Source organism: Moschus berezovskii, chromosome 7, assembly GCF_049115385.1.
Source record: "Moschus berezovskii isolate FMDL1 chromosome 7, NW_MosBer_1.0, whole genome shotgun sequence".
Classification (NCBI taxonomy): Eukaryota; Metazoa; Chordata; class Mammalia; order Artiodactyla; family Moschidae; genus Moschus; species Moschus berezovskii.
The window spans coordinates 3,702,688-3,774,776 of NC_142466.1; the positions used below are offsets into that span (position 1 = coordinate 3,702,688).

At 39.8% G+C, this 72,089-nt stretch overlaps 2 pseudogenes; one reads left to right on the plus strand and one right to left on the minus strand.

The window, feature by feature from the left end:
- Window positions 1–47,438: 47,438 nt before the first annotated feature.
- Window positions 47,439–48,651, minus strand: LOC129557399 (nuclear envelope pore membrane protein POM 121-like; annotated as a pseudogene).
- An 852-nt stretch (window positions 48,652–49,503) lies between these two features.
- Window positions 49,504–58,415, plus strand: LOC129557829 (glutathione S-transferase A4 pseudogene; annotated as a pseudogene).
- Window positions 58,416–72,089: the final 13,674 nt, after the last annotated feature.

The following is a 72,089-nucleotide window of genomic DNA, read 5'->3' on the forward strand; positions in this document are numbered from 1 at the left end:
AACTTTTTAAATTAAAAAATTGTATGAGAATTATGCTTTCTAATGTAGAATTAAAGGCTTCAAAAGATCAAAAGACAATTTATGACAAAACAGAAGGAGATAAAAATTGGCCAGATCTATACTTTGGAAAGTATGCAGTGTCAGAAAACACTGACATAATAACCATATCTGGGGGCTTCCCAGGTAGTAAAGAATCTGCCTGCAATGTAGGAGCCACAAGAGATGCAGTTTTGATTCCTGGGTCAGGAAGGTCTCCTGGAGTAGGAAATGGCAACCCACTCCAGTATTCTTGCCTGGAGAATCCCATGGACAGAGTTGCCTGGTGGGATACAATTCATGGGGTCACAAAGATTTGGACACGACTGAGCAATTGAACACTAATGCAACCATATCTGACTGTTTCATCAGTTGTTCTGTATATAATGTGGTCAAACAGACATAAAATGGTTTTGCTTAAAACATAAATGACTTCTATATTATACCCTAAAATGATGCTGGGTAAAATGAACTAAACTAAAATAGTTTAGTTATAATTCTTCTTACAAAACCTGAAACTGTGTTCTCATTTTTAAATATGAGAGTAATGATGATTTTAAACTCAGGATACCTTACTAAGTTATAAATAGATTTGTTGGCATCTTCACTCTGTGTGTCTAATCCACAACTCATTTGTAAAATATATTTATTAACAACAGTCCTCATGAACAAGGGGAAAATATACTAATCAAATGTGTGGATTAAATTACACAAATATCTAATCAAGTAAATTTAATATCTATAAAAAGGAAAATATGTACAAGTATAAATTCATGTCTGAAAATTTCATTTGCCATTTAATTCCTGTTTTTACTTACAAGAACAATATTGGATATGCAACTTTGAGCTTATTTAATTCTGACTCAAAAAATTAGTGTCTTGGCCAAAATGACTTCCCAAGATGTGATTCTGGATCATTTAGAATTATTCTACTGCAAATAATTCCAGACTTAAACAATGGATGCCTGAACAATGAGGGATTTATTATTTCCCATGAAAATATTCTATGAGTCCCAAAGGTACAAAGATAAATTAACTAATTTAAAAATTCATTAAAATAAAAAAATATATTATGCCATAGATTTTCCCATGCATTGTAACAAGATAATCACATTTTCATCCAAAACAAGCTCAAATGCAAAAGCATCCATGTTGTGCCTTTTTTAAATATAAGTATTAGCTTACAAGAAGCTCTGAGCAGGGTTATTAGCCAAAGTGTCTAAACCATGTTTTGAGCACCATCCTTGTTCTGAGCACCAGCTTTGAATTTTCTGATTGTATTCAAACATTCAACCATCTTTCTCAAGAGTGTAAAACTTCATTTCCCTTGAGCCTATGAGATGGTGAACACATAAACAAGACTGACCCTTTACCAAAAAGAAACCTGAGGGTGGGAGGTGGGGGAAAGACTGCTTGCTGGGGGTGTGCCTTCCACCTCTAATCTGAATGCAAGACCCATATACAAATTATGCTTCTCTACCAGTTCCAGCCAGTCCTGAGGAAAATCCAACTTATCAACAGTGCAAAGGAACACATATTCAGAGATGAAAAACAGAACCATGTGGCATGGTGTAATGTCCACAACACGGTGAATTTTCCTGCTGGTCTTGGGATGTTGGTTAAAGTAGGAGAGATTGTCTCCCATGTTCCATATGGTCAAGGCTTGGTCATCAGTGAAAAGATGATAGAATGGCCTATTGGCTTCAAAGAGGTATGGCTTTATTTCAGTCTTGGAGATAGACATTTCAGAGGTATCTTGATCCTTGGGTGCTAGAGAGAGATACAGGGAAAGGGACCCATATCTGAAATTGTTCCAGACCTCCACAGTGCTGACTCGATTCTCTCTCCGCACTCTAAGGAACTCCACACATCCAGAGTTAAGAGCAATATTGAGAAACTATAGTTTTCACAAAGTTTCATGATCCCAGGGCAGTATTTCTTAACCGTTTGGAGACTATAGACCCCTTTGAAAATAAAATTAAAGCCAAGGGCTCTCTCCCCTGCAGGACACATTGTCTGAGGATGTTCACATTTGGTAAACAGTTTTGAAGGCATCGCAGTCCTCTCTGAAGACTGTCCCTGGATCCTTGACTCATAACACATCCTTGGGTTTGATGGGTGTAAGGAATAAGTCTTTCCTAAATAAAGATCATGGCATCTGGTCCCATCACTTCATGGGAAATAGATGGGGAAACAGTGGAAACAGTGTCAGATTTTATTTATTTATTTATGTTTTTTGATCTCCAAAATCACTGCGGATGCTGATTGCAGCCATGAAATTAAAAGACGCTTACTCCTTCCCAGCCTGGAGAACCCACAAAGGAACTAGCAATTCCCAGGGAATCTGACTTTGAAGAGCAACAGGATTTGATTACAGGACTTCCACAGGACTGAGGGAAATAGAGACCCCACTCTTGGCACAGACAAAAACGTGTGCACACCAAGACCCAGGAGAAAGGAGCAGTGACTCCACAGGAGACTGAACTGGACCTACTAGCTAGTGTTCCAGGTCACATGTGGAGGTATTGGTGAGCAGTGGCTCACCACAGGGAGGGGGGCACTGGCAGCAACACTCATGGAAGAGGCTTTTTGCAAAAGCCTTTTTGGATGTTGTCATTAATCCCACCATAGAACCTATGGGGATGGGTCCCCCTAAGAAAAGAAACTAATAGGGAGGGAGGACAACCTCACCCATCAGAAGATAATTGGAACAAAGTTTTATTGAGCATGGCCCTACCCACTAGAGAAAGACCCAGTTTTCCCCACTGCCAGTCCCTCCTATCAGGAAGCTTCCAACATGCCTCTTAGCTTCACCCACCAGAGGGCAGACAGAAGAAGCAAGAAGAACCACAATCTCACAGTGACTAGAACAAAAATCACATCATAGCAAGTTAATCAGAATGACAAAGCAGGGGATTATGTCTCAGATGAAGGCACAAGATAAAACCCCAGAAAAATAACTAAATGAAGTGGTAGATTTTCTAGAAAAAGAATTCAGAATACCAATGATGAAGATGATCCAGGATCTCAAAAAAACAATGGAGAAGATTCAGGAGATATTTACCTAAGACTTAGAAGAAATAAAGAAGAAACACAAAGAGATTAACAATACACTAGAAGTAATCAATAACAGAATGACTGAGACAGAAGGGATAAGTGACTTGGAAGATAGAATGGAGGAAATAATTGTCACAAAAAAAGAATGAAAAAAAAAAAAAAAAACCTACGAGATCTCTGTGAAAGTGTTAGTTTTTCAGTCATATTTGATTTTTTGCAATCCTATCGACTTTATTTTGGGGGGCTCCAAAATCACTGCAGATACTGACTGCAGGCATGAAATTAAAGGACACTGCTCCTTGGAAGGAGAGTTATGCCCAACCTAGACAGCAGAGACATTATTTGCAAAAAAGGTCCATCTAGTCAAGGCTATGGTTTTTCCAGTAGTCATGTATGGATGTGAGAGTTGGACTGTGAAGAAAGCTGAACGCCGAAGAATTGATGCTTTTGAACTGTGGTCTTGGAGAAGACTCTTGAGAGTCCCTTGTACTGCAAGGAGATCCAACCAGTCCATTCTAAAGGAGATCAATCCTGGGTGTTCATTGAAAGGACTGATGCTAAAGCTGAAACTGCAATACTTTGGCCACCTCATGCGAAGAGTTGACTCACTGGAAAAGACTCTGATGCTGGGAAAGGTTGGGGGCGTGAGGAGAAGGGTACGACAGAGAATGAGATGGCTGGATGGCATCACTGACTCAATGCATATGAGTTTGAGTGTACTCCGGGAGTTGGTGATGGACAGGGAGGCCAGGCGTGTTGTGATTCTTGGGGTCCCAAAGAGTCAGACTCGACTGAGCGACTGAACTGAACTGAATCCTGTTGGCTGTAGCCTTCCAGGCTCCTTTGTCCATGGGATTCTCCAGGCAAGAATACTGGACTGGGTAGCCATTCCCTTCTCTAGGGTATCTTCCAGACCCAGGGATTAAACCCAGTCTCCTGCATTGTAGGCAGATTCTTTACCATCTGAGCCACAAGGGAAGCCCAAAGAGACCTCTGGGACATTAAACACAGCAACTTTCTCATTATAGGAGTCCCAGAAGAAGAGAGAGAGAAAGGACCCCCCCAAAAAAAAATTGAGGAGATAATAGATGAAAATTTTACTAACATGGGAAAGGAAATAGTCAACATAAGAAGATAAAATAATCAATCTGATGAAAAATAAAGACAAAGGAAAAATATGAAAAGCAACAAGGGAAAATGAGAAATAACATACAAAGAAACTCAGCTAATTTCTCAATAGAAACTCTACAAGCCAGAAGCAAATGGCACAATATATTTAAAGGAATGAAAGTGAAGAATTTATAAGCAAGAATACCCTACCCTACAAGAATCTCATTCAGATTTGGTGGAGAAATCAAAAGCTTTCCAGAAAAAAAAAGTTAAGAGAATTCAGCACCACCAAACCAGCTTTACAACAAATGCTAAAGGAATTTCTCTAGGCAGGAAACACTGGAGAAGCAAAAGACCTACACAAAGTGAATCAAAAATAATTAAGAAAATAGTAATAGGATCATACACAGGGATAATAACTTTAAATATATATGGATTAAATGCACCTAACAAAAGACATAGACTAGCTAGATGGATGAAAATGTGTGCGTGTATGGACTTCCACTTGCCACATCACTCTACTTACTCCCTGAAATAGTATGCAATTATTTTATATTGTTAGGTTAATCATGTTTCGTTATGGCTTATTATTGTAATTATCTTTTATTTTTTGTCTGGCTAATGATAGTGAAAACATAAACATCTTTTACTATTGTGATTATATAACTGCTGCTGCTGCTGCTGCTAAGTCATTTCAGTTGTGTCCGACTCTGTGTGACCCCATAGATGGAAGCCCACCAGGCTCCCCCGTCCCTGGGATTCTCCAGGCAAGAACACTGGAGTGGGTTGCCATTTCCTTCTCCAATGTGTGAAAGTGAAAAGTGAAAGTAAAGTTGCTCAGTCGTGTCAGACTCTTAGCGACCCCATGGACTGCAGCCTACCAGGCTCCTCCATCCATGGGATTTTCTAGGCAAGAGTACTGGAGTGGCTTGCCATTGCCTTCTCCAGATTATATAACTACTATTAACTAAATACCATTGAATTCAATACTATTGTATCATGATTTTTCAACAGAAAATAGTAGGATTCTATATCACAAAGTGAAAGTCACTCAGTAGTGTATAACTCTTTGTGACCCCATGAACTATACAGTCCAAGAAATTCTCCAGGCCAGAATACTGGAGTGGGTAGACTTTCACATCTCCAAGGGATCTTCCCAACCCGGGAATCAAACATAGGTCTCCCGCATCGAAAGCAGATTCTTTACCATCTGAGCCATAGGGGAAGCTCAAGAAAACTGGAGTGGGTAGCCATCCTTTCTCCAGTAGATCTTCCCGACACAGGAATTGAACCAGTGTCTCCTGCATTGCATGCAGATTTTTTACCAACTGAGCTGTCAGGGAAGCCCCTATATTACAAAATTTACCACTTAAGAGAAAGACTTGTAATCACTTTTTAAAATCCAGATGCACATCTGAATTATTTTGGAATTTTTTGAAAAATGCAAATATCCAGGTATGGCCTTTTCTTCTCCAAAGCTCCAGGCGTTTTTCTAATGAGCACCTATGTTTTAAAAAAGACTGAACTGAAGGAGACAGGAAGATGGCAGAAGAATAGGATGCGACGACAACTTTTTCCCCCACAAATCCCACAAAAGAACATTTGAACGGTGAGTAAATCCTGTAAAACAACTTCTGAATGCCAGCAGAGGACATCAGGCACCCAGAAAAACAGCACATTGTCTTCAAAAGGAGATAGGAAAGAGTATATAAGATAAAAAGAGAGACAAAATAGGGAGGGATGGAGCTCCATCCCGGGAAGGGAGGCTTAAAAAAAAGAGAGAGAGGTTTCCAAACACCTGGAAACACTCACTGGCGAGTCTGTGGTGAGCCTTGGAACCTGAGAGGGCAACATAACTGGGAATAAAAAGAAATAAATAATTAAAACCCACAGACTAAGTGCCCAGAGGTAACTCTCAGCTAAAAAGTGGCGCAACCACCCTCACCTCCCACTAGCAGGCAGAGGCTGGACAGGGAGGCGCAGGCAGCATCGCTTAGAGTAAAAGGATCTGGCCTGAATGCCCTGAGGGCAATCTGAGGGTGCTAACTTAAGACAGCTAAGCAGACTGTGGGATAAAGACCCTTGGAAAAGGTGAAAAGCCCCAACCTAAGACACCGCCAGACCTGCTCACAGAACAAAGGATTGAGCAGAGATAACCGGCTGCGGACGCCTCATACCCCATCCCCCGCCGAGACAGGCAGGGGAGGGTGGCCAGCACCAGAAGGGGCAACCGCAGCCCCGGAAAGGCTTCCCATACCAAGCTGCAAGCAGGCTTCCTTGCTAACCAAGACTTCTTGGGTTCGGGCTGGTCGATATCCGCCTGAGAAGGTGCGCCAGTTGTACACCGAGTAAACCAAGCGGCAGGGCCCAGGGAGGCGATAAATTGCAGAGACCATGCTCACCAAACATCTGGTCACCTGAGCTGCTCAGACCGGGGAAGGGCACAAAACGCAGGCCCAACCAGGTCTGCGCCTTTGTGGAGTACCTGAGAACCTGAAACTGAGCGGCTTAAATCTGGGAAGTGCATACAACACAGCGCCAGCCTCGGACAGTGCCCAGCTGAGCAACCTAGAGCCTGAGCAGCATAAACAGGGAAAAGACACATGCTGTGAGCGGGGGCAATCCCAGTGTAGCCAAGACACTGCGAGCATTCCCCACAGATGCCAGTGATATTTGTTAGCAGCGTTCCTACTTCCCAACACCACAGCTGAACAGGTGAGCTTATAATAGTGTCCACCACTGCCCAATTGTGCCAGGTCTGGAATTAGACACTGAAGACACCAGCAAACAGAAGAGATTAAACAGAAGGAACTGCCTTGGAAGTGACAGATGTAGAAGTCTTGAGCCTACTGAACAAATAACCTGAAAACCAGAGGCAGAGGCTTAAGTCCAAATCCTGAGAACACCAGAGAACTCCTGTTCCAGGGAACTTTAATTGATAGGAGCTCATCAAACACCTCCATACCTACACTGAAACCAAGCACCACCCAAGGGTCAACAAGTTTCAGAGAAAGACATACCACCCAAATTCGCCAGCAACACAAGGGAATAACCCTGAACTTCAATATACAGGCTGTCCAAAGCCACCCCAAACTCACTGACATCTCAAACTCATTACTGGACACTTTATTGCACTCCAGAGAGAAGAAATCCAGCTCCACCCTTCCAGATCACCGACACAAGCTTCCCTACCAGGGAACCTTGAGAAGCCACCGGTCCAACCCCACACACAGCGAAGAAACTACATAATAAAGAGAACTCCACAAACTGCCAGAAGATGGAAAGGCCACCCCAAGCAAAGCAGTATAAGCAAGATGAAGAGGCAGAGAAATACCCAGCAAGTAAAGGAACAGGATGAATGCCGAACAACACAAACAAAAGAGGAAGATATAGGGAATCTACCTGATAAAGAATTTCCAATTTTAATAGTGAAAAAGATCTAAAATCTAGAAAGCAAAATGGAGTTACAGATAAATAACCTGGAGAAAAGGACTGAGAAGAGGCAAGTAAGGTTTAATAAGGATTTAGAGGAAAATAAAAGAGTCAATATACAATGAATAATGCAATAGATGGGATCAGAAACACCCTTGAGGGAACAAACAGTAGAATAATGGAGGCAGAAGACAGGAAAAGCGAGCTAGAAGATAGAATTGTAGATATAAATGAAACAGAGAGGAAAAAAGAAAAACGAATTAAAAGAAATGAAGACAATATTAGAGATCTCTGGGACAATGTTAAATGCCCCAACATTCTAATTATAGGAGTCCCAGATGAAGAAGACAAAAGGAAGAACCATGAGAGAATACTTGAGGAGATAATATTTGAAAACTTCCCTAAAATGGGGAAGGAAATAATCTCCCAAGTACAAGAAACCCAGAGAGTCCCTAACAGGATAAACCCAAGGCAAAATACTCCGAGACACATATTAATCAACTTAACAAAGATCAAACACAAAGAACAAATATTAAAAGCAGCAAGGGAAAAGCAACAAATAAGTCACAAGGGGATTCCCATAAGGATAACAGCTGATCTTTCACCAGAAACTCTTTAGGCCAGGAAGGAATGGCAAGACATACTTAACGTGATGAAAAAAAAATAAATAAATAACCAACAACCCAGATTACTGTACCCAGAAAGGATCTCATTCAAATATGATAGGAGAAATAAAAAGCTTTACAGACAAGCAAAAGCTGAGAGAATTCAGCATCACCAAACCAGCTCTCCAACAAATGCTGAAGGATCTTCTCTAGACAGGAAACACAGAAAGGGTGTATAAACTCAAACCAAAAACAATAAAGAAAGTGGCAATGGGATCATACTTATCAATAATTACCCTAAACGTAAATGTGTTGAATGCCCCAACCAAAAGACAAAGGTTGGCTGAATGGATACAAAAACAAGACCCCCATATATGTTTGTCTACAAGAGACCAACCTCAAAACGAGGGACACATACAGATTGAAAGTGAAGGGCTGGAAAAAGATATTCCACGCAAACAGAGACCACAAGAAAGAAGGGGTACCATATCAGATAAAATAGAGTTTAAAACAAAGGTTGTGAAAAGAGACAATGAAGGACACTACATAATGATCAAAGGATCAATCCAAGAAGAAGATATAACAGTTATAAATATATATGCACCCAACATAAGAGCACCGCAATATGTAAGACCATTACGCACAAGTATGAAAGGGGAAATTAACAACAACACAATAATAGTGGGAGACTTTAATAATCCACTCACACCTTCGGATAGATCAACTAAAGAGAAAATTAACAAGGAAACACAAATTTTAAATGATACAATAGACCAGTTAAAACTGATAGATCTCTATAGGACATTTCACCCCAAAACAACGAATTTCACCTTTTTCTCAGGAGCACACAGAACATTTTCCAGGATAGATCACATCCTGGGTCATAAATCTAGCCTTGGTAAATTCAAAAATATTGAAATCATTCTAAGCATCTTTTCTGACCACAATGCAGTAAGATTAGATCTCAATCACAGAAGAAAAACTTTTAAAAATGCCAACATATGGAGGTGGAACAACATGCTGCTGAATAATGAACAAATCATAGAAGAAACCAAAAGAGAAATCAAAATATGCATAGAAATGAATGAAAATGAAAACACAACAACCCAAAACCTCTGGGACACTGTAAAAGCAGTGCTAAGGGGAAGACTGATAGAAATACAGACACCCCTCAAGAAACAAAAAAAAAAAAAGTCAATTGAATAACCTAAATCTACATCTAAAGAAACTAGAAAAGGAAGTAATGAAGAACCCCAGGGTTAGTAGAAGGAAAAAAATCTTAAAAATTAGGGCAGAAATAAATGCAAAAGAAACAAAAGAGACCATAGCAAAAATCAACAAAGACAAAAGCTGGTTCTTTGAGAAGGTAAATAAAATTGACAAACTTCTAGCCAGACTCATCAAGAAACAAAGGGAAAAGAACCAAATCAATAAAATTAGAAATGAAAATGGAGAGATCACAACCGATAACTCAGAAATACAAAGGATTATTAGCGATTAATATCAGCAATTATATGTCAATAAAACGGAAAACTTGGAAGAAATGGACAAATTCTTAGAAAAGTACAACTTTCCAAAACAGAACCAGGAAGAAATAGAAAATCTTAAGAGACCTATCACAAGCATGGAAATAGAAGCTGTAATCAGAAATCTTCCAGCAAACAAAAGCCCAGGTCCAGACGGCTTCACAGCTGAATTCTTCCAAAAATTTAGAGAAGAGCTAACACCTATTCTACTCAAACTCTTCCAGAAAATTGCTGAGGAAGGGAAACTTCCAAACTCTTTCTATGAGGCCACCATCACCCTAATCCCAAAACCTGGTAAAGATCCTACAAAAAAAGAAAACTACAGGCCAATATCACTGATGAACATAGATGCACAAATCCTTAACAAAATTCTAGCAATCAGAATCAAACAACACATTAAGAAGATCATACATCATGACCAAGTGGGCTTTATCCCAGGAATGCAAGGATTCTTCAATATCCGCAAATCAATCAACGTAATACACTATATTAACAAACTGAAAAATAAAAATCATATGATTATCTCAATAGATGCAGAGAAAGCCTTTGACAAAATTCAACATCCATTTATGATAAAAGCCCTCCAGAAGGTGGGAATAGAAGGAACATACCTCAACATAATAAAAGCTATATATGACAAACCCACAGCAAACATTATCCTCAATGGAGAAAAACTGAAAGCATTTCCCCTAAAGTCAGGGAAAAGGGAGCCCACTCTTACCACTACTGTTCAACATAGTTCTGGAAGTTTTGACCACAGCAATCCGAGCAGAAAAAGACAGAAAAGGAATCCAAATTGGAAAAGAAAAAGTAAAACTTTCACTGTTCACTGATGACATGATTCTCTACACAGAAATCCCTAAAGACTCTACCAGAAAAAGACTAGAGCTAATCAATGAATACAGTAAAGTTGCAGGATATAAAATCAACACACAGAAATCCCTTGCATTCCTATACACTAATAATGACAAAATAGAAAGAGAAATTAAGGAAACTATTCCATTCACTGTTGCACCGAAAAGAATAAAATACTTAGGAATATATATACCGAAAGAAACAAAAGACCTGTAGATCAGTTCATTTCAGTTCAGTTCATTCGCTCAGTCATGTACGACTCTTTGCGACCCCATGAATCACAGCACGCCAGGCCTCCCTGTCCATCACAAACTCCCGGAGTTCACTCAAACTCATGTCCACAAAGTCGGTGATGCCATCCAGCCATCTCTTTCTCTGTCGTCCCTGTCTCCTCACACCCCCAATCCCTCTCAGCATCAGAGTCTTTTCCGGTGAGTCAACGCATCGCATGAAGTGGCCAAAGTATTGGAGCTTCAGCTTTAGCATCAGTCCTTCCAATGAACACCCAGGATTGATCTCTTTTAAGAATGGACTGGTTGGATCTCCTTGCAGTCCAAGGGACTCTCAAGAGTCTTCTCCAGCACCACAGTTCAAAAGCAACAATTCTTCGCTGATCAGCTTTCTTCACAGTCCAACTCTCACATCCATTCATGACCACGGGTAAAACCATAGCCTTGACTAGACTAACATTGGTTGGCAAAGTAATGTCTTTGCTTTTTAATATGCTATCTAGGTTGGTCATAACTTTCCTTCCAAGAGTAAGCATCTTTTAATTTCCTGGCTGCAATCAGCATCTGCAGTGATTTTGGAGTCCAAAAAAATAAAGTCTGACACTGTTTCCACTGTTTCCCATCTATTTTCCATATAGTGATGGGACCAGATACCATGATCTTTGTTTTCTGATGTTGAGCTTCACGACAACCTTTTCACTCTCCTCTTTCACTTTCATCAAGAGGATTCTTAGTTCCTCTTCACTTTCTGCCATAAGGGTGGTGTCATCTGCATATCTGAGGTCATTGATATTGCTCCTTGCAATCTTGATTCCAGCTTGTGGTTCTTCCAGCCCAGCTTTCCTCATGATGTACTCTGCATAGAAATTAATAAGCAGGATTACAATATACAACCTTGATATACTCCTTTTCGTATTTGGAACCAATCTGTTGTTCTATGTCCAGTTCTAACTGTTGTTTCCTGACCTGCATACAGGTTTCTCAAGAGGCAGGTCAGGTGGTCTGGTTTTCCCATGTCTTTTAGAATGTTCCACAGTTTATTTTGATCAACACAGTCAAAGGCGTTGACATAGGCAATGAAGCAGAAATAGATGTTTTTCTGAAACTCTCTTGCTTTCTCAACAATCCGGCGGATGTTGGTATTTTGATCCCTAGTGCCTCTGCCTTTTCTAAAACCTGCTTGAACATCTGGAAGTTCATGGTTCACATATTGCTGAAGCCTGTCTTGGAGAATTTTGAACATGACTTTACTCTCTTGTGAGATGAGTGCAATTGTGCGGTAGTTTGAGCATTCTTTGGCATTCCCTTTCTTTGGGATTGGAATGAAGACTGACCTTTTCCAGTCCTGTGGCCACTGCTGAGTTTTCCAAATTTGCAGGCATATTGAGTGCAGCACTTTCACAGCATCATCTTTCAAGATTTGAAATAGCTCAATTGGAATTCCATCACCTCCACTAGCTTTGTGTGTAGTGATGCTCTCTAAGGCCCATTTGACTTCACATTCCACGATGGCTGGCTCCACGTGAGTGATCACGCCATTGTGATTATCTTCGTCGTGAAGATCTTTTTTGTAGAATTCGTCTGTGTATTCTTCCCACCTCTTCTTAATATCTTTTGCTTCTGTTACGTCCATACAATTTCTGTCCTTTAACGAGCCCATCTTTGCATGACATATTCCCTTGATATCTCTAATTTTCTTGAAGAAATCTCTTGTTTTTCCTATTTTGTTGTTTTCCTCTATTTCTTTGCATTGATCACTGAGGAAGGCTTTCTTATCTCTCCTTGCTATTCTTTGGAACTCTGCATTCAGATGCTTATATCTTTCCTTTTCTCCTTTGCTTTTCACTTCTCTTCTTTTCACAGCTATTTGTAAGGCCTCCTCAGTCAGCCATTTTTCTTTTTTGCATTTCTTTTCCATGGGGATGATCTTGGTCACTGTCTCCTGTACAATGTCATGAACTTCTGTCAGAGTTCATCAGGCACTCTATCAATCAGATCTAGTCCCTTAAATCTATTTCTCACTTCCACAGTATAATGATAAGGGATTTGATTTAGGTCATATCTGAATGGCCTAGTGGTTTTCCCTACTTTCTTCAATTTCAGTCTGAATTTGACAATAAGGATTTCATGATCTGAGCCACAGTCAGCTCCAGGTCTTGTTTTTGCTATCTGTATAGAGCTTCTCCACCTTTGGCTGCAAAGAATATAATCAATCTGATTTCGGTGTTGACCATGTGGTTATGTCCATGTGTAAAGTCTTCTCTTGTGTTGTTGAAAGTGGGTATGTGCTGTGACCAGTGTGTTTTCTTGGCAAAACTCTATTAACCTTTGCCCTACTTCATTCCATGCTCCAAGGCCAAATTTGCCTGTTACTCCCGGTTTTTCTTGACTTCCTACTTTTGCACTCCAGTCCCCTATAATGAAAAGGACATCTTTTTGGGGTGTTAGTTCTAAAAGGTCTTGTAGGTCTTCATGGAACCATTCAACTTCGGCTTCTTCAGCATTACTGGTTGGAGCATAGACTTGGATTACTTTAATATTGAAAGGTTTGCCTTGGAAACGAAGAGACATCATTCTGTCGTTTTTGAGATTGCATCCAAGTACTGCGTTTCGGACTCTTTTGTTCATCATGATGGCTACTCCATTTCTTCTAAGGGATTCCTGTCCACAGTAGTAGATATAATAGTCATCTGAGTTAAATTCACCCATTCCAGTCCTTTTTAGTTCGCTGTTTCCTAGAATGTCTACGTTCACTCTTTTCATCTCCTGTTTGACCACTTCCAATTTGGCTTGATTCATGGACCTAACATTCCAGGTTCTTAGGCAATATTGCTCTTTACAGCACCGGACCTTGCTTCTATCAGCAGTCACATCCACCACTGGGTATTTGTTTCTATAAAACACTGCTGAAAATAATCAAAGAGGACACTGATAGATGGAGAAATATACCGTGTTAGTGGATTGGAAGAATAATTATTGTGAAAATGAGTATACTACCCAAAGTAATTTATACATTCATTCCAATCCTTATCAAGCTACCAAAGATTTTCACAGAGCTAGAACAAATAATCTCACAATTTGTATGGAAATGCAAAAAGCCTCGAAAACCCTAAGCAATCTTGAGGAAGAATAACGGAACTGGGGAAACAACGTGCTGGACTTCAGGTTCTTCTACAAAGCCACAATCATCAAGACAGTATGGTACTGTCTAAAGACAGAAATATAGATCAATGGAACAAAATGGAAAGCCCAGAGATAAATCCACGCACCTATGGACACCTTATCTTTGACAAAGGAGGCAAGAATATAAAATGGAGAAAAGACTGTCTCTTTAACAAGTGGTGCTGGGAAAACTGGTCAGCCACTTGTAAAAGAATGAAACTAGAACACTTCTTATCACCATACACAAAAATAAACTCAAATGGATTAAAGATCTAAATGTAAGACCAGAAACTATAAAACTCCGAGAGGAGAACACAGACAAAACACTCTCCGACATAAATCACAGCAGGACCCTCCATGACCCACCTCTCAGAATATTGGAAATAAAAGCAAAAATATACAAATGGGACCTAATTAAAATTAAAAGCTTCTGCACAACAAAGGAAACTATAAGGAATGTGAAAAGACAGCCTGCAGAATGGGAGAAAGTAAAAGCAAACGAAATAACTGACAAAGAATTAATCTCCAACTTATACAAGCAGCTTCTTCAGCTCAATCCCAGCAAAATAAATGACCCAATCAAAAAAATGGACCAAAGAACTCAACAGACATTTCTCCAAAGAAAACATACAGATGGCTAACAAACACATGAAAAAATGCTCAACATCCCTCATAATCAGAGAAATGCCAATCAAAACCACAATGAGATACCATTTCACACCAGTCAGAATGGCTGCTATCCAAACGTCTACATGCAATAAATGCTGGAAAGGGTGTGGAGAAAAGGGAACCCTCTTACACTGTTGGTGGGAATGCAAACTAGTACAGACACTATGGAGAACATTGTGGAGATTCCTTAAAAAACTGGAAATAGAACTGCCATATGATCCAGCAAGCATGCTCTTGGGCAAGCGCACTCGAGGAAACCAGAATTGAAAGAGACACACGTACTCCAGTGTTCATTGCAGCACTGTTTATAATAGTGAGGACATCGAAGCAACCTAGATGTCTATCTGCAGACGAATCAATTAGAAAGCTTTGGTAAATATACACAAGGGAGTATTACTCATCCATTAAAAATAATGCATTTGAGTCAGTTCTAATGAGGTGGATGAAACTGGAGCCTATTATACAGAGTGAAGTAAGCCAGAAAGAAAACCACCAATACAGTATACTAACGCATATATATGGAATTAAGAAAGATGATAATGATAACCCTGTACACGAGACAGTAAAATAGACACAGGTGTATAAAACAGTCTTTGGGACTCTGTGGGAGAGGGTGAGGGTGGGATGATTTGGGAGAATGGCATTGAAACATATATATTATCATATGTAAAATGAATTACCAGTCCAGGTTCTAGGCATGATAAAGGATACTCGGGGCTGGTGCACGAGGATGACCCAGAGGGAGAATAAAGGGAAGAGGGAGGTGGGAGGGCGGTTCAAGAAGGGGAACACAAGTACACCCTGGGGAGATTCACGTCACTGTATGGCAAAACCAACCAATATCATATTGTAAAGTAATTAGCCTCCAATAAAAAATAAAAAAAAATTAAAATGACTGGACTATATGATGATTCTTTACCTTTATCTAGATTGTTTCACTTTTTCTCTTTCACATACAGGGCTCGCTCCCATTTCATTTAGTTTATGCTTATGCATTTCCCCATATCTTTTTTGTTGTTATTCTTTCTCAAGCCTTTATCAAGCATAGTTAAAAAAAAAAAACTTTTGTACATACACACACATATAGTAAGTATAATATAATACATAAATTTTTGGAAACCTATGAATTTTTGCCTAGCTAAAAAAATTATGACATGCTGATTCCACTTGTTCGACTTAGTATGGATAGAATGCTAGCTTTCTAACTTATATTCACTGAAATCTTTGACATAGTTCCATGTATTTTGACATCTAAATACTGCTAAAAGACGAGAAAATTTATTATCTTAGTGATATTAAAAAATGAGTGAGGCTTGAAACTTCTAATCAAAGTCTGAGAATATAAATAAATACTATTGTAAAAAATAGGAAAATTAACGTGCAGTACAATATTATTAACTAAAGTAGATTTTGTTCAAGTTTCACAAAATTTTATGCTCGAGTCCATGTTCATTTTCATACCACAGTCAAGATTCTTTGTTGTATTTAGTTGCTTTGAGCAGCTTCAGCTGCATGCAACAAATTCTGGTAAATTCTCTTTTCATTTTTATTCTGTTACAAACATTTTCGAATTTCCCTTGGTATGGCTTTCCCTTGGTATGGTATATATTTCTTAGATATATCCATCTTTTTAAATAGACATTAATATTCCACATACATGGGCCTTTTAAAGAATCTTTGATACTAAGTTCTCATTTTGACATTAATTTCTCATTTAAATGCTTTCTTCTCTGCAATCACTCTCTGTGTTTTTTCAGTCTTCCAACTTTATTCAGGCTTTCAATGACTAAGTCAAAGATTTTTCTTTGTAAATGTCACACTGGACTTGAAAATATGTGGATTATTTTCAAATATCATTGTTTTACTTTTAAAAAAATTAATTTATATTTTATTGAAGGATAATTGCTTGACATAATTGTGTGTTTTCTGTCAAACCTCAACATCAATCAGCCACTGGTATACATATATCCCCTCCCTTTTGAACTCCCCTCCCATTTCCCTCCCCATTTCACCCGTCTGCTGCACTTCTGCTGCTAAGTCGCTTCAATCATGTCTGACTCTGTGCAACCACATAGACTTTAGCCCAACAGGCTCCCCCGTCCCTGGGATTTTCCAGGCAAGAACACAGGAGTGGTTTGCCGTTTCCTTCTCCAATGCATGAAAGTGAAAAATGAAAGTGAAGTTGCTTTGATACAAAACCCTGTTTGAGTTTTCCTAGCCATATAGCAAACTCCTGTTGGCTGTCTATTTTACATATGGTAAAGTAAGTTTTCATGTTACTCTTTCCATGCATCTCACCCTCTCCTCCCCTCTCTCTATGTCCATAAGTCTATTGTCTATGTCTGTTTCTCCATTATTACACTGTAAATAAATTCTTCAGTAACATTTTTCTAAATTCTGTATATATGCATTAGAATCTGATATTTATCTTTCTCTGACTTCATTCACTGCATAATAGGTTCTAGGTTCATCCATCTCATTAGAACTGACTCAAATGCTCTCCCTTTTATGGCTGAGTAATATTCCATTGTGTTTATATACGGCTACTTATTTATGCATTCATCTGTCGATGGACATCTAGGGTGCTTCCACATTCGAGCTATTGTAAATACTGTTGCAATGAACAATGGGATACATGTGTCTCTTTCAATTTTGGATTCCTCAGGGTGTATGTCTAAGAGTGGAATTGCTGGGTCATATGCTGGTTTTATTCCTAGTTTTTTGAGGGATCTCCATAATGTCTTCCATGGTAGCTATATCAATTTACATTCCCACAAAGAGTGAAAGTTCAGTTCAGTTCAGTTCAGTTGCTCAGTCACGTCTGACTCTTTGCAACCCCATGGACTGCAGCACTCCAGACCACCCTGTCCATCACCAACTCCTGGAGTTTATTCAAGTTCATGTCCATTGAGTCAGTGATGACATCCAACCATCTCATTCTCTGTCATCCCCTTCTCCTCTTGCCTTCAATCTTTCCCAGCATCAGGGTCTTTTCCAATGAGTCAGTTCTTCACATCAGGTAACCAAAGTCTTGGAGTTTCAGCCTCAACATCAGTCCTTCCAATGAATATCTGGGACTGATTTCCTTTAGAATGGACTGGTTGGATCTCCTTACAGTCCAAGGGATTCTCAAGAGTCTTCTCCAACACTGCAGTTCAAAAGCATCAATCCTTCGGTGCTCAGCTTTCTTCACAGTCCAACTCTAATATCCATACATGACCACGGGAAAAACCATAGCCTTGACTAGACGGACCTTTGTTGGCAAAGTAGTGTCTCTGCTTTTTAATATGTTAAATTGGTCATAACTTTCCTTCCAAGGAGCAAGTGTCTTTTAATTTCATGGCTGCAATCACCATCTGCAGTGATTTTGGAGCCCCAAAATATAAAGTCTGACACTGTTTCCACTGTTTCCCCATCTATTTGCTATGAAGTGGTGGGACCAGATGCCATGATCTTAGCTTCAAGCCAACTTTTTCACTCTCCTGTTTCACTTTCATCAAGAGGCTCTTTAGTTCTTTGTCACTTTCTACCATAAAGAGTGAAAGAGTGCTCCCTTTTCTCCACACCCTCTCCAGCATTTATTGTTTATAGACTTTTTGATAATGACCATTCTGACTGGTGTGAGGTGATATCTCATTGTAGTTTTGATTTGCATTTCTCTAATAGCGACTGATGTTGAGCATCTTTTTCATGTGTTTGTTACTTATTTGTATGTCTTCTTTGGAGAAATATCTGTTTAGATCTTTTTCCCACTTTTTGTTTGGTTTGCTTGTTTTTCTGGTTTTGAGTTCTATGAGCTGCTTGTATATTTTGGAAATGAATCCTTTGTCAGTTTTTCATTTGTTATTATTTTCTCCCATTCTGACGGTTGTCTTTTCACCTTGCCTATAGTTTCTTCTGCTGTGCAAAAGTTTTTAAGTTTAGCTAGGTCCCACTTGTTTACTTTTGTTTTATTTCTGTTACTATAGGAGGTGGGTCATAAAGGATCTTGCTTTGATTTATGTCTTTGAGTTTTCTGCCTATGTTTTCCTCTAAGAGTTTTATAGTTTCTCGTCTTACATTTAGGTCTTTAATCCATTTTGAGTTTATCTTTGTGTATGGTGTTAGGAAGCATTCTTTCATTCTTTTACATGGAGCTGTCCAGTTTTGCTAACACCATTTACTGAAGAAGCTGTCTTTGCCCCCATTGTATATTCTTGCCTCCTTTGTAAAAAATAAGGTACCCCTAGATGCATGGGTTTATTTCTGGGCTTTCTATCTTGTTCCATTGGTCTATATTTCTGCTTTTGTGCCAGTTCCATATGTCTTGATAGTATAACGTGAAGTTAGGAAGCTTGATTCCTCCAGCTCCATTCTTCTTTCTTAAGACTGCTTTGGCTATTCAGGGTCTTTTGTGTTTCCATATGAATTATGAAGTTTTTAATCCTAATTCTGTGGAAAATGCCATTGGTAATTTAATAGGGATCTCCTTGAATCTGTAGATTGTATTTGATAGTATAATCACTTTCACAATATTGATTCTTCCTACCCAGGATCATGGAATATCTCTCCATCTGTTAATGTCGTCTTTGATTTCTTTCGTTAGTGTCTTATAATTTTCTGTGTACGGTTCCTTTGTCTCCTTAGGTAAGTTTATTCCTAGATATTTAGTTCTTTTTGTTGCTATGGTGAATAGAATTGATTCCTTAATTTCTCTTTCTGATTTTTCATTGTTAGTATATAGAAATGTAGGTGATTTCTGTGTATTGATTTTGTATCCTGCAACTTTGCTAAATTAATTGAGTAGTTCTAGTAATTTTCTGATACTGTCTTTAGGGTTTTATACGTACAGTATCATGTTATCTGCAAACAGTGAGAGCTTTACTTCTTCTTTTCCAATCTGGATTCCTTTTATTTCCTTTTCTTCTCCGATTACTGTAGCTAGGACTTCCAGAGGAAAGGGAATGACAACCCACTCCAGTACGTTTGTCTGGGAAATCCCACGGATGGAGGAGCCCGGTGGGCTGCCATCTATAGGGTTGCACGGAGTCGGACACGACTGACATGACTTAGCAGCAGCAGTACCAGGAGGACTTCCAGAACTATGTTGAAAAATAGTGGTGAAAGAGGACACCCTTGTCTTGTTCCTGATCTTATGGGGAATGCTTTCAGTTTTTCACAATGGGGAATAACGTTTGCTGTAGGCTTATCATATATGGCCTTTACTACGTTGAGGTAGGTTCCTTTTATGCCCATTTTTTAAAGATTTTGAATTTTGTCAAAGGCTTTTTCTGCATCTATTGAGATGATCATGTGGATTTTATCTTTCAATTTGTTAATATAGTGTATCACAGTGATTGATTTCCATATATTGAAGAATCCTTGCATCCCTGGAATAAACCCAAATTGATCATGGTGTATGAGCTTTTTGATGTGTTACTGAATTCTGTTAGCTAAAATTTTGTTGGGGATTTTTCATCTGTATTCATCAGTCATATTGGCCTGTAGTTTTCTTTTGTGTGTGTGTGTGTGTGTTGTCTTTGAATTATTTTGATGTCAGGGTGATGGTGGCCTTATTGAGTGAGCGTGAAAGTCTTCCTCTGCAATTTTTGAAAGAGGATTAGAAGGATAGACATTAGTTGTTCTCTAAATGTTTGACAGAATGATCTTGTGAAGCCATCTAATCCTGGGCTTTTTTTTAAAATATAAATTTATTTATTTTAATTAGAGGCTAATTACTTTACAATATTGTATTGGTTTTGCCATACACTGACATGAATCCTCCATGGGTGTACAGGTGTTCCCCATCCTGAACACCCCTTCACCTCCCTCCCCATTCCATCTCTCTGGGTCATCCCAGTGCACCAGCCCCGAGCACTCTGTATAATGTATCGAATCTGGACTGGCCATCTGTTTCCCATATGATAATATACATGCTTCAATGCCATTCTCCCAAATCATCTCACCCTCGCCCTCTCCCACAGAGTCCAAAAATGCATAAAAAAGTGTTCTATACATCTGTGTCTCTTTTGCTGTCTTGCATACAGGGTTATCATTACCATCTTTCTAATTCCATATATATGCGTTATTATAATGTATTGATGTTTTTCTTTCTGGCTTACTTCAATCTGTATAATAGCCTCCAGTTTTGATTTTTGGAAGATTTTCTGATCACAGTTTCAATTTCAGTACTTGTGATTGGGTTGTTCATAATTTCTATTTCTTCCTGGTTCAGTCTTGGAAGATTGAACTTTTCTAAGAATCTGTCCATTTATTCCAGTTTATCTATTTTATTGCCATACAGTTGTTCATAATAGTGTGTTATAATCCCTTGTATTTCTGCATTGTCTGCTGTAACCTCTCCTTTTCCATTTCTAATTTTGTTGATTTGATTCTTGTCTCTTTTCTTTCTTGATGAGTCTGGCTTAGGGTTTGTCAATTTTGTTTATCTTCCTAAAGAACCAGCTTTTAGTTTTATTAATCTTTACTATTGTTTCTTTCATTTCTTTTTCATTTATTTCTGATCATATCTTTATAATTTCTTTCCTTCTATTAATTTTGAGGGTTTTTTATTCTTTTTTTAGTTGCTTTAGGTGCAAAGTTAGGTTGACTATTCCATGTTTTTCATGTTTCTTGAGGTAGGATTATATTGCTATGAACTTCCCTCTTAGAACTGCTTTTGCTGCATCCCATACGTTTTGAGTTGTCATGGTTTAATTGTCATCTGTTTCTAGAATTTTTTTCATTTCCCTTATGATTTCTTCAGTAACCTGTTGGTTATTTACAGATGTATTGTTTAATCTCCATGCGTTTTTGTTTCTTACAGTTTTTTTTTCTTATAATTGATATCTAGTCTCATAGCATTGTGGTTGGAGAAAATGCTTAATATGATTTCAATTTTCTTAAATTTACTGAGGTTTGATTTGTGACCCAAGATGGGGTCTATTATAGAGAATGTTCCATGTGCACTTGAGAAGGCATATTCTGCACCTTAAAGACATTTTTACATACAATTTTTACATACAAAGAAGACATACAATTAATTGACTGATAAACATATGAAAAGATGCTCAACATAAGTCATGATTAGAGAAATGTAAATCGAAACTAAAATGAAATACCACCTGACACCAGTCAGAAATGTTATCATCTAAAAGTCTGCAAATGATAAATGCTGGAGAGGGTGTGGAGAAAAGGGACTCTCTTGCATTTCTGGAGGGAATATAAATTGATACAGTCAGTATGGAAGACGGTATGGAGATACCTTAAAAATCTTGGAATAAAAACATCATATGGCCCAACAATCACACTCCTAGGCATATACCCTGAGGAAACCAAAATTGAAAAAACACATATACCTCAATGTTCATTACAGCACTATTTACAATAGATAGAATATGGAAGCAATCTAGATGTCCATCAAAAGATGAATGGATTCAGAAGCTGTGGTACATATATACAATGGAATACTATCCCGTCATAAAAAGTAATGCATTTGAGTCAGTTCTAATGAGATGGACAAACCTAGAGCCTATTATTCAAAGTAAAATAAGTAAAAGAGAAATAAAAATATCATATACTGATGCATATATATGGAATCTAGATATATGAAACTGATGAATTTGTTTTCAGGACAGCAATGGAGAAACATAGAGAGCAGACCTAAGGACATGGGAGGAGGGGAGGAGGGAGAGGGTGAGATGTATGGAGAGAGTAATATGGAAATTTATAAAACCATATGTGAAATAGATAGCCAATGGGAATTTGCTGTATGACTCAGAGAACTCAAACAGGGGCTCTGTGACAGTCTAGAAGAGTGGGATGTGGAGGAAGATGGAAGGGGAGGTTTGGGCAGGAGGGGTCATGGCTGAACCTATGGTTGATTCTTGTTGATGTATGACAGGAAAACCACAAAATTCTGTAAAGCAAGTATCCTTCAATTAAAAAAATAAAATAAAATGAAAAAAAAAGCCATTTTAGTTACTTTTGTTCTATTCAGTTTAGCAACTTCCTTAGTGTTCACGTAGAAGAATCCAATGCATTCTGCTTGAGTCTCTACACTGTTCAGAAACAAGCTGTGTGTGAATCTTGAAATCCAAGCCTCTAGTTTAAGCTGTATTTTGTGGCTCAGATAGGTAGTTAATTGTAGCTGAGTAGTAGCTGAGAAACACTTTGGTTGCTTTTGTTACATTCAGTTCAAAAACTTCCTGAGTCTAACCCTTAAGTTTTCTGAAAGAAACAGGCTTCTTGGAACTCCTTGTTAGCAGGCCATCTTACAGTACATTCTCACCTAACCAGGTTAGTTATAGGTATAATACTAGCTAGTCACAGAATTCTCTGTTCAAACAGTGTTCACAAAGAAGGATTCAATGGGTCTTATTGGAGTCTCTAGACTGTTCAGAAACATGCTGTGTGTGAATCTTGAAGTCTGAGTCTCTTGGCTAATGCAATACTATCTGCCTTGAAAAAATATTTTGTTGTATACTGTTCAACAACTTTCTTAGTCTAAGCATTGAGTTTTCTGAAAGAAATTAGCTTCTTGGAACTCCATGTTAGGAGGTCGTCTCAGAGAACTTTTCAATTAATCAGATTAGTGATAGGTATATTACTAACTAGTCACAGAACTGTCTGCCTAAACCAGGATTCACAAAGAAGGATCTAGTGTGTCCTATCTGAACCTCTGAACATTTCTGAAACATGCAATGAGTGAATCTTGAAATCCAAGCACCTTGACTAAAGTTTTTCTGCTTCAAAAAGCTAGTTAGTAGACTGAAAGAAAACTTGTTGAAAAAGAGTTTAGATGCTTTTGTCATATTCAGTTCAACAAATTCCTGAATCAAAGTTTTGAATTTTTTCTCAGCTCACACCAGTGTTCATGAAGGACACAAGCATCCTTTTTGAGACTCTACATTGTTCAGACACATGCTGTGTGAATCCTAAAATCCGAGTCTCTTAGCTAAAGCTGTCTTATCTGATTTGGAAAGAAAGTGGTAAACTGAAAGCTAGTTAAAAAACATTTTGGTTATACGTATATTGTATTCAGTACAACAAATTATTTAGTCTAACCATTGAGTTTTCTGAAAAAAAACAGGCTGCTTGGAATTTCGTGTAAGGAAGTTCAGTTCAGTTCAGTTCAGTTGCTCAGTCGAGTCCTATTCTTTGCAACCCCATGAATCACAGCACGCCAGGCCTCCCTGTCCATTACCAAATCCTGGAGTTCATTCAAACTCATGTCCATGGAGTCGGTGATGCCATCCAGCCATCTCATCCTGTTGTCCCCTTCTCCTCCAGCTCCCAATCCCTCCCAGCATCGAGTCTTTTCCAGTGAGTCAACTCGTCGCATGAGGTGGCCAAAGTATTGGAGTTTCAGCTTTAGCATCAGTCCTTCCAGTGAAAACCCAGGATTGATCTCCTTTAGAATGGACTGGTTGGATCTCCTTGCAGTCCAAGGGACTCTCAAGAGTCTTCTCCAGCACCACAGTCAAAAGCATCAATTCTTCGGTGATCAGCTTTCTTCACAACCCAATACTCACATCCATACATGACCACTGGAAAAACCATAGCCTTGACTAGACGGACCTTGGTTGGCAAAGTAATATCTCTGCTTTTTAATATACTATCTAGGTTTGTCATACCTTACCTTCCAAGGAGTAAGAGTCTTTTAATTTCATGGCTGCAATCAGCAACCACAGTGATTTTGGAGCCATAAAAAAATAAAGTCTGACACTGTTTCCACTGTTTCCCCATCTATTTCCCATGAAGTGATGGGACCAGATGACATGATCTTTGTTTTCTGAATGTTGAGCTTCAAGCCAACCTTTTCACTCTCCTCTTTCACTTCATCAAAAGGCATTTGAGTTCCTCTTCACTTTCTGCCATAAGGGTGGTGTCATCGGCATATCTGAGGTTATTGATATTTCTCCCAGCAATCTTGATTCCAGCTTGTGCTTCTTGCAGCCCAGCGTTCCTCGTGATGTACTCTGCATAGAAGTTAAATAAGCAGGGTGACAATATACAGCCTTGACGTACTCCTTGTCCTATTTGGAACCAGTCTGTTGTTCCATGTCCAGTTCTAACTGTTGCTTCCTGACCTGCATAATTTCTCAAGAGGCAGGTCAGGTGGTCTGGTATTACTATGTCTTTCAGAATGTTCCACAGTTTATTGTGATCCACACAGTCAAAGGCTTTGGCATAGGCAATGAAGCAGAAATAGGATGTTTTTCTGGAACTCTGTTGCTTTCTCCATGATCCAGTGGATGTTGGCAATTTGATCTCTGATGCCTCTGCCTTTTCTAAAATCTGCTTGAACATCTGGAAGTTCACAGTTCACATATTGCTGAAGCCTGGCTTGGAGAATTTTGAGCATGAATTTACTAGAAACTCCAAGACTTTGGCCACCTCATGCGTCTAGTTGACTCACTGGAAAAGAGTCTGATGCTAGGAAGGATTGGGGGTGGGAGGAGAAGGGGACGACAGAGAATAAGATGGCTGGATGGCATCACTGACTCGATGGACATGACTTTGAGTGTACTCCGGGAGTTGGTGATGGACAGGAGGCCTGGCGTGCTGTGATTCATGGGGTCGCAAAGAGTCGGACACGACTGAGCAACTGAACTGAACTGAACTGAACTTACTAGCATATGAGATGAGTGCAGTTGTGCGGTAATTTGAGCATTCTTTTGCATTCCCTTTCTTTGGGATTGGAATGAAGACTGATATTTTCCAGTCCTGTGGCCACTGCTGAGTTTTCCAAATTTGCTGGCATATTGAGTGCAGCATTTTCACAGCATCATCTTTCAGGATTTGAAATAGTTCAACTGGAATTCCATCACCTCCACTAACTTTGTTCGTAGTGTTGCTTTATAAGGCCCACTTAACTTCATATTCCAAGATGTCTGGCTCTAGGTGAGTGATCACACTATCGTGATTATCTTCTTCGTGAAGATCTTTTTTGTACAGTTCTTCTGTGTATTCTTGCCACCTCTTCTTCATATCTTCTGCTTCTGTTACATCCATACCATTTCTGTCCTTTAACAAGCCAATTTTTGCATGAAATGTTCCTTTGATATCTCTAATTTTCTTGAAGAGATCTCTTGTCTTTCCTATTCTGTTGTTTTCCTCTATTTCTTTGCACTGAGGAAGGATTTCTTATCTCTCCTTGCTATTCTTTGGAACTCTGCATTCAGCTGCTTATATCTTTCCTTTTCTCCTTTGCTTTTCACTTCTCTTCTTTTCACAGCTATTTGTAAGGCCTCCTCAGACAGCCATTTTGATTTTTTGCATTTCTTTTTCATCTGGGTGGTCTTGGTCCCTGTCTCCTGTACAATGTCACGAACCTCCATCCATAGTTCATCAGGCACTCTATCTGTCAGATCTAGTCCCTTAAATCTATTTCTCACTTCCACTTTATAATCATAAGGGATTTGATTTAGGTCGTATCTGAATGGTCTAGTGGTTTTCCTTACTTTCTTCAATTTCAGTCTGAATTTGGCAATAAGGAATTCATGCTCTGAGCCACAGTCAGCTCCTGGTCTTGTTTTTGCCAGCTGTATAGAGCTTCTCCATCTTTGGCTGCAAAGAATATAATCAATCTGATTTTGGTGTTGACCATCTGGTGATGTCCATGTGTAGAGTCTTCTCTTGTGTTGTTGGAAGAGGGTGTTTGCTATGACCAGTGTGTTCTCTTGGCAAAACTCTATTAGCCTTTGCCCTGCTTCATTCCGTGCTCTAAGGCTAAATTTGCCCGTTACTCCCGGTTTTTCTTGACTTCCTACTTTTGCATTCCAGTCCCCTATAATGAAAAGGACATCTTTTTGGGGTGTTAGTTCTAAAAAGTCTTGTAGGTTTTCATAGAACGTTCAACTTCAGCTTCTTCACCGTTACTGGTTGGGGCATAGGCTTGGATTACTGTAATATTGAATGATTTGCCTTGGAAACGAACAGAAATAATTCTGTCGTTTTTAAGATTGTATCCAAGTACTGTATTTCGAACTCTTTTGTTGACCATAATGGCTACTCCATTTCTTCTAAGGGATTCCTGCCCACAGTAGTAGATATAATGGTCATTTGAGTGAAATTCACCCATTCCAGTCCATTTTAGTTCGCTGATTCCTAGAATGTCGACGTTCACTCTTGCCATCTCCTGTTTGACCACTTTCAATTTGCCTGGATTCATGGACCTAACATTCCAGATTCCTATGCAATATTGCTCTTTACAGCATCGGACCTTGCTTCTACAACCAGTCACATCCACAACTGGGTATTGTTTTTGCTGTGGCTCCATGCCTTCATTCTTTCTGGAGTTATTTCTCCACTGACCTCCGGTAGCATACTGGGCACCCACTGACCTGAGGAATTCCTCATTCCCCAGTATCCCATCATTTTGCCTTTTGATACTGTTCATGGGGTTCTCAAGGCAAGTATACTGAAGTGGTTTGCCATTCCCTTCTCTAGTGGATCACATTCTGTCACACCTCTACACCATGACCCTCCCATCTTGGGTGGCCCCACACGTCATGGCTCAGTTTCATTGAGTTAGACAGGGCTGTGGTCCATGCGATCAGATTAACTAGTTTTCTGTGATTATGATTTCAGTGTGTCTGCCATCTTATGCCCCTTCGCAATACCTACCGTCGTATTTGGCTTTGTCTTACTTTGGTCGTGGGATATCTCTTCACATCTGCTCCAGCAAAGCACAGTCACTGCACCTTTCCTTGGGTGAGGGGTATCTCCTTAAAGCCACCCCTCCTGACCTTGAACATGGAGTAGCTCCTCTCAGCCCTCCTGAGCCCGTGCAGCCACCGTCTCTTGGACATGGGGTAGTTCCTTTCGGCCTCCAGCCCTGACGTCAGTGTTGGGTAGCTCCACTTGGCCACTGCCCCTGGCCTCGGGCGTGGGGTAGCTCTTTTCGGCCACACTTCTATGCATGGTCGGTTGTGCAGCCATCTCACGTCTGCGCGCTCGGAGCCAAATATCTAGTTTAAAAACACTTTGGGGACTTATATTATATTCAGTTCAAAAATGTCCTTAGTCTAGCAGTTGAATTTTCTGAAAGAAACAGGCTTTTTGGAATTCCTTGTTAGCAGGTCATCTCAGAGTACATTTTCACATAATCAGGTTAGCTTTAGGCATAGTACTAACTAGTCAGAGAACTCTGCTCAAATCAATTCTCATAAAGAAAGATCCAGTGTGTCCTGTTTGAGTCTCTACATTATTCAGCAACACGGTGCATGTGAATCTTGAAATCTGAGCCTCTTGGCTAATGCTATATTGTCTGCCTCAGAAACCGAGTCAGTTGTCGACTGAAGAGTAGTTGAGAAACACTTCGGTTGCTTTTGCTACGATCTCCTTAGTCTAACACTTAAGGTTTTGGAAAGAAAAAGGCTGCTTGGAAATCCTTGTTAGCAGATCAACTCAGAGTACATTTTCACCTAACCAAGTTATTATAGGTATACTAAGTAGTCACAGAACTTTCTGCTCAAACCAGTGATCACAAAAAAGAATCCAGGGCATCTTGTATCTCTACATTGTTCAGAAATATGCTGTGTGTGAATCTTCAAATCCAAGACCCTTAGCTAAATATGTATTATCTGCCTCAGGAAGCTAGTTAGTTGTAGACTAAAAGGTAGTTGAAAAGCAACTTTTGGTTAACTTTGTTGTATTCAGTTAAGCAAATTATTTTGTCTAACCCCTGAGTTTTCTGAAAGAAACAGGCTGCTTGAAACTCCTTGTTAGGAGGTAATCTCAGAGTACATTTTCACATAATCAGGTTAGTTATAGGTATTGTACTAACTAGTCACAGAACTCTCTACTAAAACCAATGTTCATGAAGAAGGATCCAGTGTGTCCTGTTTGAGTCTGGGATAGATATACCTATGGGTATTAGAGGATCTCCTAGGCAGATAGAGGTTAACTAGCCCACTGCGGGTACACACTGGTGGCAGAAGACCAAGGGAGTATTGAGCAGTGGGAGACCTCTGAGAGATTCCCATTTTACCTATGAGGGCCCTACCCAAGAGCCCTCAGGTCAACCAACAAGCAAGATAGGAACTGAGCTCCACCCATCAGTCAACTGAAGACCCAAAGTCATACTGCACTCACAGCCACCTCAGAACAGATACCTTGACACAGCCTTGCTTACCAGAGGGTAAAGACGCGGCTCCACCAATCAGAAGGTAAGTATTAGTCCCTCCCACCAGGAAGTCAATCACAAGGCAAGCACCAGCCACTCCCACCAGGAAGCCTGCACAAGCTGGTGGGCCAACTTCACCCACCAGGATGCAGACACCAGAAAGAGAGGAACCACAACCCTAGAGCTTGTGGAAAGGAAAACAGAAACATAGAAAAACAAAATAAGATGACAGATAAGCATGCTGCAGATGAAGGAACAAGATAAAATTGCAGAACAAGTAAATGAAGAATGGTTATGCAACCTACCTGAAAAAGAATTCAGGGTAATGATAGTGAAGATGATCATCTCAGTAAAAAAAAAAATGGCAGTGCAGATGGAGAAGATACAAAAAAAAAATGTTTAACAAAGAACTAGAAGACTTACAGAACAGATGAACAACACTAAAACTGAAATGAAAAATGCACTAAAAGGAATCCATTGCAAAATAACTGAGGCAGAAGAACAAATAAGTGATCTGGAAGACAGATTAGAGGAAATCACTGGCACCAAGCAGTATAAAGAAAAAAGAATGAAAAAAAATGAGGACAGTCTCAGAGACCTCTGGGACAACATTTGACATTCAACAGATGCAACATTTGTTTCATAGGGATCCCAGAAGGAGAAGAGAAAGGGCCTGAGAAAATATTTGAGGAGCTTATAGATGAAAACCTCCTTAATATAAGACGGGAAAAAATCAAGTCCAAGAAGAGCAGAGTCCCAGACAGAATAAATCCAAGGGAACACATTGAAACACATATAATAAAACTGAAAAAAAATTAAAATATGAAGAAAAAATATTTTTAAAAAACAGCAAAGGAAAGGCAACAAATAATATAAAAATGAATCTCCATAAGGTTATCAGGTGATTTTTCAACAGTAACTCAGCAGGTCAGAAGTGAGGGACATGATATATTTAAAGGGATGAAATGGAAAAACCTACAACCAAGAAGATGCTACCCAGAAAAGTTCTCATTCATTTGATAGAGAAAAAAAGTTTTACAGTCAAGCAAAAGGTAAGAGAATACAGCAGCACCAAAGTAGCCTTGCAGTAAATGTTGAAAGAACTTGTTTAGCTGGTGAAAAGAAAGATGGCACAACTAGAAACACTAAAATCACAAATAGGAAAGCTCACTGGTAAAAGCAGACATACAGTAAAAGTAGGAATTATCCACACAAATATGGTAGTGAAACAAGCAACTCTGAGGAGAGTACAAATGTAAGAAATGGGAAATGCATTTAAAATTAACAGATCAACAACTTAAAACAACCTTGTATGCTATGTCATACCTCATGGAAACTCCAAACTATAAAACCACAACACATAAACACACACAAAACAGAAAAAGCAACCCAAATGCAACACTAAAAATGGTCATCAAATCTTAAAAGAACAAAAGAAGAAAGGGAAAAGAAAAAGGACCTACCAAAACAAGCCCAAAACAATTTTAAAAATGGCAATAGGAGCATTGTTGTTGTTCAGTCGCTAAGTCATGTCCGACTCTCTGTGACCCCATGGACTGCAGCACATGAGGCTTCTCTGTCCTCCACTCTCTCCCAGGGTCTGCCCAAATCCATGTCCATTGAGTTGGTGATGCCTTCTAAACATCTCATCCTCTGCTGCCCTCTTCTCCTTTTGCTTTCAATCTTTCCCAGCATCAGGGCTTTTTCTAATGAGTCAGCTCTTTTCATCAGATGGTCAAAGTATTGGAGTTTCAGCTTCAGCCACAGTCTTTCCTATAAATACTCAGTGTTGATTTCCTTTAGGATTGACTGGCTTGATCTCCTTGCAGTCCATGGGACTCTCAGGAGTCTTTTCCAGCACCACAATTCAAAGATATCAATTTTTCAGCTCTCAACTTTCTTTATGGTCCCACTATCACATCCATAAATGACTACTGGGACAACCAAAGCTTTAACTATATTCACTTCTGTCAGCAAACAGATGTCTCTGCTTTTAAATATGCAGTCTAGGTTCGTCATAGCATTTCTTCCAAGGAGCAAGTGTCTTTTAATTTCGTGTTGCAATCACATCTGCAGTGATTTTGGAGTCCAAAAGTATAAAATTTGACACTGCTTCCACTATTTCCCTGGCTATTTGCCATGAAGCGATGGAAACAGATGCCATGATCTTAGATTTTTGAGTGTTGAGTTTTAAGCCAGATTTTTCACTCTCCTCTTTCACCTTCATCAAGAGGCTTTTTAGCTCCTCTTCACTTTCTGCCATTAGAGTAGTATCTTGTGCATATCTGAGGTTGTTAGATGTTTTTCCCAGCAATCTTGATTCCACCCTGTGAATCATCCAGCTCAACATTCCTCATGATATATTCTGCATATCAGTAGTTAACCTTAAATGTAAATGGATTAAGTGCTCCAACCAAAAGGCAGGGATGCACCTAGAGATTATTACACTAAGTGAAGTAAGTCAGACAGAGAAAGACAAATATGATATCACTTATATGTGGAATGCAATAACCACTGATAAAAATGTACTTATTTACAAACCAGAAACAGACTCGCAGATCTCAAAATCAAACTTATAGTTACCAAAGGAGAAAAATGGTGGGGGAAGTGATCAATTAAGATACTGGGTTAAGGTATACATATATAAAATTATAAAGTAGATAATAAGGACCTTCTGCATAGCAGGGGGAATTATATTCAATATTTCTATAATATCTTCTATTGGAAGAGAATCTGAAGAAGAGGTGACATATGTATAACTAATTCACTTTGCTGTACACCTAAAACTAATACAACACCTATTATATAGAGTGAAGTAAGCCAGAAAGAAAAATACCAATACAGTATACTAACGTATATATATGGAATTTAGAAAGATGGTAATGATAACCCTGGTTACGAGACAGAAAAAGAGACAGATGTATAGAACAGTCTTTTGGACTCTGTGGGAGAGGGCGAGGGTGGCATGATTTGGGAGAATGGCATTGAAACATGTATATTGTCATATGTGAAATGAATCGCCAGTCTAGGTTCGATGCATGATACAGGATGCTCGGGGCTGGTGCACTGGGATGACCCAGAGGGATAGTATGGGGATGGAGGTGGGAGGGAGGGCTCAAGATGGGGAACACATGTACACCAGGGGCAGATCCAGGTCAATATATGGCAAAACCAATACAATATTGTAAAGTAATTAGCCTCCAATTTAAATAAGTGAACTTTTTTAAAAAAGAAAAAAGAAACTAATACATCATTGTAAATCAACTGTTCTCCAATAAAATTTTTCCAAAAAATAGTGAGGGGTTGAGTACATTGCAGCTTATTTCCACATGGATTAGGGCCTCAGAGTCAGCATTAGGTTTTATAGGATTAGGGCCTGGGGATTAGGGTTCTTTTTAGGACCCTAATATTAGGGCTAGAATTAGGGTTTGGGGTAAGGCCTCATGGCTAGGACCTTAGACTTAACACGTTGGGGTTAGATCTTAGGGTTAGGTGCCTCAGAGGAAGGGATCTTAAAAGGAATGTACTAGACCCTATTGGCTGATTCATTCTTAAATATGACAAAGGAGAAGAGGACAACACAGGATGAGATGGTTGGATGGCATCACACCGAGTCAACAGACAAGAGATTGACCAAGCTCTGGGAGTTGGTGAAGGACAGGGAAGCCTGGAGTGCTGCTGTCCACAGGGTTGGACACAACTGAGTAACTGAAGTGCACTGAACTGATGTTGTTCAGGAAAAAAAGTAAGATGCACAGAATTGCATACTTTATATCCTATTTTTGTAAAGTACCAATTTTTTCTATGTACCATTTATATTAATACATGTACATTCATAGGAGAATAACATTAACATTGGATAATGGCAGGGAGATGAGGGGAAATATTTTTTTAACTGCATTTTCAAAGGGGCATTCACCTCTTTTGACTCCACTGGTCTCATAGGGAAAGAATCATGGGTCCTCAAGCTTCCATCTTCTACCTGGTTCCTGTACACCTTTCCCTATCCAGTCACTTGCTATGGACTCCTCAATTTACAAGATGACAGCTACAAATGAAATTCTCCCACAATCTTAGGAAAGAGGCAGAGCCTGCCTTAATGAGAGACTTAAAGCTTAGCATCCTTTAAGGAAGAGGTGAACATTTTCCCTCATACTTCCCTTAAGCCTTTTGCAACTGTATCTTGCCTGAAAATTGGCCTTTCTTTAGGTCCTGGAGTAATGACTACACAGCACAATGTCTTACTTATGGAAATGCTTTTCTTCGACTCTATGCTAATAATCATAATTGTAACAATCTTGCTTGAGAACCTGTTTCTCAACAACAGAATATCTCACCCAGAAACACATTGCCCAGAACTCATTCTTTCTGGCTAAACTTTTACTGAAGTTATCTCTGGATATATGCCTTGGGAAAGGGTCTAATGGAACTCTCACAACCTTGAAGTATTCTATCTGTTCTCAGCAGCCAGTTTGAAAAGTATATAATTCCCTGATTAAAATAGTGAGGTGGGGTACTCTTCTACTTCCTTCCAGTGCCTTTTGCTAGAGGCTTTCTCTATACTTTTCACTCTAATAAAACTTTGTTACACAAAGCTCTGAGTGACTGAGCCCACATCTTTTGGGTCCTGGAGTGAAATTTTCTCCTGTAGAGATCACAAATACTGGCACTGTTCACCATAGGCTATCACTCTCATGTGAAAGAGAAAAAAACAGGCAAAATAGAATACATAGTGAAATGTTTCTGATAATAAACCTGAGGCCTCTGAGAATCTCACATACAGAAGTCCAGGTATCATCTTCACAGGAGACCATATCAAAGAGGCAGCAGTGGAGACACCTAACCCAAACCAGCACTTGCCTCATCCAGGAGGTAGCCACTCCATGATGCCAGGGTCTATTAAATTATGTTAGACACTCCCCTTTCACTTAAGCCTATGGAAATTGGCATGTATTCCCTGAACCACCTATCATATCTTGAGGCCCTGAGCTGAGGGAAAGTATCTGATCTCTGCTAGGGGAATGGGAAGGAGTCTTGGCCACAGCCAACCCACTCAGTCCCCTGGTACTTCCATCTCCTGATGCTCAGCATTGGCTATAAGAAACAAATGCTAGGCTTCAACCCTAAGCAACAAGGGTCATATTTTGCCTGCCCAGTGTCTGTCATTCCACAATCAGTGACTATCACCCAGGACAGACTGCTATGGGAACAGTCCTCCATACCCATGAAGGGGCCCATAGGGGATGGTTTAGGGTGGGATCACTTTTCTCTCCACCTAACACTAGGTTCTCCCTTCACTTGATCTTTCCTTGTCCCAACCTAGAACAATCTAGCCTCCCTCTGGTACAGCCTCATAGAGGCCCTTCTTCTCCAGTGTTGGTGGCATATCTTTCCTCAGCCTTCTGCTCCTCTTTTAGGTCTTATCTCTGACTCAGGTCTCAGGCCCTTATTCTCTTAAACAGTTGAAGCTCTGCACTGGCTTTCACTATTCCAGAACAGCAAACTAAATTGGATTTGATAAAGTCGGTGACTGACAAGATGAGTGGCTGGAAGTGGGATGGAGAGACAGGTGATATCTGAGGGAAACAGAGGCAAGAGAAAAGCAGTGTGTGTGCAGGACAATGAATTGGTATCTGTCCTCAACCTGTCCCACGTATCTGACTTGAATATTTATGTAGAGAGAAGGGTCAGAGGTTGAAGTTGATGGTGCCACTGAGAAGGGGTTTTTGTGATGCTCTGGATACAGATACAGATGCTTCAGTAGCATGATACAGAGTGTGTTCCAGGAGGAGGAAGGGGCACTTCCCCCAAGCTTTGCATGGGAGGTGGAACTGCTTGTAGCTGCTTGAGAAGTGAAAGGCTCATGACTGAGCCAGCATGTCAGCTGACACACGAACATTCTCATGACAGCCAAGTGAAGTAGGAGGATTCCCTAAAGCAGGACAGATGTGATCAACAGAGGAAGAAACTAATCATAATAAGTGATAACGTGAACCAAACACATGTCAGAAACTACAGTTAGCACTTCAGACTGATTAATTTATTTAAGTATCAAAATGCCTCTACATGGAATGTGATCTTGCACTACAAGAAAAGAGCACAACCTGGGCATTTGTGTTTGAAGGTCGGCGCCTATGCAGATGAATCATGATGTCACCATTCTCAAGACATTCGATTGTTTAGAGTCTTAGTTCCCTCATCTGTAAAAGGTGAAAATGGTTGTGAAAAAGAATCAGTGGAATCACAAACACAAAGCACTTGATATAACGCTCACTTATGATCATCTCCATTCCATCTGTAAGTAAACAGAGGATCAATATCTTATCCAAGACACATACTGGAGTGTACAAGAGCCCACACTGGAGGTCAGGATGACTGACCCTGAAACCAGAACACAAAATCTGATCCCTGAACCTGCACTTGCCCAATGGATTCAAGACTTACAGTGTCTTCAAATGACCATGCCCTAATATCAAGATGGTGAGGGGATTTATGTATGAATCCCAACACTTTATACCTATCCTTATTATCTTTTAAAATTAAGTGCCAACAAAAATAATTGAAGATGAAAAAGATTAAGAGAGCTTATTCCCATATAACCTCACTAAAATAATCACTGAAGAAAAATTTCAGCAAGAATAAAGGTAGGTCTAGAGAATAGACCTGGAGAAGGCAATGGCAAGCCAAACCAGTACTCTTGCCTAGAAAATCCCATGGATGGAGGAGCCTGGTAAGCTGCAGTCCGTGGGGTCGCTAAGGGTTGAACACGACTGAGCGACTTTACTTTCACTTTCACACATTGGAGAAGGAAATGGCAACTCACCCCAGTGTTCTTGCCTGGAGAATCCCAGGGAAGGGGGAGCCTGGTGGGCTTCCGTCTCTGGGGTCACACAGAGTCGGACACGACTGAAGTGACTTAGCACAGCAGAGAATAAACCAGGAACACAAGAAAAATAACTATATAATAATATAATATTATATAATAATTATATATAGTTTTAATATAATAATATAAAAGTAATTATATAATTAATTTCCTTATTTTAAAAAACACAAGTGTCTAAATTACAAGAAATACTGATACATGAGAATAATTGATGGCTATTTGGACTGTGCTAGGACCATTCTGGGAGAAGGCAATTACAAGCCACTCCAGTATTATTGCCTAGAAAATCCCATGGATGGAGGAGCCTGGTAGGCTGCAGTCCGTGGGGTCGCAAAGGGTCGGACACGACTGAGCGACTTCACTTCCACTTTTCACTTTCACACATTGGAGAAGGAAATGGCAACTCACTCCAGTGTTCTTGCCTGGAGAATCCCAGGGATGGGGGAGCCTGGAGAGCTTCCGTCTATGGGGTTGCACAGAGTCGGATACGACTGAAGTGACTTAGCAGCAGCAGCAGCAGGACCGTTCTAAAGGAGATCAATCCTGAGTCCTTCATTGGAAGGACTGATGCTAAAGCTGAAACTCCCAATTCTTTGGCCACCTTATCTGACGAGTTAACTCACTGGAAGAGACTCTGATGTTGGGAAGGATTGGGGGCGGGAGGAGAAGGGGACGACAGAGAATGAGATGGCTGGATAGCATCACCGACTCCATAGACATGAGTTTGAGTGAACTCCGGGAGTTGGTGATGGACAAGGAGGTCTGGCGTGCTGTGATACATGGGGTTGCAAAGAGTCAGACACGACTGAGCGACTGAACTGAACTGAGGACCATTGAGGGGCTTCCCAGGTGATGCTAGTTGTGAAGAAACCACCAGCCAATGCAAGGGAGACATGAGACATGGGTCTGATCCATGGGTCAGGAAGGTCCCCTGGAAGGGGGCATGGAAACCTGCTCCAGTATTCTTGCCTGGAGAATCCCATGGACAGAGGATCCTGGCAGGCTATAGTCCATAAGGTCACAAAGAGTTAGACGCAACTGAAGCAACTTAGCCCGCACACACGCAGGACCATTGAGAAGAGAATACAACAGTGCAATAAATATAACTTTTGTTAGAAAAGCTATAATGAGACTGATTTGGGTATGGGGCTTTCAGAAGGGAAGAACAAGGTGGTCACCAAATCCTCTCCTCAAAAAGCAATGTTAAAATCACCAGCTGTCTTACTTTTCCCCGCTTAGCCCTTCTAATGAAACTAAGTATCTTGGAAATTATTACAGAGACAATAATGAAAGAACTCTGAAGGCTGGAAAAAAGAAATCAGACTGACTACGGATCTCAGGACTTGCAGAATAACACAGGGTTTTCCTGTAGGGTTTTTTCTTTCTTTTCTTTCTTTCTTTGTATTATTGTTATTTGGTCTCACATATACCCAGGACTTGGTAAAGGGAGTTTTGAAACCTGGAACTACCAGGTATGTGAAAAACAAAACCCACCAACAGTAAAAAGGCTGATCTCTCTGGCCAAAGGATAAGAAACAAGAAGCCAAACAGATTGAGTGGAGAGTGCAAACCTGCATCCACAACTGAGTTACCAGCAAGTAGAATCAACTGCCCACAAAAGCTCCAAATATCCACAGCAAAGTCATTGTCTCCCTGACTTCCGCCAGCAGCATAAAGAGACAGGAACAATGGGTTCTGACTCACCTTCCCTGTACAACAGGTGATGGCTCACAGACACTAGACAACTCAGGAAACACCTTTATGTTCCCACACACAGCACCAGCAGGAATTGACAGAAGCCCCAGAAGAATGAAGGAATATTTCCAGGGTTCAGGGAGCTAAACTTTCAAGTTCACAAAATAGGTCAACTTACAAGCTAAACCTAAACAAAAAAATTCCTAAGTAGAAGATTAAAATAGGACTATGTAAGCATAAAAACCAAAATATCAAGGATACAACAGGAAAAACTTTCCTCATGCCCAAAGTCAGTGAAACCATAAACAGTGAGTAAAAACAGTCGGCTGACACCAGTACCAGGTTGAATGATAAAATTGTCACCCAAGGATCTTAAATTTGCCATCATGAATACATTTCAATAAGCAATTACAAATTCTCTTGAAACAGATGAAAAAAATTAATGTTTAACCAATAAGATAGAAGTTATAAAAAGGACAAAATGGGGGGAATCAAGTGGAAATAATACACCTGAAAACTACATCAGCTAAATATTTTTAGCTTCATAGGTGGACTCAATAGAAGTGAAGACGACAGAGGATAGAATCAATAAACTTGAAAATAAATCAGTAGAAGTTGTTCAGTTTTAGCAGAGAGAACATAGACAACAAGACAGAGCCTTAGCAACTTGAGGGACTATAACAAAGGGTCTAGAACTTACATCATCGGAGCCTCAGAAAGAGAGTACACAGTGTGGAACAAGAATCAGAAAAAAATAATGGCTGAGAATGTGACAAATTTGTCAAAACACATAAATCAGATTCAAAAAACTGAGCAAATCCAAAAATATTAAAAATAACAACAAAAAAATCTATGTCAATATATAGCATAATTAAACGTCTGAGAACTACAAAGATAAAATTTTAAAACAGAGAGAAACAAGATACTGTACAAAAAGAAATGCAAATTTTAATGACAGCAGATTTCTCTTCCAAAACAAGACCGAAGTGGCATGAAATTTTTCTAATGCTGAAAGAAACTCAGTGGTGAAAAACTGAAAACTTCTCTTCTAAAATCAGAAACAAGACAAGGATGCCTACCCTTACCACATGTATTTAACATAATATTGTAAGTCCTAGCCATAGAAATCAGACAAGAAGTCATGTAAATTGGAAGAGAAGAAGCAAAATTGTCACTGTTTGTGGATGACATGATATTGCATACTGAAAGCACTAAAGTCATCACCAATAAACTATCAGAACTAAAAAAAAATTCAGCAAAATTCAAGGTTACATGATTAATACACAGATATCTTGTTTATCTATACACTGATAAAAAAGTATCAGAAATAGAAAACGAAACAAAACAAAAAAACGCAATTACAATTGCATCAAAGGGAATAAAATACGTAGGAATGAGCTTGGCCAAGGAAATGAAAGACCTAAACTTAGAAAACTGTCAATCATTGATGAAGTAAATTGAAGATGATACAAATAAATGGAAAGATATCCATGTTCATGGATTGGATGAGTTGCTATTGTTGAAATGGCCACACTACTCAAAGCAATCTACAGATCAACTGCAATCCCTATTAAAACAAACAAAAAGAAACTCAAGACATTCTTCACAGAACTAGAACAAATAGTCCTAAAATTTGTATGAAAAACACAAAAGACCCCAAATAGCCAATGTTATGGAGCTGCAGGAATCACACTTTCTAACTTCAGACTATATTTCAAAACCATAGTAATCAAAACAGTATGGTACTGGTACCAAAAAAACACATAGATCAATTGAACAATAGAAAGCCCAAAAATAAAGTCATGCAACTATGGTCAATTGATCTACAACAAAGGAGGCAAAAACATACAATGCGAAGAAGTCTCTTCAATAAGTGGTGCTAGGAAAACTGAACAGCTACATGTAGAAGAACAAAATTAGAACATTTTCTCACATCACATATAAAAGTAAACTCAAAATGGATTAAAGACCTAAACTTAAGATCAGAAATCATAAAACTCCTAGAAGAAAACATAGACAGTACACTCTTTGACATAAATCTTAGCAGTATTTTTTAGATTTGCCTCCTCAGACAAGGGAAACAAAAGGAAAAACAACAAATGAATTGTAATTCAACTTAAAAGCTTTTGCACAGTGAAGTAACCCACCATAAAACATAGACAAACTATTGAATGGGAAAAGATATTTCCAAATGATATGTCTGATAAGTGGTTAATACTTAAAATAACAAAAAAATTTAAATATCAAACTTGAAAAATGAACAGAAGACCTGAATAGGCATTTTCCAAAGAAGACATAGCCAACTGGCACATGAAAAGATGCTCAACATCACCAATCATTAGGGAAATGCAAATCAAACCCACAATGACCATCTCTTATCTGTCAGAAATGCTATCATCAAAAAATTTAACAAATAATGTAGGTAAAGATGTGGAAAATGGGAAATGTTAGCCCACTTTGGTGAGAATTTAAACTGGTAAACCACTATGGAAAATTGCATGGAGGTTCCTCAAAAAATTAAAAATAGACCATATGATCCAATATTTCCACTCCTGGGTATATATCCAAAACAAAAACACTACTTTGAAAAGATATGTGCATCTCAAAGTTCATAACATCACTATTTACAATAGCTAAGCTATGGAAGTAATCTAAGTATCCATCAACAGATGAAAAGATCAACAAGATACACACATAAAAAGAATAAAAATTTTCCATTTGCACAACATTGATGTACCTATAGAGTGCTATGATTAGTGAAGTAAGACAGAAAGACAAATACTATATGTTTAACTTAAATGTAGAATCAAAAAAATTAAACAAATAAATAAAACAAAAACAGACATAGATAGAGTGGACAAACTATTTTTATAAATACTTTGTCTCTCCAGTGGGGAGAGTGTTGGGAGGAGGGGCATAATAAGGAAAGGGAATTAAGAGATATGAACTATCAATACTAGATTGTTGTTCAATTGCTAAGTCATGTCTGACGAGGATATAATGTACAGTATATGGAATACAACCAATAATATAAATATAGTCTGAAAATACTGAATCACTATATTGTACACTTGAAACTTTGTTGCTCAGTCTTGTCTGACTCTTTGCAACCCCACAGACTGTAGCAGGCCAGGTTTCCCTGTCCTTCAACATCTTATAGAGTTTGCTCAAACTCATGTCAATTGAGTTATTGATGTCATCCAACCATCTCATCCTCTGTTGCCCCCTTCTCCTCCTGTCTTCAATCTTTCCCAGCATCAGGGTCTTTTCCAATGAGTCAGTTCTTCACATCAGATGGGCAACGTATTGGAGCTTCAGCTTTAGCATCAGTCCTTCCAGTTGAAATTCAGGATTGATTTCTCTTGAGTAGTTTGATCTCCTTGCTGTCCAAGGGACTCTCAAGAGTGGTCTTCTCCAGCACCACAGTTCAAAAACATCAATTCTTTGGCACTCAGGCTTCTTTATGGTCCAGCTGTCACACCCATACATGACTACAAGAAAAACCATAGCTTTGGCTGTAGTCACTTTTGTCAGCAAAGTGAAGTCTCTCTTTTTTAATATGCCGTTTAGGTGTGTCACAGCTTTTCTTTCAAGGAGCAAGCATCTTTTAATTTCATGGCTGCAGTCACCATCCACAGTGATTCTGGAGCACAAGAAAATTAAGTCTATCACTGTTTCCTTTTCTTCTCTAGCTATTTGCCATGAAGTGATGGGACCAGATGCCATGATCTTAGTTTTCTGAATTTTGAGCTTTAAGCCAACTTTTTCACTGTCCATTTTCACCTTCATCAAGAGGCTCTTAAGCTCCTCTTCATTCTCTGCCATAATGGTGGTGTCATCTTTATATCTGAGGTTATTGATATTTCTCCTGGAAATCTTGATTCCAGCTTGTGCTTAATCTAGCCTGGCATTTCACATTATGTACTCTGCATGTACGTTAAATAAACAAGATGACAATATACAGCTTTTATGTACGCTTTTCCCAATTTTGAAAACTTGAAACTAGTATAGCATTATAAATCAACTACACTATGGCAGAAAGTGAAGAGGAACTAAAAACCCTATTGATGAAAGTGAAAGAGGAGAGTTAAAAAGTTGGCTTAAAGCTCAACATTCAGAAAACTAAGATCATGGCATCTGGTCCCATCACTTCATGGGAAATAGATGGGGAAACAGTGGAAACAGTGTCAGACTTTATTCGGAGGGGCGTTGGGCGTGGCTCCAAATCACTGCAGATGTTGATTGCAGCCATGAAATTAAAAGACGCTTACTCCTTGGAAGGAAAGTTATGACCAACCTAGATAGCATATTTAAAAGCAGAAACATTACTTTGCCAACAAAGGTACATCTAGTCAAGGCTATGGTTTTTCCAGTGGTCATGTATGGATGTGAACGTTGGACTATAAAGGAAGCTGAGCACTAAAGAATCGATGCTTTTGAACTGTGATGTTGGAGAAGACTCTTGAGAGTCCCTTGGACTGCAAGGAGTTCCAACCAGTCCATCCTAAAGGAGATCAGTCCTGGGTGTTCATTGGAAGGACTGATGCTAAAGTTGAAACTCCAAAACTTTGGCCACCTCATGAGAAGAGTTGACTCATTGGAAAAGACCCTGATGCTGGGAGCGATTGGGGGCAGGAAGAGAAGGGGACAGCAGAGGATGATATGGCTGGATGGCATCACCAACTCAATGGACATGGGTTTGGGTTAGCTCTGGGATTTGGTGATGGACAGGGAGGCCTGAAGTGCTGATTCATGAGGTCGCAAAGAGTCGGACATGACTGAGCGACTGAATTCAACCGAACTGATATTTCAATGAAAAAGACAAGAGATAACAAGCATTGGTCTAGGATATGGAGAAAAAAGAATCCTTGTATATTGATGTTGGAATTGTAAACTGGTTAATGCATTATGGAAAACAGTATGAAGTTTCTACAAAAAAAAAAATTAGAGCTACATCTGGGTATATACTCAAAGGAAATGAAAACAAGATTCAAAAAGGTATCTGTACTCTGATATTTATTACAGGATAATTCACAATAACCAAGATATGGAAACAATCTACATGCCCACTGCAGAGGAATGGATAAGGAAGATGTGGTGTATACACAAAGGGACATTTTTTAGTCATGAGTGAGAAGGACACCTTTGCAACAATATGGATGGACCTTGAGGACATTATGCTAATAAGTCAGACAAGAAAAGACAAATACCGTTGATATCACTTATATGTGTAATCTTAAATGGTCAAAGTCATAAAACCAGAGACTAAAATAGTGGTTACCAAAAGCTAAACATTTTTGGGGGTGGTGAGATAGGAGCGATGCTATTTAAGTGTACAAATTTGCAATAAGAAGCTAATAATTTCAAAAATTCTAATGCACAATATGGTGAATACAGACAATAATATTGTATTACTGTAATCATACTTGACAACAGACAGATCTTAATAATTCCAACCACTAAAAAGAAATGATAGTTATACGACATGAAGGAGTTGCTAATTATCACTACAATGGCAATCATATTACTATATATAAATGTATCAAATCAACATTAGGTTTACACCTTAAATTTACATAAGTGAAAGTGAAAATGTTAGTGGTTCATTTGTGTCCGACTCTTTGCGACCCCATGAACCTGTGAGGTTATAGTTCTATGAGGTTATAGTCCTCTATGCATGTTATATCAATTCATCATTTAAAAGTTTATTAGAGAGAAGTTTCAAATCCATACCCTAGTCGTTCAATTTAGGAAATAGTAAAAGAAGAGCAAATCAAACCTAAAGGAAGAAGAATGAAAGAAATAGTAAAGAGTAGAGCCTAAAATAGAAATAGAAAACAGCAAAATAGACAAAATTAAAAGCACAAAAATTGACTCGTTTTTAAAAAATCAACACAATTTATAAATTTTTAGCCACAGTGAAATAGAGAAAGGGCAAGAATAAGAAAGAAAGAGATACAGAGAGAAGACAATGATTAACAAAATTAGGAATTCAAGAAAGGATACCGTTTCCTACATTAGAGATATTGGAATTACAAGAAAATAGCACAATTTCATGCCAACTAAATATACAATTTAGATGAAGTAGGCAACGTCTCCAGAAAGTCACCAGTTACTGAAACTGACTCAAGAAGAATTAGAAAACCTTAGATCTATAACAAAAGATGGAATTAATAATTGAAAATTTTCCCTGAAATAAAAACCTGGGCCCAAATGGCGTCATTGGTGAATCCTCCCAAATATTTTAAGAAGAAGTTGTACCAACCTTTCAGTAAGTAGAGGAGGGAAGCCTTCCCAACTCACTCTATGCATTTTATGATACCAAAATCAGATAAAGACATCACAAGAAAAGAAAATTTCAGATTAACATCACCCACGAATTCAGACGCAAAAATACTCAAAAAATGTAAACAAATTTTATACCACAAGGACTGGGGTTCACTTTGAAAATTAAAATCAACCAGGTTGTTGCAGGAGCCCAAAATGGAATGTAGACAATGAAAAGTGAATCTAAATGTGGTACACATAACCTTGCTGCACAGTTGCTGAAAGAAGCCAAACCAAGTAATTCTTAAAAGCAGTGTTTGTTTGGCTATATACAGAAAGAATTATACATGAACACTTTGGTGAGCTGCTCACAGGGCTGGCAATTGTGAAACTATGTGCATTCTGGATTGAATAAATAAGTAATTAAAGTATAATTAGACAAGGTTTCTCTGGAGAAACTGTTGAAGAACTTACACATAAGCAAAGGGAACATTTCTAAGATGAACTCTGTGCACTACATTAGTTAGAGGTATCAGTATTAACTCTTTTGCACACACACACGTGTGTACACACACACACAGCCTACAGAAATAGATGCAAGTGTATAAATGGGAACATATAGTTCCAGTTCTGTCTGTTGAGAGGACTTAGAAGCAAAGATTCCCTAGTAGCCATGACAAAACCTGAATGCCCAGATTTTCTTAAAATTTCTTCTCCAATAAAATGAACCAAAGCTGCTTAGAAGAGTGGTTGACTACAGAACTGGGACAGGTAAAATATAAGATAATTCTGGAATACTTTATGGGGCTAAAATGTAAAGGAATCCTTGGGAAAAGCAGGGAGGGAGATGCAGGCATTTTAAAGGACTCAGGAGCTAATATGAAACAACTCATAATGATCTAATCTGGAACAATTTGAGCAATAAAATTAACAGTGATCATATTAGACATAGCCAAAATAATGAAATATTGATGAGACCATACAGATATGTGTCTGAATATATAAATGCAGAGAACTCTGACTCAGAGGATAATTCTAATCAAATGTAGAACAAGAAAGATATAAAATCACCATAGAACACCACAATGATAATTGCTTCAGGCAAGATCCACTGATAACCGCAAAATTAGTGGTGAAAGTTTAAGGATAAACAGGATTTTTGTGTCACATCAACATAAGACCCTCTTAAATATGTACTAGAGAGAAATAGTAATTATTCAGAGGAGAACCCTGGCCAGACACCACTTCAATTGTGATCAAGATTAACTTTTCCCATGTCCTGAGGATGACACATCACATGTGTGGGATTTTTTCTTAAAAATTCATAACCTCAATGTACTCATGATAAAACAGCAGACAAATCCAAATTGAGGAAAATTCTACAAAATACTTAACTGGTACTCACAGAAGACACTAATACAGAGTAATACTCAGTTTGGAGGAAACTAAGGAGACATGACAACTAAATGAAATGTGGGATTACACTGGCACAGGAAGAAAATTTTACTGGAAAAATGGGGAAATATGTTTAAAGTCTGAAGTTTAGCTAATAACATTGCAACAATGTTAATTTCCTGGTTCCAATAACTGTTCTGTAATATATTAACATGAGAAGCTCAGTGAAGGCTAGTTGGGGATTCTCTCTACTATTCTTGTAAGTCTAAAATTATATCGAATTAAATTCTTTTTTAAAGATTAAAGTTGTCACAAGTCATTTCTTAACATACACTAGGCATGATCCAACCCGTAGTGAAGTTGAGTGGGTAGATGACAAGCAGAGAGAAAAAAGGCAAGTGCCTTTTCAAAACATAGAAATCAGGACTCAGCATCTAGAGACATAAAGTGGTTCCAGTTTTTCTGACTGGGCCACAGAAAACCTAGAGTTAAAAGTCTGGCCACTCATACTAGTCACTTCTTCCTTCTTCCTTCCTTCTTCCTTCACTGTGAATTAAAAAAGTAGAGGCAGGAATACTTGACAAATTAGCAAAGGTCATATATGTATTCAATAAATATTATTATATGTAATGTAATTCACATTATATATTCTATGCATAATGTAGTAAACACATACATATATGTTATAAACACATATGTAATATGCATGGTTATATTAACACATATTACATATGAGTATGTAACGTTACATATATTTTATATTGATTACTATGAATATAATCATATACTAATATTATACATACATATATACATATATGAAGAAGAATATGGCAACCCATTTAAGTGTTCTTGCCTGGAAAATCCCATGGACAGATTGAGCCCGGCAGTCTCCAGTCTGTGGTGTCACGAAAGAGTCGGACACAACAGAGTGACTAAACTATATACATATCTTATATATGATGTATATATTATACATATCTTATATATGATGTATATGAACTATGTATTCTCATAAGTTATATATAATACACACATATACTGTGGAGAAAGCTGATCGCCGAAGAATTGATGCTTTTGAACTGTGGTGTTGGAGAAGACTCTTGAGAGTCCCTTGTACTGCAAGGAGATCCAACCAGTCCATTCTAAGGGAGATCGATCCTGGGTGTTCATTGGAAGGACTGATGCTAAAGCTGAAACTCCAATACTTTGGCCACCTCATGCGACGAGTTGACTCACTGGAAAAGACTCTGATGCTGGGAAAGGTTGAGGGCGGGAGGAAAAGGGGATGACTGAGAATGAGATGGCTGGATGGCATCCCCGACTCTGTGGACATGAGTTTGAGTGAACTCTGGGTGTTGGTGATGGACAGGGAGGCCTGGCGTGCTGTGATTCATGGGGTCGTGGAGAATCGGACATGACTGAGTGACTGAACGGAACTGAACTGAACTGAATACACATAATAGAGGCTTCCCTTCTGGCTCAGCAGCTAAAGAATCTGCCTGCAATGCAGAAGACCTGTGTTGAACCTTGGATTGGGAAGATCCCCTGGAGAAGGGAAAGGCTACCCACTCCAGTATTCTGGCCTAGAGAATTCCATGGACTCTATTAGTCCATGGGGTCTCAAAGAGTTGAACGTGACTGACTTCCACTTCACATACACATAATATATATTATATGACTATATTAATCTATAAATGACATGTATAAATATATGTGATTACATGTATGCAACATATATGACTTTGTTCATCAACTGAGTATTCATGTGGTACCAATTGTTCAAAGAGAGAATATAGAGATTTTTAAGAAAGATGAACCAGGCCCCAGTTAAGAAAATGGGGAAGGTGGGAAAAGGCAATTGCAGCAGTGGGTGTCCTGCTTGCTCCTGCCTGGATGGAAACTGGTCCAAAGCTTCCCTCTTCTGCTGCAACGATGCTGACCACTGGGTCAGGCCAGACCAACAACCTCCAGCTGCCCAAGTTCCAGGTGAACTTCTGACAGAAGATGATAAGACTGTTGTGTTGTCTTTCTGGCGAGAACTGACTTGGTAGGGGAATGGGCTTACAGGAGCAGCACTCTGGGTTCCCTCAAGAGCAAAGCTGGACTCTGATGGTCTTGCACTGCTCCTTCAAGAAACCACTGAGGGGCCAAGCAGCAAAGTACTGGGGAATAGGCCCTAGTGGGCCAGGAAAAAAGAACCAATTTTTAAGGCAAGTAGAGCAAGACAAAACAGGGAAAACTAAGACAAAACACCTCATAGAGATGGCTACTCCAACCAACTACAGGAAGGCCAGTGGGCCTGGTGAGCTCTACATTTTCCAGAAGCTTCTCGGCTGTGAATTAGTGCTGGGAACTGGCAAAGTGAAAGGCTGAGATGTTCTGTAGACTGAGATGGTTTCAGTCTTACCCTTCCAAGACGTTGTTAATCCACTGGCTTGCAGTTCTCTTCTCTAAGTCAAGGTCTTCAGCAGTGACTGGATAACCTATCTGGAGGGGTGGGGGCAGGATCAGTGGGTCATTTTGACTGGAGGGCAGCAGCAGAGGAATCCTGCGTTTGCAGGGCCTGGAACTGTCAGATGACTGTGAGCAATTTAAGTTTTGTTTCTTCCTTAAGTGGTCATCTGCAATTTTTTCATCCTCGATCTTCCTCTCTGGTTCCATTGAGGCTGAAGTGTTAAGCCGATGGCCTTCTTTGCTGGTTTTCTCTGAGAGCTCATGAAGATGAGATGACTCTGGGCCCAGGAGCCTGGCTGCACCTGGACCACTCCTGTGGAGCTATGGGAAACCTCTTGTGGAGCTGTATGAACTGGTGATGGCATTTCATTTGCTGCATGAACTCAAAAAGTAGGTCTGGAATTTCCTAATCAGGATATCTTCTGAGTTCTTGGAACAGAGAACCAGAGGCCCAGGCCTGGGCACAAAGGAAGAGAGGACCCCGTCGATCATGAGGCGTCTAAAGGCGGACTGAGTATTCCCACCCGGGTTAGAGCCCCTTCTCTGTTCATCCTGACTCTTCTGGGCTGAGAGCCCTTTCTTTTGCTTTGCTAGCCCCTTTCTGCTCTCAGCCACGGCTGTCAGGTCCTTCTCTTCCTTTCCTCTCAGTTGACCACTATCTTCTAGGGCCCTCACCAGAATCTCCTTTACACTAAGGTTTAGGAGATGAACAGAAAATGCAGACCACATACAGATGACTGTCTGCCTCAGAGGCAAATGGAGCGTCAGTTTGCCCTTTTGCAGATGCCATCCTCAGGATCACTGAGGTGTAGAACAGCTTGGCACTGCAAGCAGACGGCAATGGCTTCTGATAACCACTCCCGGGCACAGAGGGAAAAAAAAACAAAATAAGCGACGGGTTTGCTGGATTGAATATTGCCGTTGATGGACTAGGACAAACCGCCGTCGGTGCAGACGACGATGGGGTGAAGCCATGAGACCCCTCAAAGGACAGTCTGTGAACCAGGTCCAGAGTTGGGGCCCTCGAGTGAACCCGGCAAGATGAAGTAACACGGCTGGCGGTGTGCACAGGCCCGAGGCACTCGAGGCCTTTTGGCTGGTTCCCGCCCGGCAGAGCAGGTGAGAACGGGCTAGGGCGAGGCCGGCTCAGGTAACGGTCCATGAGCAATTCTGGACCTTCAACTAGAGTCTAGTGGCTCAGAGAGATTTCCGTTAGCTGCCTAAAGGGTACGAGGCAAAGCGCTTACTGTTGGGTGGTGTCTGTGACGTGTCGCTGGAATGCGTAAGCAAAGAAAGGGGACGCGAGGCCTGCGCGAGGGAGGGGTAAGCGCACCTGGGTGCTTCCTGCGGGATGCGGCACCGGTGTCGACAGGGCGCAGGTGTCGGTGGGACGCAAGTGTCTCGGGGTACAGGTGTTTCCGGGGCACCGGTGTCTGCCAGGCGCAGGTGTTGGCGCCTGGAGTACCAGCCCCCTGGGCGCAGCTGCAGTTCCTGCAACCAGGCTCCAGCTCCGTCGAGGGAAGGTGACTGGCAGTGTTCCCCAAACCTAATGGCTCCGGGCTCAGCAGCACCCACTCTATGCTGCAGCTCCGGGGTCAGCACCGGATACCCCAGGGGAAAGACATTCTGACCCTTTGCCACTGAGATCCTGGAGGCATAGCCACCCAGGTGTCCAAGACTGCAGGAGGGAACCAGCTGGATGCGGGAAGCCAGAGTGGATGTTCCCCATTCTGTTTCCTTTCGAATGAATCTTACTTTTCTGATACCCCACCCCCTCCCCCTCCCCTGGAAAGTAAGGTTTCCAAGACAGTTTACCAGAAGTAGAGAACTGGTATCTTTTTAGGCAGCTCTATATCCAGGAGCAGTGTTATCTGGGACTTAAAACTTGAATTTTGAAGGTTGTACTTTGCCATAACCCTAATCTTTTCTTTCTGCCCCTCAACAGATCCTGTTGGGCTTTGGGTCATTCCTTTTCAGTAAGTCTGTGTCTACGGATGGGAGAAGGGACCTGGCAATGCAAATTAGAACTCAGAATTTGGCCGTCTGTAAGTATTCTGACTGCAGTTAGAATTACTAGTTGAAAGGTGAACACATTAGAATATTCAGAGTATTTAAAAATCTTTGATGTTTTCATAACTACACTCACTTTGATTTGGTTGTTTTTTGTTTTGTTTTGAAGTATTTTTGCCTTATTTTGGATTATCATCACTTAGTGGATGATGCTTGATATTTTACTAGACCAGGTAGTTTTTCAAAGGAGTTTATTCCAGTCAGTGCTGTGCTCAGCAAGGAGAGAAGAGAAATATGATTTTGTGTAACCAGCATCCAAAAGGGCTATATTTTAACTAAATATTCTAGTGGGTTATAAAATTCAGGAGTTTGAGTTTCATCTTTATGCAAAAAAAAAAAATATATTTATTGACAACCTCCCAGTGTTTCTGTCTGCTGTGCTTCAAAGTTCTTTTAAAAATAAAATAAGAGAAAAAATCATGATGGGTGGATATACTACCACAATATGAGTGGAATTATTCCAGATATTTGAAGGTAATCCATTCCTCAGTTAAAGAAATAAATCTTAATAATAGCCACATTAAAATTCGTTATCCAATAAAAATTTTCTAAAGGAATTTTTCAACCATTACTTTTTATAACTTTGTATTCTGTATTGGGGTGTAGCTGATTAACAAGGTTGTGATCATTTCAGATGAATAGCTAAGGGACTCAGCCATACATATATATTCTCCCCAAACTTCCCTCCCATCCAGGATGCCACATAACATTGAGCAGAAAGTTTCATATTCTACACACTAGGTCCTTGTTGGTTATCCATTTTAAATATACCAGTGTGCAATGTTCATCCCAGAATCACTAATTATCCCTTCCTCCCAGCAACAATAAATTCTTTCTCTAAGTCTGTGAGTCTCTTTCTGTTTTGGAAGTTCATCTGCATCATGTCTTTTTAGATTTTGCATGTACAGAAAGTCATACAATATTTCTCCTTCTTTGACTTACTTCACTCAGTATGATATGCTCCAGGTCCATTCACATTTTTGAAAATGGCATTATTTCATTCCTTATAATGTCTGAGTAATATTCCATTGTGTATATGTACAATGGAATCTTTATCCATTCCTTAATCCATTCCTCTGTCAATGGACATTTAGGTTGCTTCCATGTCTTGGCTATTGTAAACAGTGCTGCAATGAACATTGGGATGTATCAATCATTTCGGATCATGTTTTTTCTCTGGATATATGTCCAAGAGTGGGACTGCAGGGTCATATTGTAGCTCTACTTTTAGCTTTATGAGGAACCTCCATACTGTTCTCCATAGTGGCTGTATCAATTTACATTTCCACGAACAGCATAGAAGAGTTACCTTCTCTCCAGCATTTATTCTTTGTGAGTTTTTTGTTGATTACCATTCAAACTGGTATGAGGTGATATTTCATTGTAGTCATGACTTTTGTTTCTCTAATACTTAGAGAGGTTGAACATCTCTTCTTGTATGTATTGGCCATCCAATCCCAAAGAAAGGCAATGCCAAAGAATGCTCAAACTACCGCACAATTGCACTCATCTCACACGCGAGTAAAGTCATGCTCAAAATTCTCCAAGCCAGACTTCAGCAATATGTGAACCGTGAACTTCCAGATGTTCAAGCAGGTTTTAGAAAAGGCAGAGGCCCCAGAGATCAAATTGCCAACATCCGCTGGATCATGGAGAAAGCAAGAGCGTTCCAGAAAAACATCTATTTCTGCTTCATTGACTATGTCAAAGCCTTTGACTGTGTGGATCACAATGAACTGTGGAAAATTCTGAAAGAGATGGGAATACCAGACCAACTGACCTGCCTCTTGAGAAACCTGTATGCAGGTCAGGAAGCAACAGTTAGAAATGGACATGGAAAAACAGACTGGTTCCAAATAGGAAAAGGAGTACATCAAGGTTGTATATTGTCACCCTGCTTATTTAACTTCTATGCAGAGTACATCATGAGGAACGGTGGGCTGGAAGAAGCACAAGCTGGAATCAAGATTGCCAGGACAAGTATCAATAACCTCAGATATGCAGATGACACCACCCCATGACAGAAATGAAGAGGAATTAAAAAGCCTCTTGATGAAAGTGAAAGAGGAGAATGAAAAGATTGGCTTGAAGCTCAACATTCAGAAAACAGAGATCATGGCATCTGGTCCCATCACTTCATGGCAAATAGAGGGGAAACAGTGGAAACAGTGTCAGACTTTATTTTGGGGGGCTCCAAAATCACTGTGGATGCTGATTGCAGCTATGAAATTAAAGACACTAGCTCCTTGGAAGGAAAGTTATGACCAACCTAGATAGTATATTAAAAAGCAGAGACATTACTTTGCCAACAAAGGTTCGTCTAGTCAAGGCTATGGTTTTTCCAGTGGTCATGTATGGATGTGAGAGTTGGACTGCGAAGAAAGCTGATCACCGAAGAATTGATGCTTTTGAACTGTGGTGTTGGAGAAGACTCTTGAGAGTCCCTTGGACTGCAAGGGGATCCAACCAGTCCATTCTAAAGGTGATCAGTCCTGGGTGTTCATTGGAAGGACTGATGCTTAAGCTGAAACTGCAATACTTTGGCCACCTCACTGGAAAAGACTCTCATGCTGGGAGGTATTAGGGGTGGGCAGAGAAGGGGATGACAGAGAATGAGATGGCTGTATGGCATCACTGACTCGATGGACATGAGTTTGAGTGAACTCTGGGTGTTGGTGATGGACAGGGGGGCCTGGCGTGCCGTGATTCATGGGGTTGCAAAGAGTCAGTCACGACTGAGCGACTGAACTGAACTGAACTGTATGTCTTCTTTGGGGAAATGTCTATTTAGTTCTTCTGCCCATTTTTTGAGTCGGCTTTTTGTTTTGATGCCATTAAGCATCATAAGCTGTTTGTAAATTTTGGAGACTAATCCCGTATCAGTCACATCATTTGCAAATATTTTCTCCCAATCTCTAGGTTGTCTTTTCATTTTATTTATTGTTTCTTTTGCCATGAAACAACTTTTAAGTTTAACTAGGTCCCATTTGTTTATTTTTGTTTTTATCTCCAGTATTCTGGGAGACAGATCAAAGAAATGATGCTGTGATTTTTGTCAGAGAGTATTCTGCCCATATTTTCCTTAAAGAAATTTATAGTATCTGGTCTCATATTTATGTCTTTAATCCATTTTGAACTTAGTTTTGTGTTTGGAGTTAAAGAATGATCTAAGTTCATTTTATTACATTAACTGTGCAGTTTTCCCAGCACCATTTGTTGAAGAGACTATCTTTCCAACATTGTGTAGTCTTGCCACCTTTGTCATTGGTGTCATAGATTTATTTGCCATAAGTGCATGGGCTTATTTCAGAGTTTTCTATCCTGCAACAGTGATCTATATTTCTATTTCTGTGCCAGTACCATGCTGTTGACTACTCTAGCTTTGTAATATACTCTGAAACCAGGACGGCTGATTCCTCGAGCTCTATTTATCGCTTTGGCTATTCAGGATCTTTGATGTCTCCATACAAATTTTGAGATTTTTGTTCTAGTTCTGTGAAAAATGCCATTAAAATTTGACAGGGATTGCATTTAATCTTTAGACTGCCTTGGGTAGTATAGTCATTTTGACAATACTGATTCTTCCAGTCCGTGAACATGTTGTATCTTTCCATTTGTTTATGTCTTCTTTGATTTCTTTCATCAGCATCTTTAGTTTTTGGAGTACAGGTCTTTTGTCTCCTGAGGTAAGTTTATTCCTAGGTATTTTATTCTTTCTGATGCAATCATAAATGGACTTGCTTCATGAATATCTCTTTCTGATCTTTAATTGTTAGTGTATTGAAATGCAACAGATTTCTCTGTATTAATTTTGTAACCTGTGACTTTACAAAATTCATTAAGGCGTTCCAGTAGTTTTCATGTAGCATCTTTCAGATCTTCTATGTATATGTACATGCTATATGCAAACAGTGACAGTTTAACTTCTTTTCTAATTTGGATTCCCTTTACTTCTTTTCCTTCTCTAACTTCTGTAGTTAGGACTTCCAAAACTACATTGAATAAAAGTACCAAGAGTAGGTATCTTTGTCTTGTTCCGAATATTAAAGGGAACACTTTTCACTTTTGACTATGATGTTATCTATAGGTTTGTCATGGTTATTGTTGTTCAGTCACACTATGTTGTGTCTATTTGTGACCCCATTGACTCCAGCACAACTGGATTCCCTGTCTTTCACCATCTCATGGAGTTTGCTCAGGCTCATGTCCATTGAGTTAGTGATACCATCCGACCATCTAATCCTCTGTTGCCCCCTTCTTCTCCTGCCCTCATTCCTTCTCATCATCAGGGTCTTTTCCAATGAGTCAGCTCTTCACATCAGGTGGCCTGATTAGAACTTCAACTTGGAGCTGAAGTTTCAGCATCAGTCCTTCGAGTTGATTCAGGGTTGATTTCCTTTAGGATTGAGTAGTTTGATCTCCTTGCAGTTCAAGGGACTCTCAAGAGTTTTCTCCAGCAACACAATTCAAAAGCATCAATTCTTTAGTGCTCAGCCTTCTTTATGGTCCAGCTCTCATATCCGTACATGACTACTGGAAAAACCATAGCTTCGACTATATGGAGTTTTGTCAGCAAAGTGATGTCTCTGCTTTTAAATACACTGTCTAGGTCTGTCATAGCTTTCCTTTGAAGGATCATGTGTCATTTAATTTCATGGTTACAGTCGCCATCCACAGTGATTTTGGAGCCCAAGAAAATAAAGTCTGTCACTGTTTCCATTGTTTCCCCATCTATTTGCCTTGAAGTGATGGGACTGGATGCCATTATCTTAGTATTTTGAATGTTGAGTTTTAAGCCAGCTTTTTCATTCACCTCTTTCACCCACGTCAAGAGGCTCTTTAGTTCCTCTTTGCTTAATGCCATTAGGGTGGTATCATCTGCATATCTGAGGCTGTTGATATTTCCACCAATAACCTTAATTCCAGCTTGTACTTCATCCAGCCCAGCATTTCGCATGACATACTCTGTATGTAAGTTAAATAAGTAGGGTGACAATATACAGCCTTGACATACTCCTCTCCCAATTTTGAACGAGTCTGTTGTTCCATGTCCAGTTATAACTGTTACTTCTTGACCTGCATACAGATTTCTCAGGAGGCAGGTACGGTGGTCCGGTATTCCCATCTCTATAAGAATTTTCCTTTAAGACAAGGAAAATTCCCTTTCCTCCCCACAAACTGATTGGAAATTCGTCTGAAATGGAACAACTTCTACAAAACAGCTTCTGAATGCTAGTAGAAGACCCTGAACGTCCAAAAAGGCAGTCCAATCTGGTTACAATGAGGTAGGGCAAAAGATCAAGATTTAAAAATAGACATGATTTCAAGATGAGGACTGTGACCCAGGAAGGGAGTCATGAAGGAGGAGAAGTTTTGACACACTTGGAAACCTCTTCACAGGTCTGGCCAGGTAGAGCTTTGGAACCTCAGAGGGGAGTGCAACGTTAGGTACTCAGAAGGCGAAACAGAGAACACACTATGATGCTCTTTGCCAAGCAACACTTCCCAGCTGAGAAGTGGCTAACATACCTCCATCCCCAACAGATTGTGGGGACTGGGTTTTGAGGCTCAGGCACAGGTGCAGACCACAGGGAGAGAAACAGGGCTGGCTGCTACGAGGATAATATGGGGGAGGGGCGTGCAGTGAAATAGCTGAAGTAGTAAAGGGCGGCATCCCAGAGTGGCAAGAGGTCTTGTCACCCGCGATATACTAGTTCTTCACACCCACAGTGTCTACTGGGGGTCTCCAAAACCTGCAAACCTGGTTGGACTCCCAGCAGGCAGAATTAGCCTCAACTTCAGCTTACAATCCCAGGAAAGGAGACAAGCCACATCTATTGCCAAAGCCAGGGAAAGTGCCTGAAGCAGTAGACAAAATGCCACAGATACAGTCAGGACCCCGGAGGTGACAACTACCTCCAGGCTGTGAGCAGACACAGGTTACTGCCCATACCTTGCTTGGAGTCTAAGCGGCTTCACTCTTCCTAGGGACCCACAATTGGAGCCAGTTCCTCTGGGAGAGCATACAACCTCCCTCAGGCTGTAACAACAGCTGGCAGGTCTTTACTTGGTGCACGCATTCCCCAGAATGTCCCAACTGTGGCAGCCATAACCCTCTCTTTACGCAGCCCAACTGAGAAAGTGAGCCCTAATAAGCCTCTGCCTTCGCCAGCTCATGACTTGGCAGAGAACACTCACCAGAAGATGATACATAAGCAGAGCAGGGCGCAAACCAAAAGCAGAGCACCAGGGGCTCTGTGACCAAAGAATAGAAAGGGAATGGGCTCCAGCAGTCACAGATGCATTGAATTAAATAGCTAAATTTGGCCTCAGACTATAGACATAGGGGCAACTGTGGAATTTGGGAGCAAGTACAAGCTGGAGGAAGGCCAGATACAAAGCTGAGTGGAACATACACTGCCCACTAAAGGTCCAGAGACCTTTCTAGAAATGTTGGAAGACTTTGGTGTGAGTCTCTCTGGGTGTTCTGGGCTGTTGAGTGTTGCTTTCACTAATAGTCTTGGGGTTTTGTCTTCTGTGCTGCATGGCTTGTAAGGTCTTGGTGCTACAGTAAGGAGTAAGGCCTGAACCTGAGGTGGGAAACCCAAGTCCATGATTTTGAACAACAAAAGAACTCCTGACACCACTGACCATTAATTGAAAAGAGCTCTTACAAAGACCTCCATCTCAACACCAAAATTAAGCCACACCCAAAGTTCTGTGTGGATCACAATAAACTGTGGAACATTCTGAAAGAGATGGGAATACCAGACCACCTGACCTGCCTCTTGAGAAACCTGTATGCAGGTCAGGAAGCAACAGTTAGAACTAGACATGGAACAACAGACTGGTTCCAAATAGGAAAAGGAGTGCGTCAAGGTTGTATATTGTCACCCTGCTTATTTAACTTCTATGCAGAGTACATCATGAGGAACGCTGGGCTGGAAGAAGCACAAGCTGGAATCAAGATTGCTGGGAGAAATATCAATAACCTCAGATATGCAGATGACACCACCCTTATGGCAGAAAGTGAAGAGGAACTAAAAAGTCTCTTAATGAAAGTGAAAGAGGAGAGTGAAAAGGTTGGCTTGAAGCTCACTATATAGAAAAGAAAGATCATGGCATCTGGTCCCATCACTTTATGGGAAATAGATGGAAAAACAGTGGAAACAGTGTCAGACTTTATTTTTTGGGGCTCCAAAGTCACTGCAGATGCTGATTTCAGCCATGAAATTAAAAGACGCTTACTCCTTGGAAGGAAAGTTATGACCAACCTAGATAGCATATTAAAAAGCAGAGACATTACTTTGCCAACAAAGGTCCATCTAGTCAAGATTATGGTTTTTCCCGTGGTCATGTATGGATGTGAGAGTTGGACTGTGAAGAAAGCTGATCGCCGAAGAATTGATGCTTTTGAACTGTGGTGTTGGAGAAGACTCTTGAGAGTCCCTTGGACTGCAAGGAGATCCAACCTGTCCATTCTAGAGGAGATCAATCCTGGGTGTTCATTGGAAGGACTGATGCTGAAACTGAAGCTCCAATACTTGGGCCACCTCATGTGACGTGTTGACTCACTGGAAAAGAATCTGATGCTGGGAGGGATTGGGGGCGGTAGGAGACAGGGATGACAGAGAATGAGATGCCTGGATGGCATCACCAACTCGATGGATATGAGTTTGATTGTACTCCGGGAGCTGGTGATGGACAGGGAGACCTGGCGTGCTATGATTCATGGGGTCGCAAAGAATTGGACACGACTGAGTGACTGAACTGAACTGAACTGAAAGTTTGGCAAATTCCACAGCTGGGTACCCCACACCATACTTCAGCAAAACAGAAGCTAGCCCTATACATTAGCAGGCAGGCAATACCAAGCCCATAGACACGCCAAAACACACTGCTGTATATAGCACTTCCCTTCAGAGCAATGAGATCCAGCTCCATCCATCAGAACACAAGCACAAATCCCACCAAACAGGAAACTTTCACGAGGTACTGGTCCAACCCCACCTATGGGGGACAGACTCCACAGTTAAGAGGAAATATGATCTTCCAGCCTGTAGAACTGAGATCCCAAGCACAGTAAATTATACAAAATTAAAAGATAAAGACCCCAGAGAGGAGAGCCAGGAAGAGATAAGAAAACCCAATCCAGCAGTCATACCGGCCAAACCCAAGCTCTGATACTTCCATGGCCAAGGGAAGGTGGAGTCTATCCGCTGACTGCTGGCTGCAGCTGGTGTGGAGTTTGAAGAAGAATTTCCTGAAACAAGAGAACAATATAAGAATTTGCAGAAGGATGGACACCTGCTTTTTAGCCAGGTGCCTCTGGTTGAAATTGATGGAATTGAGCTGACACAGACAAGAGCCATCCTCAGCTACCTTGCTGCCAAGTACAACTTGCATGGGAAGGACCTGAAGGAGACATTCAGGATTGACATGTACGCCGACGGCACCCTGGACCTCATGCTGATGGTGGCGCTGGCTGTGTTCAAAACCCCGGAGGAAAAAGAGAAGAGCCTTGCTTTAATGGTGAAGAAAGATAAAACCCAGAACTTCCCCGTCTTTGAAAAGATTTTGAAAGAACATGGAGAGGATTTTCTCGTTGGCAACAAATTCAGCTGGGCAGACATACAGCTCCTGGAAGCTATTTTAATGGTGGAAGAACTTGATGCTTCTGTTCTTTCTGACTTCCCTCTGTTAAAGGAATTTAAGACAAGAATCAACAATATTCCTACCATTAAGAAGTTCCTGCATCCTGGTAGTCACAGGAAGCCACCCCCAGATAGCCACCATGTTGAGGTCGTCAGGAACATCCGCAGTTCTAAAGGCAGCAGTCTTACAATGGCTGACTAGTGAACCAATTGCAGCATTGGCTCCTGTCACAAAGCAAAGCAAATGGTGTAGAATCTAGGAGTAATCTAAGTATAGATTCTAGGAGTAATGTGTCTGAAAAGAATAAAACCATATTGCCATCGGCAGCAAATGCCAAGTAAATGCAATTAAAAAAACATTAAAAAAAAGATAGAGAAACATGCAGCAGATGAAGAAGCATGGTAAAAAACCACCAAGACCAAACAAATGAAGAGGAAATAGGCAGTCTACATGAAGAGAATTCAGAATAGTAATAGTAAAGATGATCCAAAAGCTTAAAAATAAAATGGAAGCACAGATAAATAGACTGGAGGCACAAATAAAGATACTAGAGATGTTTAACAAGGATCTAGAAGAATTAAAGAATAAGCAATCATCAATGAACAACAAAATAACACATTAAAAATACACTAGAAGGAACCAATATCAGAGTAACTGAGACAGAAGAATGGACAAGCAAGCAGCAACATAGATTTGTGGAAATAACAGAAGCAGAGCAGAATTTTTAAAAAGAATAAAAAGAAATGAGAACAGTCTCAGAGACCTCTGGGACAACATTAAGCATAACATGAGACTCATAGATATCCCAGCAGAAAACAAAGGAAAGGATATGAGGAAATATTTGAGTTGAGTTGAGTTCAGTTCAGTTCAGTCGCTCAGTCGTGTCCGACTCTCCGCGACCCCATGAATCACAGCACGCCAGGCCCCCCTGTCCATCACCAACTCCTGGAGTTCACTCAAACTCATGTCCTTATACTAAAAAACTTCCCTAATGGGAAATAGATGGGGAAACAGTGGAAATAGTGTCAGACTTTATTTTTTTGGGCTCCAAAATCACTGCGGATGCTGATTGCAGCCAGGAAATTAAAAGACACTTACTCCTTGGAAGGAAAGTTATGACCAACCTAGATAGCATATTAAAAAGCAGAGACATTACTTTGCCAACAATGGTCCGTCTAGTCAAGGCTATGGTTTTTCCCGTGGTCATGTATGGATGTGAGAGTTGGACTGTGAAGAAAGCTGATCGTCGAAGAATTGATGCTTTTGAACTGTGGTGCTGGAGAAGATTCTTGAGAGTCCCTTGGACTGCACGGAGATCCAACCAGTCCATTTTAAAGGAGATCAGTCCTGGGTATTCATTGGAAGGACTGATGCTAAAGCTGAAACTCCAATACTTTGGTCACTTCATGCGACGAGTTGACTTACTGGAAAAGACTCTGATCCTGGGAGGGATTGGGGGCAGGCATAGAAGGGGACGACAGAGAATGAAATGGCTGGATGGCATCACTGACTCGATGGACATGAGTTTGAGTGAACTCCAGGAGTTGGTGATGAACAGGGAGGCCTGGCATGCTGTGATTCATGGGATCTCAAAGAGTCAGACACGAATGAGCGACCGAACTGAATTGAACTGAACATTAGAAAGGAAAAGCCACCTAAGTTCAGGAAGCCCAGAAAGGGCCATATAGGATAAACCCAAGGAGAAATACACCAAGACACTTATTAAACAAACTAAAAAATTTAAACACAATTAACAAATATTAAAAGAAAGAGTACAGCAACAAATAACATATAAGGGGATCACAATAAGTTCAACAGCTGAACTTTCAACAGGAAATCTACAGGCCAGAATGGAGGGATAGAATATACTTAAAGTGATAAAAAGAAATAACCTAGAAATAACCTAGATTACTCCATCCAGCAAGGATCCCTTACACATTCAAAAGAGAAATCAAGAACTTTACAGACAAGAAAAAGTTGAGAAAATTCAGCACCACCAAACCAGCTTTACAACAATGCTAAATAAATTTCTTTAGACAGAAAACACAAGCAAGGAAAAGACCTACAAACAATAAATGGTAATAGGATTATACACATCAATAATTACCTTAGAAAATGGATTAAATGCTCCAGCCAAAAGACACAGATTGGCTGAATGGATACAAAAACAAGATCCCTATATAAGGATCTTATACAAATTGTCTACAAAAAAACCCACCTCAGACCTATGGTCAGATGAAATAGACTTTAAAATTAAGGCAATTACAACAGACAAGGAAAGACAGTACATAATGATCAAGGGATCGATCTAAGAAGATACAACAGACATAAACATTAATGTTTATCCCTCCAACATAGAAGCACCTTAATAGATACAACAAATGATAACAACTATTAAAGGGAAAATCAACAGTAACACAAAAATAGTGGGAGGCTTTAATACCACATTCGTAACCATCAAATATCATCCAGATAGAAAATTAATAACGAAACACAATCTTTAAATGATATCCTGGACTGGTTCGACTAATTAATATCTACAGGATATTTCATCCAAAGACAGGAAATTTCACTTTTTTCTCAAGTCCACATGGAACATTCTTGAGGGTAGATTACATCTTGGGTCACAAATCAAGAATAGAGAAATTTTAAGAGACTGAAATCATTTCAAGTGTCTTTTCTGACCACAGCACTATACATTAGATATCAACTATCATTTTGTTCATATCTAAGAAATGAACAAATTCTTAGAGAAGTATAATTTAAAAACTGAATCAGAAAGAAATAGAAAGCATGAACAGACCAATCAGAAGCAGAGAAATCAAAACTGTAATAAAAAATTCTTTCAACAAACAAAAACCCAGGGCCAGATGGCTTCACAGGTGAATTCTACAAAAAGTTTGGAGGAGTTAACGTCTATCCTGCCCAAACTCTTCCAGAAAATTGCAGAGTGAGGAAAACTCCTGAACTCATTCTACAAGACCACTATCACCCTGACACCAAAACTAGACAAAGATGCCACACAAAAAAGAAAAGAAATAAAATTACAACCCACATCACTGATAAACATAGATGCAAAGATCCTCAACAAAATCCCAGCAAACAGCATCCAACAACACATTAAACATCAGGATCAAGTAGACTTTATTCCAAGAATGCAAGGATTCTTCAATATACACAGAAAAATGTGATAACACCATATTAACTAATTGAAAGATAAAAACCATATGATCATCTCAATTGATGAAGATAAAACTTTTGACAAAATTCAACACCATTTATGATAAAAAAAAAAGTCTCTAAAAAGTAGTCATAGAAGGATCCTGCTGCTGCTGCTAAGTCGTTTCAGTCGTGTCCGACTCTGTGCAACCCCATAGATGGCAGCCGACCAGGCTCCGCCGTCCCTGGGATTCTCCAGCCAAGAACACTGGAGTGGGTTGCCATTTCCTTCTCCAATGTGTTAAAGTGAAAAGTGAAAGTGAAGTCGTGTCAGACTCTTAGCAACCCCATGGACTGCAGTCTACCAGCCTCCTCCATCCATGGGATTTTCCAGGCAACAGTACTGGAGTGGGGTGCCATTGCCTTCTCCAAGAAAAGTCCACAGTTGCCCCTAAAGTCTGCAGTCTCAAACCAGTTGTGGGAATTTAATCTGTTGCCCCTGTAGCTGCAGATGCTAATTCCCTTCCTCTTCTTCAATCACATAGTCCCTTGTGTTCTGCTTCGATTTTGGCCCCACTTCTGCTCATAGGTCACCTCTGCTGTCCATTCCCTGACCAGAAAAGAAGGCGTGAAGGATGAGGCTTATTATGGCTCATGTGCTCAATTGGGCTGAGGACAGGGAGAGGTATGGAAGCCACAATTGGGATGTACTGGGGCCTGCATGGCAACCTACTCCAGTATTCTTGACCAGAGAATCTCAATGGACAGAGAAGCTTGGTGGGCTACAGTCCCTGGTGTCACAATGAGCCAGACACGACTGAGCGACTAAGCACACCCCCACAGAGGCCTGCCTAAGCTGGTAGACCTCCCAGATGTTGCTGTCTGAGGTGGGTCATGCACTCTCCAAGAAATATTGGCCCTGGATCTTGGGTCCCTAGAAAAAGCCAAGCTGCTTAGGCTGCCCTGAAGGTGAAGGCATTAACCTGTGCCTGCTCACAATTTGGGGGTAGCCACCACCTATGGGGTCAACCAGCAGCTGCGGCATTTTGTCTGCTGCCTCGTGCATTCTCCACAGCTTTGGCAGTGGCTCACATTCCCTTCTCTGGGATCATCAACTGCAGTAGCATCTAGTTCTACAGCTGGCACCCCTGCTGGCCTTTGCAGCAGCTGCCAGGTAAACAGTTGCTATCTGCAAGCGTGTAGTTAGATTGTCCCAGTGACAACAATCTCTTGACTCTCTCAGAGGCCCAGACTTTTCCCTGGACTCCCTTAGCTCTGTCATACCAGCCCCCTCAAAATATCTTCATGGTAGTCGAACCCAGTACTCTCCCTGGGGTCCCACACCACAAGCCTGAGCCTCAGTACCCAGCCCCCACTCTCTGAGGCAGGCACAGCCTTGCAAGCTGTTTCTTAGCTGGAAAGTACTATTGAACAATGACCTCTGTGGTGACTTCTCTCCGTTTTGCCCTCCAGGCACCTGTTGCTGTGTTCCCTTCCGAGGTTCCAAAGCTTCCCCTTGTCCCTATGCATGAGTGTGTGGAAACTTTTCCTCCTTCACGACTCCCTTCCTGGGGTGCAAGTCCCCATCCTGAAATCCTTCATCTTTTTTCATCTTTATCTTTTGCCCTACCTCACTCTGAGTTGATTGATTTGCCTTTTTGGAAGCCTGAGGTCTTGTGCCAATGTTCAGAAGGTGTTCTGTAGAAGTTGTTCCATATGCAGATGATTTTTTGATGGAGTAATATTTGCTTTTCATTTTGCTTATCATTTTGTTCCCCTGAATTTGGTGAAACAGTTACCAGTTTCAGTCTTGAAGGGGTGTTCTTCTGTGGGAGAACCCCTATGCAGACTGTGTGAGCCCAGTACCTTTCGTGGGAGGCCTGACTTTGACGTGGATGACTGTCACATCTTTCTGCAGGGTATGCTGACAACTATCTTCATTGTAGTGAGTGATACTGGAGATGGACTGGCTAGAGCTGGTATCCAATGTGAGGCAGGACTTTCTCTCTGCTCAGTGACTATTAGCCCAGAGCCCAAGTTGGGTCTGAGCCCAAGTTGCTGGAGCTCTAGGGTCTGTCTTGAGCTGGCTCATTTAAGTGTGTGTGTTTTTCCCTTTCTTTGCACTGGAACTTTTGCCCAAGAGGAGGAAAGTGCTAAAGCAAGTTGGACCTGGATAAGACAGGTTTAATGCACTGCCTATGTAGGTGTCTGCAGCTCTATTCAGACACAGCCTCAGATGCAATCCCTTTGTGTCTGTAGCTGAACACTGCACCCTGCCCCTTCCACCTGCTGTTCTGTTGTGAAGTCATTCTGCTGGACTGGAAGGAACCTAAACAGATTCTCAGTGAGTTTCTAGAGTTGAGCTGTGATAAAGTGGTTGCTGTCGGATTCTGAGCTGCCACCTGATTAAACACCTACAAGAGCCACTGCTGTCCCACGCTGGCTCTGCCCCAGGATGAGGCCACCACTGTGCCCCATGGCTGAGTCTTTTCCCTGAGCGTGGCTGCCCCTGATCCACTGCCACATTGTGGCAGGGACTGAAGACCTTCATCTCAGCTTGGGCCAGAGCACATGGAGAGGCAGCTGTGGGTAACCTGACAGCTGCTAGAGTAGGCCTCTCTTTGCCTTCCCTTGTGGGCCAGCTAGCGTGCCTGCACTCTTCATGAGCAGAGTTAGGCTTACTCAGCCCTTCTGTTTGTTGCAGTGGTCTTCCAACCAGCGAAGGAAACTTGTTTCCTCTGTCTGGGACCTCAGGACTGGGATACCCAGTCTGTGGCTTGATCCGCTCACTCCCCAGGTCAAATGTCCAATCCAATTGCTATTGTGTATCTTCCTTACAGTTTGGTTGTGCAGATGTCCTTCTGCCAGTTTCTTGTTAGGTTTTCAGTGAGGACTCTTCCACACATAGAGGTATTTTTAATGAATTTGAGGCTGGGGTGGGGGAGGTGAGTTCTATGTCCTCTTAAAACTGCCATCTTGATCTCCCTTCAGTCTTTCATCAAATATAATTTTAGCTTAGGTTTTGTAGATGCCCTTTATCATATCAAGGATGTTCCCTTTTATTCCTAGTTTGTTGTATGTTTTTGTCTTAAAAGTTTCTTAGATTTTGTCAAATGCTTTCCCTCCATCTTGAAATGATCAACTAGTTTTCTTTCATTTTATTAATGTGTTTCATTACAGGATTTTTGGATGCTGAACCACCCTTGCATTCCTAGGATAATTTCCACTTGGTTGTGATGTGTAATTCTTTTATTGTTGTTTAGTTGCTAAGTTGTGTCTGATTCCTGTGTGACCTCATGGACTGTAGCCCCACAGGCTCCTCTGTCCCTGGAGTTTCCCAGGCAAGTATACTGAAGTGTTTTGCCATTTCCTTTTCCAGGGGATCTTCTCAACCCAGGGATCAAACCCATGTCTCCTGCATGGCAGGTGAATTCTTTACCACTGAACGACCAGGTAAGCCCATAATCCTTTTATATGCTTCTGGATATGCTTTCCCAAAAGTTTGTAGAAGATTTATCTATATTAATAAGGCACACTATTCTGTAGTTTTGCCTTGCAGTAGCTTTATCTGTGTATGCTATCAGGGTGATACAGGCCTCATAGAGTGAGTTAGGAAATCTTTCTTCTATTTTTTCAAAGAGTTTGAGAATAATTGCAAATTTGGAAAACTCAGCAGTGGCCACAGGACTGGAAAAGGTCAGTCTTCATTCCAATCCCAAAAAAGGGGAATGCCAAAGAATGCTCAAACTACCGCACAGTTCAACTCATCTCCCAAGCTAGTAAAGTCATGTTCAAAATTCTCCAAGCCAGGCTTCAGCAACATGTGAAACGTGAACTTCCAGATGTTCAAGCAGGTTTTAGAAAAGGCAGAGGAACCAGAGATCAAATTGCCAACATCCGCTGGATCATGGAGAAAGCAAAAGAGTTTCAGAAAAACATCTATTTCTGCTTCATTGACTATGCCAAAGCCTTTGACTGTGTGGATCACAATAAACTGTGGAACATTCTGAAAGAGATAGGAATACCAGACCACCTGACATGCCTCTTGTGAAACCTGTATGCAGGTCAGGAAGCAACAGTTAGAACTGGTCATGGAACAACAGAATGGTTCCAGATAGGAAAAGGAGTACGTCAAGGTTGTATATTAGCACCCTGCTTATTTAACTTCTATGCAGAGTACATCATGAGGAACGCTGGGCTGGAAGAGGCACAAGCTAGAATCAAGATTGCTGGGAGAAATATCAATAACCTCAGATATGCAGATGACACCACCCTTATGGCAGAAAGTGAAGAGGAACTAAAAACCCTCTTGGTGAAAGTGAAAGAGGAGAGTGAAAAGTTTGGCTTGAAGCTCAACTTCAGAAAACAAAGATCATGGCATCTGGTCCCATCACTTCATGGGAAATAGATGGGGAAACAGTGGAAACAGTGTCAGATTTTATTTTGGGGGGCTCCAAAATCACTGAAGATGCTGATTTCAGCCATGAAATTAAAAGACGCTTACTCCTTGGAAAGAAAGTTATGACCAACCTATATAGCATATTAAAAGGCACAGACATTACTTTGCCAAACAAGATCCGTCTAGTCAAGGCTATGGTTTTTCCCGTGGTCATGTATGGATGTGAGAGTTGGACTATGAAGAAAGCTGATCGCCGAAGAATTGATGCTTTTGAACTGTGGTGCTGGCGAAGACTCTTGAGAGTCCCTTGGACTGCAGGGAGATCCAACCAGTCCATTCTAGAGGAGATCGATCCTGGGTGTTCATTGGAAGGACTGATGTTAAAGCTGAAACTCCAACTCTTTGGCCACCTCATGCAACGAGTTCATTCACTGGAAAATAGTCTGATGCTAGGAGGGATTGGGGGTTGGAGGAGACGTGGACGACAGAGAATGAGATGGCTGGATGGCATCACCGACTCGATGGACATGAGTTTGAGTGAACTCCGGGACTTGGTGATGGACAGGGAGGCCTGGCGTGCTGTGATTCATGGGGTCGCAAAGAGTCAGACACAACTGAGTGACTGAACTGAACTGATCTGATTCTTTAAATGTTAGTATTTTTCATCATTGAAAATATTTGGTCCTGGTCTTTTGTATTAGGAAGTTTTTAATTACTGACTCAAACTCTTTGCTTTTTTAAAGATCTGTTCAGATCTTGTATTTATTTCTTGAATCAAGTTAGGTAGTTTTTCTGTTTCTAGGAGTTTCTCTATCTCATATGTGTATCTAAGGTGTTGGCATACAATTGTTCACAGAATTGAACAGGAGTCCTTTTCATTCATATATGTAAGATCATTTGTAATTTCCAATTTCAATTGTGATTGGAATAACTTGAGTCTTTTCTCTTTTTTCTTAGTCACTGTAACTAAAGATTTGTCAGTTTGTTGATCTTTTAGCAGAACCAACTTTTAGCTTTGGTGCATCTTTCTGTCATTTTCTGTTCTCCTATATTTATGACTGATCTAATTTTCATTGCTTATTCCCTTATGCTAGTTTTATATTTAATTTGCTTTTCTTGTCTATCCCCTTAAAGTGCTGAGTTTGGTAATAAATTTGAAATCTTTTAAAAAAATAATATATGTAATAAAGCTATAAATATCTCCCTGGGCACTGCTTTCAGGGTATTCTATGTGTTTTTGTATGTTGTGTATTCATTTTCATTTATTCAATTTCCATGTAATTGTGAGGTTTCCGTTTTTCTTTTGTTATGTTTTTATAAATTCATGCAATTGTGGTTGAAGAAAATACTTTGCAAATTTCAATATTCTTAAATTTATTGATACTTACTGTATGACTAGGCTTCCCTGGTGGCTCATGTGGTAAAGAGTCTTCCTGCAGTGCGGGAGACCTGGGTTCTATCCCTGGGTTGAGAAGATCCCCTGGAGGAGGGCATGGCAACCCACTCCAGTATTCTTTCCCAGAGAATTCCCATGAACAGAGGAGCCTGGCAGGCTACAGTCCATGGTGTCGCAAAGAGTTGGACACGACTGAGTGACTAAGCACATTGTATAACCTTATATATGGTATATCTTGGAGAATGTGTATTCTGCTGGATATTTTTAGATTCATTTTTCTATTCCCAAAGCTTTACCATTTTACATCTTTTTCTGGGTTTTAAATTTTCATTTATTTTTAATTGGAGGATAAATGTTTTACAATGTGGTGTTGGTTTCTGCCATACATCTATTCATTTGTTGATGGACATCTAAGTTACTTCCATGTCCTGGGCTATTGTAAATAGTGCTGCAATGAGCATCAAGCTACATGTGTCTTTTAGAATTGTGGTTTCCTCAGGGTATATGCCCAGTAGTGCAATTGATGGGTTATATGGTAGTCTTATTCCTAGTTTTTAAAGAAATCTGTGTACTGTTCTTCAAAGAGGCTGGCTGTTTTAAATTTCAAAAAAAAAAAAAAAACAAAACTGTAGTTGACTTACAATATTATATCAGTTTCAGGTATATAGCATAGTGTGTATTCTGCTGTTTGGGTGAAATGTTTAGTATCTGTATTTATCAGGCCGCATTGCTTAAGTGCTCTCCTTACTGATCTTTTTGAGTGTTCTATCCATTATTGTTGTTGGGGTAGTAAAATCTTAAATGGTCATCATATAATTATGTATTTCTCCCTTCAATTTGGTCAGTTTTTATTTCATATAGTTTGGAGTTTTGTTTTTAGAAGCATGTATTATAATATATAACCTTGATAGATTTACCCTTCTATAAGTCAAGGCTATGGTTTTTCCCTTGGTCATGTATGGATGTGAGAGTTGGACTGTGAAGAAAGCTGATCGCCAAAGAATTGATGCTTTTGAACTGTGGTGCTGGAGAACACTCTTGAGAGTCCCTTGTACTGCAAGGAGATCCAACCAGTCCATTTTAAAGGAGATCAATCCTGGGTTTTCTTTGGAAGGACTGATGCTAAAGCTGAAACTCCAATACTTTGGCCACTTCGTGAGACGAGTTGACTCACTGGAAAAGAATCTGATGCTGGGAAGGATTGGGGGCGGAAGGAGAAGGGGACGACAGAGAATGAGATGGATGGATGGCATTGCTGACTCGATGGACATGAGTTTGAGTGAACTCCGGGAGTTGGTGATGGACAGGGAGGCCTGGCGTGCTGTGATTCATGGGGTCGCAAAGAGTCGGACACGACTGAGTGACTGAACTAAACTGAACTGAACTGAAACATATAGCATCCCTTTTTTACTCCTTATATCAATTTTGAGAGAAAGCTTTATTCTGTGTTATAATATAGCCACAAAACTTTCCTTTTGAATATACCATTTGAATGGGACATCTTTTTCCATCCTTTGATTTTCAGTCTATTTGTGTCTTTGGATCTAAAGTTAGTTTCTTTTAGATAGCATTTATTTGGATTTTAAAAAGCAGTTTCTGTCAGTCTCTGCCTTTTAACTGGAAAGTTTAATCCATTTATTGCAATGTAATTATTCATAAGGAAAGATTTACTTTTGTTGTTTGGGTATTTATTTTCAATGTGCTTTTAATTTTTTTCTCCCTCAATTACTGTTATTATATTTTTATTTTTCAAGTATACCATCTTGATTCCCTTGTCATTTCTTTTTCTGTATATTTTATTTTAATTTTCAATGCATACAATTGGAATAAAATTAGTATCTTAAATTTATAGCAGAATAGTTTGAATTGCTTAGTTTCAGTAGTATACACAGTTACTACATGTCTTAATGTTCTTACCATGTCATTATATTCACAAATTACATCTTTATACACTGTCATTAACATGAATTTATAATTATTGCTCTCTGTATTTGTTTCTTAATTGAATAGAAAACAAAGAGGAATTATAAACTAAAACTATAATACTGAATTTTATACTTATATAGTTACGTTTAGTGGCACTGTTTATCTCCTCGTTCAAGTCCTGAAAGACTGTTTCACATTTCTAGTAGGAGAGATCTATTAGTGAGGAACTCCCTCAGTTTTTATTTATCTAAGAACATCTTAATTTCCCCTTCATTTTTGAAGGATAGTTTTAATAAATATTTCTTCATTGACAGTTTTATTTTGAAAAAATAAAATTAAGTGCTAGCACTTAATTATGTCATCCTGCTGGCTTCTGACCCCTGTATTTCAGAGGAGAAAATCAGTTGTTAATCATACTCAAGTTCCTTTGTATGTAATGAGCCATTTCACTCCTGTTGCCTTTATACTTTTCTCATTGCCTTTTTCTTTCAACAATTTGTCTATACGTCCTTGTGTGGATTTCTAATTCTACCTACTTGGAGTTTTTGAGCTTCTTGAACAAGTAGATCCAAGGGTTTCATGAAATTTTGGAAGTTTCTGGACATTATTTTTTCAAATATTTTTTCTGCTCTTTCTCTTTTACCCTTTTTGGACTTTAACTGCACATATGTAGGTGTGCCAGTGCTATCCCATGGATCACCAAGGATCTGTTAATTTTATTCATTTTTTTTTCTTACTCTTGAGACTAGATAATATCAGCTTCCTCAGGAACAATTTCTTATATTTCTTCTCCACACCCCAGACCATACTTTCTTGTGTCTTTTCATGCCCCACACTTTCCTTTTTGTCAAACACTAAACATTTTGAATCTTATAATGTCAACTCTGGAAATCAAATTTTCTTCCCTACTCAGAATTTACTGACACTTGTCCTGGTTTGTTGTTTGATTAGTGACTTTTCTAAACAATTTTTGGAAAGTGTGCATTCTTCACTGTATGTGGCCACTCAAGATTGTGTATTGTTAGCTTAGTGCTTAGCTCAGTGTTTGACAGAGATTTCCTTAAATGACTGAAGCAAAAAAATTCTCTCAGACTGGGGCACTCCTTCATTGCTTAACCAGGTCACTCACAACTCTACCTTAACTCTTCTTCCTGTTTGCACATACCCTGAAGGTCAGCCAGAGGTGAAATTTGGGGTCTTCGCAGGTCTTTACTGAGAATGCGCATGGTCTTCTAGATTCTCCAACATAGGCAGGAGCTTTCTCTTAAATATCTTTTTCCTAGGCATTTTGCTCTATTGCTTGCCCAGAATGTTATCCTTGCCCCCAACAACTGCAGGAAATATATTTGCAGTGAATACATTTGCCTTTAAATGCTTCTGACACAAGTGTCATCAGGGAATCTGCTTCAGATGTGGAAGGCTCTGAAGTAGGTGAAACAAGTGTACTTTGTTATTCTTTCTGGGAGCCAACAGACAGGTCAGAATACACAAACACAGTAAGAATAGGTCTGTATTGAACCCTTTAATACCAGCAATAAACAGAAACCTGCTGCTGTCTTTTTGGATACTTTCAAACTTCCAAAGGTTAGAGATTGGAGGAAAGTAAGTGGGTAAGTTAAAATGCCATAGCACATTTACTAAAATCCAGCAGCTTTATTAAGCTTTCATTATTATTCTTTAAGGCTTCATTGATAAACATTGTTCTTGTAAGCTTTTAAAAATTGTAAGCCTACCCAGTTGTTGTAAGCTTTGAAAATTAGAATCTAGAGTACTTAAAAAATTAATTCTGATGCTTTTGAAAGTCTACTGCTTTTGTGGAGGAATGGGATATTAGGATTCCCTACTTTGCTATTTTTTTTGTGACATCACAGTTCTTTTCATTGCCCAGTAGCATTCCATTGTGTGGAAGTATTATACCACAGTTTATTTGCCAGTTGGAATATGTTTTAGTCCCAGCTTCTGGTGATTATGAATAAAGCTGGTATAAACAAGTTTGGTTACCATAAGCTTTCTCTGGGAATAGAATTCATGAATAAAAAGTGGATGTTTTACTTTATAAGGAACTGCAAAATTATATACAGTGTCTACACCATTTAACATGCTCATGAGCAGTGTATGAGACTTTTGATTGCTCTGGAGCATCATCAGCACTTGCTGTTGTCTTTTTTTTTTTCCTCAAATTTTGCAATACTGGTGGGTGTGTAGTGATATTTCATCATTTTTATTTGCATTTTCATAGTGCTAATGATGTTGAGTATCTTTTCTTGTGTTTATTTGCCATCTTCATAACACTTATGATTAAGCATATTCACATTTTTGCCATTTAAAAAATTTGGTTAATTTTTTAATTGTTGCATTTTAAGAGTTCTTCATATTCTGTACATAATCTTTTATCTGATTTGCATTATTTATTCTCCCCATTTGCTGTATTTCTTTTCAGTCTCTTAACAATTTCTTTTGAAAAATGAATATTTTAATGTTTGTAATTCCTACATCATTTTTTTGTTTGTTTCATGTATTGTGGTTTTTCTCTTTTATCTGAAAACTCCTTGTCAAACTTAAGGCCAAACAGATTTTTATGTTATCATCTAGGTATTTTAAGTTGTATATGTTACACTTAGATTTATGATACATTTTGAGCTAATTTCGTACACAGTGTAAGTATAACTTGAGTTTATTTTATTGCACTCGGATGTTCAATTGTTACAGCATCATTTGTTGAAAACACTCTCCTCTGTAATTTTTTCACTGGCTTAAAGCTGCCATAGAACTAATAAATATTTGGTTCCATTTTATATTATTTTTCCCAAGGATTTGATTATTTTCTTTTTGTCAATATCTCATTTGAAATATTTAATCGTGGGTTCATTTACTATCTAAGTTGTAGATCTAACAATTATTTTTGCTGAATTGTTACACCATTTACCATAAGACTCCATTCCACTCAATACATTTTCCTTTTTAAAAGCTTACTTTACCCGAAACAAAAAGAACA